We start from the raw sequence: 72089 nt of genomic DNA on the forward strand, positions 1-72089 counted from the left end.
GCACTACTAATCCGGAAGACCATCTGATGGCATTCACCAACCTGATGTACCTTCAAGGGTTGGATGATCCCACTTGGTGCAAGTGTTTCCCAGCGACTCTCAAGGGAATCGCACAGCAATGGTTCGGCAACCTGCCGACTGGTTGTGTAAACAGCTTCAGGACGCTTGCTTACTTGTTTGCCTCCAACTTCGCCATGAACATCCCTGCAAAGAAAACGACCCTTGATTTGGGAACAATTCAGCAGGGTGAGAAGGAGGGGCTTCGTTCTTACATCAGGCGGTTCAACCTGATGAGAATACAGATTCAAGGGTTACCGGATGAGGTAGCCTATACTGACTTTTTTAGGGGTCTCAAAGACGGGTCTACCTTCAAATTTGACTTAGTTCGAAAAAGGGTGGCGACTCTTCAAGAGGCCTTGATTGAAGCAGAAGCCTATATACAGGCGACTGATCTGTGTACGATAAAACAGTCGGACGGGAAAAGGTTCGACAAAAGAGAAGGACGACAGAAACAGTCGTCTCACAAAGAAGAGAAAAGAAAAGAGGTCTGGGCGGCTGATTCCTCTAAACAGCCGGCCCAGAAGAAGAAAAAAGAATTCAAACCATACTCCCCAAAGTATGTGTTTAACAAGGATAACCAGTTTATCCTAAAAGAAATAAAGGGACGGTTCTCAATTGAGAAGCCGGTCCCCATGAAGGGTTCTGCTAGCAACCGGAACCAAGACAAAGTCTGTGCTTATCATGATGACGTTGGTCATCACACCAATGATTGCATCAGTCTCATGCGGTACCTAGACCGCTTGGCTGAGCAAGGTGATCTTGACACTTATGTCAAGAAATCTACGGGGAACACTTCCTCAAAAAAGCAGTCGGCCAAAAAGAATCAACAGGCCGACAGTTCCGATACAGATGATGCAGTCGTCTACACTATTGCAGGCGGCTTCTCAGGAGGCGGCCCCACTATTAGGGGCAACAAAGATAATATAAGGCGGTTAGATGTAAATTCCGTTCACCAAGAACGGCCGTCCAAATATACGTTTCCTGAGATTGTCATCACTGAAGAGGATCTAGGAGGGGTAAGGGGGCCGCATGATGACCCTCTTGTTATTGAATGTAAAGTGGCCAACCAGAGAGTTGGCCGAATCCTCATAGATACCGGGAGCTCCTCAAATCTCATCAGCAGCAAATGTCTGTCAAAACTGAAATATCAGACGGACTGCATACATCCGGCCTCCCACCCTTTAATAGGGTTTGGAGGAGGAGTCGTCCACCCACTGGGACGAGTAGATTTACCTATTCGCCTAGGCGAAAAAGGGGAAGGACGACACATGGTAGTCCGGTTCCTAGTAGTAGAAGAACTCTCGGCCTACAACATGATCCTGGGTCGACCAACCTTGAATAATTCCAAGGCTGTTATAATCCCGTCTCTTATGCTGCTTAAGTTTGAGAGGGATAATGGAACAGTCGGCTCTCTAAGGGGAGATCAGAGGATGGCCCGAGAATGCTATCTCTCGGATGTCAAGCCCACTGTTATGGCCACTGGGTCAAGTGGAGAAAAAACAGACCTTGACAATGTCAAGGAGAGTGCGCCTGTTCAAGAAACAGGTGACAAAAAGAGAAAGGCGTCACAGTCAGAGTCCGCAAGAAAAGCAAGAAAATAGCAATCATTGGCAGAGGAGCGGCCGGATGAGTTCCGCCCTCAGCCGGCTGGTGAGCATGCGGACCTGATCTTAGACGATTCACGTCCTGACCGAACAGTCAAAGTTGGGACGACTGCTCTGAGAAACCTTGGTGACGACTTTCACAACTTATTAAAAGAATACAAGGACATCTTTGCATTTGAAGTCCATGAAATGCCAGGCATTAGTCCTGATCTGGCAGTACATAAACTCGCTGTGGATCCGAAAAAGAAGCCGGTACGGCAAAAGAAGCGGAACCATGGCGAAGAAAGAAGTCAGGCGGCAGCCGCCGAAGTTAAAAAATTACTTGATGCAGGGTTCATTCGGCAATGTTACTTCCCAGACTGGGTTGCAAATGTGGTTCTTGTTAAAAAGCCGAATGGTACCTGGCGAATGTGTGTAGACTACACAGACTTGAATAAGGCGTGCCCCAAAGACAGTTACCCTCTGCCTAAAATTGATAGCCTGGTCGACTCAACAGCCGGCCATGCTTTGATGAGCTTTATGGACGCCTACTCTGGTTTCCATCAAATCCCTTTGTGGAAGAAAGATCAGGAGAAGACGGCCTTCGTCACTGATCAGGGGTTATACTGTTACACGGTCATGCCGTTTGGTCTTAAGAATGCCCCGGCCACCTTCCAACGTATGATAAACACTGTGTTCTTTGATCAACTTGGGAGAAATGTCGAGGCATATATTGATGATATGATTGTCAAGTCTCAACTTCAAACAGATCATCTGTCGGACCTCCGAGAAACTTTCGCCACACTCAGGCGGCACCATGTCATGCTCAATCCCAAGAAATGTGTATTTGGAGTTGAGTCTGGGAAATTTCTCGGATTCCTTATCAATCAGAGAGGAATAGAGGCGAACCCTGAGAAGGTACAGGCGGTCATCGACATGCAGTCGCCCCGTACCGTCCGAGAGGTTCAGAAATTAACAGGTTGTCTGGCTGCCTTGGGGAGATTCCTAAGCCGATCAGGCGACAAATGCCTATACTTTTTCCAGGCAATTAAGAAAAAGGCAAGGTTTGAATGGGGGCCGGATGCTGAGGCCGCCTTCCAGAAATTGAAAGTTCACTTGCATTCCTTGCCGAGGCTGGTCAGCCGTTTGCCCAAAGAGGTTCTCTACATGTACCTGGCCGTCTCTGATCATGCGTTAAGCGCTGTGCTCCTTGCTGAAAGGGACGGCTGTCAGCTCCCGGTCTACTTTGTCAGTCACGTACTGAAAAATGCCGAGTTGAGGTATCCTCTAGTGGAGAAATTTGGTCTTGCACTCTTCATGGCTGTCAAAAAATTGAAGCCCTACTTTTTGGCACATGCAGTCGTTGTGTATACCGACCAACCAATCAAGCGGCCCCTTACTGTCATGGAGTCATCAGGACGAATGATCAAATGGGCCATAGAAATTCAGAGCCTCGAAGTTACTTTCGAGCCTAGAAAAGCAGTGAAGGGGCAAGCCTTTGCTGACTTTATTGTAGAGATGACTCGTCCTCTTGACTCTCAAGTTCCAGACCAAGTCTGGAAGGTATATGTGGACGGAAGCTCTACTTCAAACGGTTGTGGAGCAGGCGTCGTATGTCAATCTCCAGAGGGCGACAGGTTCGAGTATGCTCTACGCTTCAGTTTTCAGGCTTCAAACAATGAGGCAGAATATGAAGCTTTACTAGCCGGGATCCGCATGTGCAAGGCGGCAGGGGCAAGAAAAATAGACGCCTGTTCTGATTCACAATTGATAGTGAGTCAGTACAATGGCGAATACGAAGCAACCCATCCGGCCATGATCAAGTACTTACAGACGGTCCGACAAGCAGTCGGCTCCCTTGAGGATTTCCATCTAATCCAAGTGCCGAGATCAGAAAACAACCAGGCAGATGCCCTGTCAAAATTAGCATCATCCGCCTCCTCCGATACTCCACGAACTGTTTTTTGGGAAGTAATGGAGAAGAGAAGCATCGAGGAAGACCCTATTGGAATCTTAGACAGAAGCTCAACCTGGATGGATTCAATCAGGGCATATCTTACAAACGGTACGCTGCCGGATGATCCTCAACAGGCGGCAGCACTGAAAAGACGAGCCACCAATTTTGAAATTATAAAGGGAGAACTTCACAAAAGGGGGTACCTACAACCCTTCTTAAAGTGTGTTACTCCTGAAAAGGGACGAGAGATACTAGACGATCTCCACTCTGGTTACTGTGCTTCACATATAGGTGGAAGGACGCTTGCTCAAAGGGCAAGGCGCCAGGGCTACTTCTGGCCTACCTTAGAAGCTGATGCTATGGAGATGGTGAAAAAATGTGACAAGTGCCAAAGGTTTGGCAAATTAATTCACCGTCCGGCTACTGACCTCACTACTATTCATAGCCCACTACCGTTTGCTAAGTGGGGCATGGACATTCTGGGTCCATATACGCCTGCTACAGGCGGCAGAAGGTACATACTTGTTGCCGTTGACTACTTCACTAAATGGGTAGAGGCGGAGGCTGTAAAGGGAATAAAGACGAAAGATGTAATTTCATTCATTTGGAAAAACGTAATCACTCGGTTTGGGGTTCCCATGTCTATGGTTTTTGATAATGGTCCCCAATTTGAGACGCCTGTTCTCAAAAGCTGGTTGGGTGACCAAGGAATTGCAAACTACTTTGCATCTGTCGGCCGTCCACAAGCAAACGGCCAGGTAGAAGCCTTTAATAAAATCATCTCAGACGGTCTCAAGAAAAAGATTGAACGAGCAGGCGGCCTATGGGCGGATGAACTACCACATGTTCTCTGGGCCATTAGGACGACTGAAAAAGGGGCGACTGGAGAAACTCCATTCCTCCTAACTTATGGTGCGGAAGCTGTTCTTCCAATAGAACACTACGAGCCGACCCTTCGAATAATGCTATATGACGAAGAGGCAAACTGGGAAGCCATGCGCCTGGCGTTAGACTCACTCCCTGAAAAGAGGGGCAATGCTGTCTTACGCCATGAGATTTACCGTCTGAGAATGACTCGATCATACAACAGAAAAGTGCACAGGCGTCCACTCAAAGTAGGGGACTTTGTACTTAGAAAAATGGAAGCAGTTGGTAGGGCTAATGAGTCTGGCAAACTAACTCCCAACTGGGAAGGACCTTACCGAATCTATGAGGAAGTCAGGGACGGTACCTACCGTCTGGAAACACCAGACGGACAACCGTTGCCTCGAACTTGGAATGTAGATAATCTTAAAAAATATTTCTTCTGAATGATGTAAAGAACTACTTAATAAAGTTCGCACTTACTATTCAATTTTGTATTACGAGGGGCATGCCGTCTGTACCTTTACAGTCGGCTACTCTCCATTGAGTTTTTTCACTCCATCTTCAGAGGGGCATGCCGTCTGTTCCTTTACAGTCGGCTACTCTCCATTGAGTATTAAACTCACAATACTTAGCTAAAAAGATTAGGGCCTGGCCGACCCTGTGCCTAACAGGCGGCTACCCTTCTTTTACTTAGCACCTACGTTCACCAAGAACTTACCAAGGCCGCAGGCCGAATGATCAGACCAGGCGCCAAGCCAACTGATCAATTTATAAAACTAAAAACTAATACGACCTGTCCCAACATCATAGCAGGCGTCCGACGGCATCCCTCCGGATGAAATTCGTCGCAGAGAGCAGCTCCCTTTTGGGTGGAACATTGTTCTATAAACTAATTACACGGCACCTATACGACTGTCCCCAAGGGCAACCACGTAGCCGTTTTTGAGACAAGGATAACTCTATCACTAACCAAACCAGTGGTAGCAGTTGACATCTGAGTCAGATAACCGCCTGTATTACTTGGGATAAATGCAGGGGGTACCTATTGAGTTAATAGCCAACAAACATTGGCGAATCAAGGGGTCTAGCCGGCCTACGCCGCCTGGTACCTCTACTCCTCAAACAAAAGTGGCGGCGACTGAGTAACTCCAACGTTAACTCATAGTCACTCCTTCAAACTTGGTATGGAACCTAAAAGGTTGGAGTCGTCCGCCTGTTTAAACAAACAGGGGCACTCAAACCCCTATTCCTACCTGGTAACCTAATGAGTTAATAGCCAATAAACATTGGCAAATCAAGGGGTTCAGCCGGCTTCCGCCGCCTGGTACCTCTACTACTCAATCTAGATTGTGACGAAGACTAAGTAACTCTTATGTTAACTTAATAGTCACTCAAACTTAGTATGGAGCCTAAAAGACCGATTGAATAAATGGCCGACTGATCGCCCAGCTTGGAAACAGACAACCAGTCGTCCAGGGGCATAGGCGGACCATCCGTACCTGTCTACAATCGGCCATGCAAAACAGTCGATATAGTGTACAAAGCAATAGCAAATATTCAACACTTAGACGAATTTCAAGACCAAAAATGATTGCATTAATGATAAAAATATTCAGAACCCCGGCCCCCTGGCCGGGTAATTACAAAAGCAAACGGCACGCAGGCCGTGGAAAAAATACTTAAAGCTTAAGAAGGGGGCAGTTCAGTATCAGCAGCTGCCGCCTGGTCAGCACTCTTCTTGCTGGACTCGGCTTTAGCTGCACCCTCTTTTGATGCCTTACCCCCAAGTGGCACAAGCGCCACAACCGGCTCTTCCTCCTCCAACGCACCATCCAATGCCTCTTCTTCAGCAGCCGCCAGGATCTGTTGATTATATGTTTCCGAACACTGGCGGTACGTTCTTTCCCAGGAGGCAAAGTCGGCACTGGGGAACAGTCGTTCCCAGGTCATGCGCTGGATTTGAGCGGAGTCTTCCACCATCTCCCGGACGAGCTCTTTCTTCTCTTGCTCGGCCTTTTCCGAGAGCTCTTGGGTAAGACTCTTCTCTTGGTTCACCAGGCGTTCTTTTACGTTGGCCAAAGATTTCTCCATGACTTCGTAAGAGTGCATTTTTTGGCGAAGAGGCTTCAGCTCGGCCTTAAGGTTTGTGACGGTCGCCTCCAGCTCGTCAACCTTCTTTTGGGCCGCCTCTAACTGAGCCCGGACAGCGGCGGTAGCCTGCGCCTGATAATAAAGAAGATCAATGGTCAGTACTTCATTTTGGGCAATTTGAAACATTGCCTTATCACAGCTGGAGGCGGCCATAGCTTTTGCGGCCTTTACCTCTTTGTTTTTCCGATCAATCGGCTTGCGAAGGCTGTTGACCCGGAGCAGGGCCTAAGTACAAAGAAAAACAGGCGTCAGCTTTCAAGCAAAAAAAGATAACAGGCGTCCTGGAACTCATATACCTCAGCAAGGATCCCTGAAATCCCATCAAGGTCAAGGGTGCCGGCACCCCTGACCGCCTCCCTGTCAGATGGAGGAACTACTTTAACCATGGACTTGGCTACCTCAACCAAGTCAAGCCCCTGAGGGCCGGCTGCATTAAGCGAAAGGAAAAACAAGTTAGACCTAGTCAAGAAGGAAGCAAGAGTGAGTTTTTACAAGTGAGGGTCCATACTACTAGGCGGCCCCGCCGGGGTTTTTGAAGAAGTGGCCGGCTGCTTCTCAGCCGCCACCGTTTTCCTGGAAGACCCAGGAGAGCTTGCAACAGTCGTTCTCCGGGCCTTGGGGTCCGGCTGTTGCGAGGAAGAAGCCCTTGGAGTGCCAGACTGAAAACAAAAAGAGTTAGTATATGCATAAGACAACTAAAAGAGGAAGAGTTTTCGAAGCTTACCAAGGGTGCCCCCTTGTTGGGGGAGTCGGCATAAGACTGTTTCATGAGCGAGGCCCGCAACATGGCCGCCGCAGTCTTGGATGCTGTTATTTTACTCATGGCGTCAGCTGCAAAAAATAAACAGCAAAGTTAGTAAAAATCTCAAGTAAACAAGGCTTGAAAAAACAAAGTATTTGACAGGCCGGCTACCTCTAGAGCACCGACTGCTGAGGCCACAGGCGGCCAAAAAGTACTCATCATAGAGCCACTTAAAGCTCGGGACGCAGTTTAGGGGTACTTGCTCTCGTACCCCTGAAGTAGAGTTCACCCTAGTCTCTACTTTGAAGAGTCCTTTGTCTAGGATCTCTTTTTTAGCCTTTGGGGGAACAGGCGGCATGCTGCGACCGCCTGCGAGAAGAGGCGGATCCCTATTCCACTTGTTAAAGCGTTGGTTCAGCTCCGTGTCTGAACCCTCAATGATAAGGAAGGTGTTCCGCCAATCCTTCCATTTGTTCGCTTTACCTCTCGTCATGAGGTAACCCCTATGGCTCGTTAACTGATACCAGCCGGTACCTCCCGACTTAGGGGTCCGGCTGAGATAGTTCATGTGGGCGAAAGCCTCAAAGCTTGGCTCCACCCCGTACATTTCGCACCCGGCCACATAGCCGAGTACGTTTACCCAAGAGTTGGGGGCTAACTGCCATAACCCCAAATCATACCCATCTAAAATCCGCTGAACAGCCGGATGTAATGGGAAGCGCAGTCCAGCTTTGATGGCCGCCACATAGCAGCCAAAGCAGCCGTCATCATAGCTGGTACCAGCCGGCCAGACGACAGTGTCTTCTGGATCCGGCACGAACAGTAAAAATTCCGGGCCCATTCTGTGGTTGGCAATAAAGCTCGCCACGTTGTCTTGCATGGTTGCGATCCGGCCCCGGGGCACCTTGCAGTAGTAGGGGGCGTTTTCCTCTCTGTAAGAGGCGGACGGCTCCGCCCAATTGTCCCCCTTCTCAACTGCGTGAGAAAGTCTCGCCTCTTGTAGGCGGCTATGTTTTTCTTCTGAGCCTGGAGAACTGTGGCCAGAAGAGCTGGACTCGGACTCGTCCTCTGATGAGTCCGAAGAGGACGACTCCTCCCTTCTCCTAGAGGGGCCCGCCTCCTCTCCCTTAGAAGGAGCAGGAGTAAAGTTAGACATATCAACGGTAAGATGGGAAGGGAACACCTTGCCCCCTCTCTTAGAACTGTCGGCTTGGCAGCCGCCTCGGTTCAAATCTACATCTGGCGCCTGGTCAGATGTTTCACTAAGGAGCACCCTTTGGGAGGAGCCATCTGAGTTTGATATCATGGCAGTCTTTTTGGTTCTGGCCATCACGTTCTGCATAGACACAGATACAGTCGGACTTTGTATAAAGGGCAAAGATGGGTCCAGAAAAGGGCAGGCGGCACTCCTAGTCCTAGATTCAGCCGTCCCCGGTGACCGGCTGATCACTAACTTAGGTCGTGTCGTGTGCTTCCGTGGTGCCATTTCAAAAAAATAAAAAGAAAATTAAGAGTAAGAGAACTGAGTTACCTGAACGAGTGATGGTCGATGAAGTTCTGGAAATCCGGGTCAGTCGGTTTGTCAGAACAGGCGGTAGGCAGAAAATGTCCGAAATGTCAGAGCAAGTTCAGGGGTCCGAATGTTCTCGCAAAGTTCTCAAATGTGAAAATGACCGAAGTCAGCACTTCCTTATATAGGCGAAGTGAGAAGGCGAAGGGTCGCTTCCAAATTCAAAATGTGGGCGGGAAAATCTCTCGGCCGTTTGCAAGGTGACACCTGTAGCAGGCCGTCGCCTCTCACCATGCGACACCTGTCACAGGCGACACGTGACCAGTCACGTGCCACCTGTGAGGGGCAAATGATTAGGGGATTTTTATCCTCCAATCACCGTCTGACAAGTGGACCAACCAGGTTCCGCCACGTGTCCTTCACGTAGGCAAATAGGAGCCTGCCACGTGTCAATCACAGATACGTCCTCTGCGGACTAATTGAGACACGCCACGTGTCCACCCATGCCAAATGGGAAAACCGGCCACCAAGGCCCAATCCTGTTTAGAGGCCCGGTCAGCCCTAGGTTTACCCTAAACCTAGAGAGTGGCACGCTTCTCAAGACTATAAATACTCCTCTTAATCCTCATTAAGAGGAGGACGAAAAAGAGAGAATCAGAGAGAGAAAAAGTGACAGAACACTAATCACTCACGGATTATACATTAAACACTCTCACCTAGAGAGACCTTATTACTTTAATTTCCGTAATCATTACTCCTTAATCAGGTACTAACTTGACCGTTGGAGGCGGAGCTCTCAGGAGTCTCCGTTATTTTGCAGGTACAGGCGGCCGGTTCCAGTCTCGGTGTTGTAACTCTCCCGCAGGACATCAGAAAACCCCGAAACAAATATTGTTATGATAGTGGTAGAAAAATTATTTAAACCAAAGGATTTGAACCTATAACATTGAGTTTTGATTATCTTAATACTAGGGTAACTAACGCGCGCGATGCGCGCGCCATATCCAAAATTTATTTTGGTTGGGTAAATTACAAAATTAGTTGTTGATAATTGATATATAAATAACTATGTTTAGAGGTATAAATGTCCAAGGCAACTAACATTAATGAGAGAAAAAAAGTAAATAAAATTTTTGAGGGTATAATTGTCCAAACACTATTCATTGAAAAAAAAACTTGTACATATCAATGAGGGTATATATGTAAATACACATTTTGAAGGGTATAATTGGCATTACACTATTCATAAGAGTAATCTTATACTTTTTATAAGGTAGGGAAAAAGCGTTACTTATAAGTGTCACAACATAGTTCACATTACTTTTGAATATTTTAACAAGGGTGGACATCTTCCTTATTGTTGCAAATAAACATGTGTTTTAACTTTTAAGTAACCATTGTTGCCACCTATTTGAGACGCGGAAGACGGAAGGAAAGAAAGGAGTATGTAGGGGGTTTACGTGCTTCAAGTTGAAGAGTCTCTTAATGATTTTGCTGCTGCTTATAAGTACTCTTGTATGCTGTGTTGGAGTTACATAAGTTTATAGGTACAAACAAAGGTGTGTAAACATGAATTAAGTTGCTAAAGGGTGCAAATAATGCATCGATAGTGATGTGTTGGCTCGTTCATTTAAGTTAAGGTGGCGATGTGTTTTTGTCACAATTTGCACAGTTTGGTCGTTTTTATGTTTTTCTATATAAGATTTTTTTGGTTCAATACTTCTAAGGAAGGAAATATGAGGAGAACTTTTTGTGTAGACATGGCTATTGATATGTGTTTATATATGAGTTGCTTGATTAGAAATTAGATAATTTGGTTTATGTATTAGGGTTTTGTTTAGCTACTTTGCAGCTTATGTTATTATGGTTCAATTATTAAAGGCTACTTGTAGCCTTCTAACTTGTTCAAGCTACATTGGTGTTGTTTCTAAATTCTAATACTTGCTTGCTAGTTTTCTACTTTTCTTTCAATAAAATTACAATTTTATTTTTCTTTACTTTTTTTAATGACATAATACCTTTAAACCTTTTTATTTACCCTACATAGTATATTAGTACATACTTTACAAATTTTCAATTGTGGTTGAAGCAATGGGTGTGCTTTAGGGCAAGGGAGGGGAAAGGTGGGAGTGGAGGGAGGAATTTGACTCACATGGGAACGAGAAATTGAAGGTAGGACAATGTTGTGAAGTTAAGGTTGTATGATGGGAGGCTGTGAACAACAATATTGGTAACCAAGCGTTGTGGCCGATGATGGGTAAGCTGTAAGTATAGTGCATGTGTAGTGGTGAACACTGAGTACTCTAAAGTGATGTTTGGTTAATAAGGAAGTAGAACGTCATACGAATTTGGAATTTATGGGAATTAAATTGCTTACTTTAAATGCATGGGATGTTTCAAAAGTTGTTTGGTTTGCAATATGGGAAAGTGACTTTCCATAGAGATTTTTATTTACATAGGGGAGCTAGGTAATTAAATTCTTACATTTTTTGGGAAGTGAAAATACTTCTCCATTCCACCATTTTTTTTTGTCAACCAAACAACTCTCCTAATTACAATTCCTAGGATTTTTCAATTCCCATATTTTCTTTTGCCAACCAAACATCACAAAGTAACTTGTTTACATATATAAGAATTCTCAATATGTATTATATTCCATGTACTAGTATGTAAATTAAACAAAATAACACAATATTATTATTATTATTTTTTTTTTTTGGAGAATATGAAGTTTACATTTGTATATATATGACACTTGCAATTAAATTAGATTCAACATAAACAAATGTAAATTTAAATGAATCTCACTATTAAAAACACTAAATTCAAACAATTGTCAAGTTCACACTCCTTGCATTATTTCATCAAAATTTCAACACTAACACATGGGGTCTAACAATGTCGCAAAAGCTTCAAATAGTTAATGAGGTAGGTTTTGAAAATTCTTATATGCACTTAGTTGCACCCTAATGGTATTCTAAAATATTCAAATGAGAAAAAAAAAATAAATAAAAAAATCAAATGACTATAAATTACCTTTTTGCCGCGCATATCTTTAGATACAGTGAAATTTTCTGCCTCTAATAGCTTGAGTCTTATATGACTTTAATAACGCCCCTTTGTTAAATTTTGCCTAAATGGTATCACTTTTGTACCAAAATACTTTTTCATTGTTACCAACAAAATTCTTTGTTGTTACCATCTGAATATAGCTTAATATCAACAAATGTTATTAGAGTCACGGAAGACTCAAGTTATTAGAGGCTGAGAATTCCTCTTAGATACATGTGGGTGTATGCAAGAATCTCTCATGAGGTATTATTGATTTAAGTAAAAAATTAAGAGTCTGTATCTGATTAATTACAGTCAAATTCTTTTTCAGTACCGGATATATAATGCTCTTGACTCATTTGAAAAAAAAAATATTGATCAAACAAAAGATTTTTCTGAATTGGATTAATTTTAGGAAAATTTGATTCTAATAATCTCACCTTTAACCGGTTCGCTGCTAATAATCCCACCTTTGGGGGGTATTCTCTTCTAATGGTCCCTTATAACCGGTAACTTGTTGTTTGGGTAATTTTTTTTTTTTTTTTAATTCCTTGGCCACTAGGAGGTAAGAAAAAATATTAATCTTTTTATTTTTGTTTTCAAAACAATAAGGAAGAAGGAAAGGGAAAAAAATTGCTTTTTAAATTTTTTTTTTATAAAAGAAATATAAAAAATATTTTTTTTAAAAAAAAAAAAAATCCTTGACACCAGGTGGTAAGGAAAAAAATTAATTTTTTTTATTTTTGTTTTCAAAACGATAAGGAAGAAGAAAAGGGGAAAAAAATTACTTAAATTTTTTTTTTTTAAAAGAAATATAAAAAAAAATATATATTTTTTTTAAAAGAAATATAAAAAAATATATTTTTCTTAAAAAATAAAAATCCTTGGCCACCAGGAGGTAAGAAAAAAAAAATTAATTTTTTTATTTTCGTTTTCAAAATGATAAGGAAGAAGGAAAGGGAAAAAAATTACTTTTTAAATTTTTTCTTAAAACAAATATATAAAATATTTCGACGAATCACAAAGTGACACGTGACATATTAATCCACTACACCGGTCACCAACAGGTTAGGGACATGGGATTATTAGATAATAATGAAAAGGTGGGATTATTAGTAGCGAACCGGTCAAAGATGGGATTATTAGAATCAAATTTTCCTCAGTTTTAAAGGCAATAGAGGGAGTACACATGTAGTTGGGGTTGGGTGGGGTTGATGGGATGAAAGTAGTCAGGGCAGTCACGTGAACAACAATGGTTGATAATCTGACTGATAGCTGATTATTCTGAATTACGAATAAAACGTGGAATGTCATCTTCCCTAATTAACTCCCCCTTCACTCCCATTACACCATTACTAATAATTAATCACCCCCTTTTTTTCAAATACAAAATCACTTTTAAACAATTTTTCCTCCAAAATTAAATTCTCATTTTCAAACTCACTCTCTCTCTTCTTTCTCTCTCCTCCCTACCTTTGTCTCTTCCTTCAAAGATCTATCATCCCTAAAAAAACAACTCAGACATTTTCTCTCTCCTCCTCTCTCCATTGTCGTCTTCCTCCTTTGAACCTCTCAACACCACTATATAATGCCGTCTTCTGACACTGACTCTGTCTTTCCTGTACGTGCTTTCTCTCTCCTCTAACTCTTTCTCTCTCTAAACTTCTTTCATTTTTTTTGTTGATTTTTTTTTTGTGGATTTTTCGTTGATTTTTTCAGTCTTCTCCTTCCTTGGGATTCGCAATGAGGTCAGTTTCTTCAATTTCTAACTCTGTTTCAACTTAACTTAGGGTTTCCAATTTTTGGAGTTTTTTTGAATTTTTTGTTGATTTTTTTGTGTGGTGATAGTAGCAGTGAGATGAATTTTGCGGATGTGAACAATTTGGAGCATTGTATAAAGTATTTAAATCAGACGCTTGTTACATTCGGATTTTCGGCTTCGCTTGATCTGTTTGCTAATGATCCAGTATAGTACATTTCCTCTTTTGTGTGTTTTGTGTTCAATTTCTGTAATGTGAGTTATTTTTCTGATTGGATTGGTGTTGTATTGTGTTGTGATGTTTCGGCAGGTTTCGGTGGCTCGTACTTGTAATTGTATGTACTCTTTGTTGCAGCAGAGGCAGCGTGATATCGAGTTCCGAGAATCAGCGAATGAGCAAAGACAGCGGTATGAATGGCTGAATTAGAATGTTTTGCAGCTGGTTTTGGTTTAATTTGTTGCTTGATTTTGGTAGTAAATCTTTGGAGATACTTGAATTGATGATCTATTAGATAAGATTTTTAAATTTATTTGTTGTTTTGACTTTTGAATCCGATCATCTTGTGGTCCTATTATCAATTTTAAATGCAATTGTAAGAAGTGTGTGACTCTGATATATTGCTATGCTTTTCAGTTTGTCTGTTGAATGTCTAGTTTGCTCGAAAAACAACCATTTTCACATGCTCACTGAAATGAGCTCATTGAAGTTTCGCTTCGTTGTGAATCTTGTGATCTATTTAGGATTTTAGGCTGCTTTCAATACTTCCATGACGATGTAGATTCCATAGGCATTAGGTCCTATTATTTGTTTGAGCTTCCTTGTCATTTTCATGGTCTTTACTTGTCTTTTATGAAAATCTAATATATTGCAAGCACAAAAACGAGTTCTCTCATTTATTTATATCTCATGTTGTTGTAATATTTTGATCTAGAAGTCTCTTTAGTGATATTCATCAGTGTTTACATGGATATTTGCTATAAATATTTACTTAAATGGACCGTGGATTAAATAGGATGTTTGAGGATGAGTCTTCTATGTATTGGTATTGTGTATGGACAAGAATGTTTTTTTAATGTCTGCATTTCTAGACTTTCTAATGTTATCTATTGATGATTACCTTTGATGTTCCATTCAGATCACTCGTAATCTGGTTAGCTAATTGATTACTGCCATTTAAGCAGCAGCTGTAGCATGTGAATTGTTTCTTTTCATCTAGTCATTTCTTTGTGGCTGTTGAGTATGTTTGCTAGCAAAGGAATGATAAACATATTGTACCTCCCAATTTTCTTCTACAATAGTGCCAATTTTCACCTTTCTTGCAATAATCACCTCAAATATCAACACCAGAATGGATCAAGCTAATATAGCATTGGGGGCTTAGTATTTGAGCTAAAACTTATGTTTATTCGCACGAACATATCCAATTGTAAGGTTTAACCCCCTGAACTTCAATCAACTACCACAAAGCCTATAACTAGCTGTCTTGAGTAGCTTTCTAATAGTTTAAAACTTTAAATGGCTTTATCTACTTGACTTTGAGTCCACTTGCTTCATTGCCATAGGCATGTGAAACAACCGCAAGCTTCGGCTGTGTGTATAGTGATTCTATCAGAGTACCTTTTTTTTTTGTCCCATAAACTTATGTATACTTTGTATATGTTATGTATGGATTGCACCTGTTATGATATGCTGAAACAACAAAGTGAAGCCATGCTTCTTGACTGAGACCTTATTATTGGGATGTATCACATCGTCATTTGCTTCAAATTATTGGGTCTTGGTATGCCTAATACAATTTCTTGGCTCTACCTAGTGGGCCTTTCTGCCCTGATAGTTACTATTTCTTTGACCTGTTGAGCTTAACTTATGGAAGAGGTGGCATGTAATCAACCAAATTTAGATGTTCTCCATCTTTTTGTCATAACCCACGACTCTGTAATGGAACTACTTTATTAAGAATGACATGTAGAATTGGAGATGTCTGTAGAATTTCAGTGAAATTATCTTTGTTTCTGCATTACTCTTTATGAGGGAAACTACCAGGTTGGCATAAAAAATCTTTCCTTAATTGTTGTAAACAAATCGACCTGCAAAGGTACCAAAAAAATGGCTGAGTACATACAGAAGTGTTTATTTAGTTCAATTATTAAATGAGGCGCATGTGCTACTACCTTTGTTTATCTCATTTCCTTGTTTATTTTCTTTAGCCTACATTGTGTTTGCACTTTAGTTTTAGTTTGTGGAGGTTGTTAGTGGCGTGCGGTGGCACTAATGGTTGCTGCCAACCTATGTTATTCAGACTCATTTTACCTCAAGTTCTGTGTCGGATCCTTGACAATTGGACATGAGTGGGAACTTCGAAGTAGATAGGAGCTGTGTTGAGAAGACATAAATTGTTGGTGTTCAAAAGGATGGGGCCTTTCCCTTCAAGATCATTGGGAAATTTCTGTTATGTTTATTTACTCAATTCTAGAGGTTGGGTGGTTCTTGCAGGGAGAAGTAAAGTATTTGGTGCTACATGACATTCATGGTGGTTAAGGAGTTTCCATGACAGCAGCCATGGATGCTTAAAATCAAGCTTAATTATTGATGTAGGGAGGAGAATTTTTAGACTGGTTGCTGTGGCCTGTGGGATTTCATATAGAGGAGTGCTAGACATATAGGAGCTGTTTTTGTGGTGGGGAAGCGGAATACTTTGGGTGCAATTATTAAAAAAGAGAGAAGAAAAGGAAGGTTTATTTTGGACTGAGAGGATGGTACGTAGAGCAATTTTAATCCTTAGATACCAAAGAAGTAGGTAATGTCAAGATTGGATGACGGCAGAGAGGATGCAGAAAGTGGCATTGGGCTTTATGTGCACTGCCCTGTCTTGTAAAGAAGTTAAAAAGAGGAGAAGAAAATAAGTAAACACATGTCTATATTAGTGAAACCCACTGACCCTGGCGTTCCCTGTTTTGTTTTTTATTCCTCGAAATGGCCTGTGGATTTTAATCTCGATTTGGAAAAGACCATAATTATATTATGTTAATCTGGAAGGTTAGCCAAATCTTTCTAATAAACTTAACTGACAGAATAGGTTATGCTGCAAAAACATTGATCTAGGTGCTCTTGTACTGACTGTCACATAGCATCGTTTGCAAATAACGAAAGTTTTCTGAGAAAATGGAAACTTTGTTCTATAAATTCCTTTTACATGAAGTTGGAATTATTAAGGATTTTTCTTGTTTGATTGATTGTGTCTGTAACATGATATCTAATCATAGTGTAGACACATGCTTATCGGTGCTTTTGTGGGTTCTATTGCAGACTTAACTCAGACATATCAAGGTTGGAAGCCAAGATCGAGAGGCTTGAGTCACAGCTGGCAACAAAAGATAGGGAGATAGCAACAATTACTCGAACGGTATTGATAGATCTAATTTTTTTCATTCATTAACTACCTTACTGAGGCTCACAATATAGCAATGAAGTATTAAACTTTGTACTCTCTCTGTCCCTTTATTTTTGCTCCATTGTCTTTTTTGGGTCAAACTTTGTAAACCTTGACCGTAAATTACCGTTAGTCTATAAGAGAGAATATAGTCATGAGTGATGTTGTTAGATTCGGCTCATTGCATGTTTTATTAATATCACGTTTTTATAACTTTTACGTGTATGGAAATGAGGATATGTGCGTTCTAAGATGTATCTTGGAGACCGTGAAAAGTTAAATGGGGCAAAAAATGGGACAGAGAGAGTATATGTTTTCAAATGAACAAACCGGGGGGGGGGATACAAGGAACTTTTTTTTTTTTTTTTTTTGGGATTAAAATAATAGAGATATTTCTAGACTTACACTTTTTTATAGCTAGGGTGGTGCAATAGTAGTTAAGCTGTCTGACTGCAAATTCAAGAGTGCATATTAATGTGACTTGCCAGGATGTTGGTAGCTTGCTCATATATGATTATTTAATTGAAGTGATACTCAGCTAAAGTTTGCTTGCAATTATGTTGAATCCTGCTTTCCATATGTTTAGGAAGCCAAGGCAAGAGCTGGATTTAAAGGACAAATTGAGAAGTTGCAGCAGGAGAGAGATGAATTCCAGAAAATGGTTATCGGAAACCAGGTTAGAACTCATTTCTGGCAGGTGGACTCCCCTCCCCTCTTAAATTCAAGTTCTTTTTCTGACACCGTTTTTTTGCCCATCGAAAGCAAGTGAAAACTCAACAACTGCATGAAATGAAGAGGAGAGAGAAAGAGTACATAAAATTGCAGGTATGGTTTGTGTCAGAAAGAATGGGTTTTCATGCTATTATTGCTGTGTTACTTAAATATTCGGGACCTACTAGAGTTGGGAACACTCAGACCATAACTGATTTTTTCGTACTTGCAGGAGAGGCTTAACCAAGTTGTGAATGAGAAGAAGAAGGAATCTAGATCTGGCATGGAGATAATGAATTTGCTGCAGGTATGGATAGACAAATTATTGGTGGAATGTTGGTTAGGCTCCCTTATGCTGTCATTATAGGTTTAGCTGTTCAATTAAATTGTCATGGCACTTGTATGCAGAAAGAAGGAAGGCAGCGTGGCACATGGAATGGAAAGAAGACAGACAATGACTTCTATAAAAAGATTGTATGTAGAATGATGGATTGTGCTTATCAGACTCAGAATTCATTAACTTTCACATGCCGACTTTGGGGAAACAAAAGGGCTGATTTACCCTAAATTATGTATGTTTGCAGGTTGATGCTTACGAGGTCAAAAATCAAGAACTGATGCAAGAGAACAACGATTTGAGGGCCTTGTTGAGATCAATGCAGGTAAGTTTCCATCTGTATTGATGTCATCATCTTCTAAGCATCAGTCTTTATGAGTTTTTCAAAAATGTTATCCCAGTTCTCTGCTGTTCTAGGGACTTATTTGTTCTCAAATTGATATCTTTACACAAAACTCCTTTTTTTTGCTAGATTTGATAATATTTTCAACTGACTAAACTTTGAGAGATGTGTTGAGTTCAAGTTAAATTCTAAGACATTCATACAAACATTATCAACATGTCATTCTTTTGGGTCCACATTGTTGTAGTTATAATCTCCTATTCTCCTTAATATAGAGAAGTATCTGTATCTTAAATCAACTTTTAGTTTTCTTCTTTTGCCAGTTAACTATGATTAGAAAAATTATAGCTATAGGAAATTATGTTACTTGGAAAGATGCATGTCAATAAAAAATGGAGTGTCCATCTTCTGAATTCTGATAAGGATGATTACTTCCCTAAACTACTCTAGTATTGATGATACTGTACATATATTATGATTCCTGCCGGCAAAGAGAAAAAAAAAGCCATAATATGCCTCTTTTCTTTATGTAATGTAGAAAATTAAGTGGTCGATTAAAAAATGTCTGCTTGTGATTTGAGTAATGAATGTGCAGTTTAGAAATTAGCAAGGAGCAAGTAGAGATGCTTCATATAGGAAACTTGGCTTGTCCAAGGGAAAGGAAATCAGATTAGAGGAAGAAACACGTTTAAGTAAAGGGAGCTCAGTGTTCCCAAATTAATAAGTTAATTAACTTTAGAGGTAGTAATTTTTTTATTGAATAGTATTGGGCAGCCATAACTTGCCTCAGCCTTCATCTATAATTTCCATTTTGGTGTTTATGCACAGAAAATAATAGTCCTATTGAAGTTGATAATGACTTTGAAAATTTGATGTTGGCAGGAGGATATGCGTGGTTTCCTAAATGCCCCGAATGGTTCAACCAAGCAACCTCTGACCTCCAATGAAAAGCATGACAATGATCTTTCACAATCTCCTTTTGGCGGAAAGACGGTATTTCTAGTTATTGATATTAAAGTAGACGAGTTTTTGTTCGGTGTCATTGAAAGTAATTGTTACTTTTGTCCTTGTCCTTGATGCAGGATGTCTTTGACCTTCCATTCCACATGGGCAGGGGTCAAATTGAGGAAAACCTTCGCGCAAAGATGTCTTCAATAAAGGTTCTTCTGGCATCTCCTCTCCCTTTTCCCATCATCTTGCACATATACTCTCAGTATTGCCTCGTCTCACATGTTTATAATTGTTGGCTCCCTATTTGATCTTTGAAGGAGCGCTTATGTCAGCTACAAGATGCACAAAAAGGAGCTGATGTTACTTCTGAAGTCACTGAAAGGGAGCTTGAACTTGAAGCACAACTTGTGGAAGCAAGAAGCATAATTCAAGAGCAGGTATCGTAGCACTCATGTATTCTCTTTCTCGAGTGAGAGGTGGGGTGCTGTGGTATATAAAGATTGCTTGGCTTCACCTCTCCTTACAAAATGATTTTGTACCATATCTTTTAAGAAAACAAGGTTTTGATGTTACCTCCAAAGTGCGACAGAGTTTTTTCATTAAAAATGTTATCTGGGTTAATTATCAGCGTTAATATGTGGGTATTAGGGAAGTTCCTTCAGGAGTGTGGCTGGGCATTGAAATTATGCTCCTAATTGCTTATGAAATTTTCAGTTTATTGTCATAAATTGTTGGTCCATCGTGCTAAATTATATCTCAGTTAACAAAAAAATTGTAACCTTGTCTATATGACAGTATTTGATTTCATTTATCACTCAGCCTCACGCCCTTCTTTATTCGCAAATGCTGAATCTACATTGTGTTTCTCCTTGCAGGCATCTATAATGTCCAAACAACTCAAGTCAGAAAGGCGTAGGTAAGTTAGAATCAACTCCATCTGCCTCGGTATATTTGTTGATTTCTTAGTTAAACCAATGCAACATTACTGATGTCCTATTTTATTTCTGTTTTCAGGGAATCACTTGTATCGACACCAGAGGTAAATTACCTGTAATTGTTCAGGGCTAAACAGCTAGGTAACTGTTGCATTTCCTGCTTCTTGGCTGAACTGTTGAATGATTGTTATCAAATTGCCTTCAGCAGTAACCGAGAACAAGCAATTCAGGCTATAGAGTGATCTGATCTGATCTGATCACGTATGTACTACCAGAACTTCTGGATGTATGAAGAATCATCTAACATAACCGTCGGCTATATTTGCAACCGACTCTCACTTGACCTTGTAAAATATCTACGAAGAGGGTGCTATTCGTGTAGAAACTGTGTAATATATGTCGTTCCATGTGGGCAGAGGGGCTTGAAACTAATGAATACACTATTCTATTAGTCCATCAGTTAATCGGTTTAGTGTAGGTTAACATGCTGTTTATATAATGATTTATGTCTAAGGTCTATACTATGATCAGTTTCCAGCTGAGTTGAGTTGGATTAGATTCCATTCTATTATCAATTGTTAATGTAATATGATCATTAATCAGCTGTATGTCTAGGCTGTATTCAGTCGTATGTGAGATTAATATTAAATACTCTGAATTAATCCAGTAATCGCTCTTATTTTCTCCTGTAACTTGTCTTAACTCAAATCTACTATTCTGTGAATATAGTAGGTGTAAACCTATCAACTTTCATTAATTTCAGCAGTTTTCCTCATTAAGCTAAACAATGGAAAACCAGCCTAACCAGGTAAAATTTTTAACTTTTAATAGATTTGCCGACTTTAAGCAATCAGAATGAAACTAGTGATTTCTATGGATTTTCTTTTCAATATATTTCATAGTCTTTAATCTTTACTTTTTATAAAATTTCCTCATTAACTAACACCCAAACATACTGTTAATTTTGTTTAGTTTGCCACACTATATCGGTTATTGAACTAATGATGGTTGCATATAAGCATAAATACATTTCCTACATAACCACATTGGTATTATTAATATAGAGATTTATAACAAAATCATGCATTGATTGACGTAGTTCTAATTTTTCATGTAACTTAATATTTTTATTTTTAGCATTTTATATGCAGGTTTAAAGGGTTCTCACATATTGAAGAAATAAGTAGAATTGAACACATATATTATACTCTACTACATACAATTTGTGGGGAGAGTATGCTCACATTGTCCATCTTGTCATTCCTTAATGAAATATGGTAGGTAGGCTTCTCTCATTGCTAAAAGAGAAGAAAATAAAACCGGTAATTAGTTGGCTATTCAAGATTCGAAGATGGAATCTTTCCAAGTTCCATCGTTGAATCCGAATCATATTCTACATGAAGATTTAGTTGGTGTGGCAAGATCACGTTTTTAGTTCTAAAGTATTTGCTTTTTTGTTGGGTCTTGGGTCCTAGGCCTCATTTACAACCAAAATGAAAAAAGAGACATATAAAAACATACCAAAATCTTGTTGTATAATTAAAAATTGAAATCAAGAAATTAGTTATCATTACAATCAAAGCCTTAATCAGGCAGTCAAATGCCACAAACAATTGTGAATGGCTTCCCCATTTCTTTTTCTAGCTACTAATCCAGCAACATGAACACCCTTAATAATAAACCCACTTTCTTCATCATCTTCTGCCCTTTTCACTACTGCCTCAACAAAACCAATCATCATCTCATTTACTGCTTCATACCCTTTATGAGGATCTCTTGCTTGAATAAGCATTGCCATGATAATAACCACGTTGCCTTCACCATGATCACCAATCCTTTCTACACCATTTTCGCTTCTTCGTCGAGTTATATCTTGTTGCTGTTTTACTACTTCTTTGACACCCTTTTGAATATGGAGTCCTTCAATCACAAGTCTTCCTAGCTTCTCAATTGCTTCTAAGAGAATAGCTTCCAATACATCATTTGGAGTGTTACATTGATTTAAGGTCAATCTTTGTGTGTTCTTTATTGAAATGTCGGTCATTGGCATCGAGTTAAGTAACCAAGTCATTAGATTTTCTTTTCCCATTGCAGCCATTTGACTTAATACCTGTAAAAATGTATGATTCAAGCTTAATTTAGTTCATCTAATTGCTATAAGAAAACCAATTTGTTTTTATTAAGAGATTCCTTTATCTTATGCACAAGTACATATGGTTACAAAAGGAGTAATAAAATACTGCTCACTGTGTTGACTTAATAATAAGCTAATTTATCAAAATTTATAGAATGAAAATTTAATTAGCTAGTTTAATATCTTTTAGAAGAAGTGGAATGCAAATTATTCAAAGAAGTATTCAACATCGTTTCAAGATATTATTTTGGAAAAATAGAAAAGTATAGGTATAACTAATTCGAACCAGAAAATATGTAGCAAAAATGTAACATTATCAAACAAGCCCTCAATTATGTACCTCTGAAATATTGGATCCGATATCATGTGGCACGAGTGATGGAGAAGAAAATTGGATGACCAAATCTTTGCAAGTCCCATGAAGCGCCTTCTTATTACCATTCAACGAGTAAATATAGCCTCCATCACCGTCTAATCTTCCAAGCCTAATATCCCTTTCATTACCATCAAATTTAGTAACATAATGTGGCTCATAATTGGAGTTGTTACTCCTTAAATGATTCTTTAGTCGCGCTATTTCAGTGCAAAGCCATTCCTCTAACTCCACTAATTCTTTCTCCAATTTGTGCATTCGTTGCCATTGCATTTCAACCAATAATGCATTACAATGATCATCTCTGAGGGAGGAGGGATAGTTCACAGATGATATCTTTTTACGATGATAAGCTAGTGATACTTTTTTCAATATAGGAATTGGACTTACAACTATTTTAGTAGATATTGATGACGAGTTTGAACATGGTATATGATTTCGACATGATAGGTAAAAGGATTTGATCTTTGAATTAGGCTTCTTCTTCTTTTTGCTTTGCATTGTTATTGATCTTTGAAGACAATTTTTTTTGGTGTTAATTTTGATTGAAAAATAATGACCTATATACTTGTAAAGTTTTTGGTTCAAGGTAAGATTACAGGATTAGTGTGTTTGAATTTTTGAAAATTTGAAAATCTGTTGATCTAAGCTAGGTATATGCAACGGCTATGAGGTATTGTAAGATAGGTTGTTTTTTCACCCTTCCAATGCTTAAGAAATTTAAAACTGGCATTGTAAAAATCTTTAACATGTATGTTTGTATAAAAGATGAGTTACATAAATGCAATTATACTTTTTTTTTTTTTTTTTTTTTTTTTTTTTTTTTTTTTTTTTGCATAAATAAGCGAGTATGTAATCGATCAAATTGATTGTCTCGTTATCTTTAAAATCTGATAAGTGGACTCATCACAATATTTTCATTTCTTAGTCTAATGGATGATAACTAGAGTATGTTGGTTGATAATAGTAAACTCTGAGAGGGTGGAATCCAAGATTTAAGATTGACTTTCATCTACATCACTATCTTTGTGTTTTCTCTATCCATGAAAAAATGGTTGATTGTGTCATTTAATCAAGTTGTGGACTATTTACTTTTATTTATAAGAAAGTAATACGTATTGAAAAAAATTTGAAGTTGTTTATGAAAATTTTAACCAAACACAATCTGATCAAAAAACTTGATTAAGATTTATACATTGTGATCACTATCAGACATAGTCAATATAATTTGACCGATCACAAATTCACAATATTTAGGGACGAAGTTAATAAGAGGTTAATTCCATACTTCCATGGGAGACAAAATACTTGATCAATTATGTATCATCATCCAAATTCACAATATGCATATTTGATAGATCCATAAATTACTCCCAATAATCTTGCACCTAATCCCACTCTCCATAATATCACTCATAAGTGATAACTTGAAATAAGGTTAAATTGAAGAATCAAGTATGAATTATAGAAAATATATTAATCTCATAATCACAAATTACATGAATCAAAGAAGCAAACACAAAGATTACCAAATGTTTAAATTAATTAGAAACTCTACGTTAAATACCATATTGCATGACACAAGTTTCAAGCTAAAAAAACATCTCAAAACATAAAAAAGGAGGTTAAAACAATTAATCAAGACTTTTTACCTAAAAATACAACTATGTCACTCAATCCCTTAGGGTTACAAGTAAACGCCTTCCCACGAAACAAAGCCTTAGTACTTAGATTATTAACGTTGCTTGAAGTTCTATCATCCCTAAACGAATTAGCTGATGAAGATGTCAACGTTGATGCAAACGAAGAGCTCGAATAACGAGCTGATTCACTATGACCATACCTTTGTGACTCGAAATTTCGTTGTTCTTGTTCATGATGGTGTTTCCTTTCATTATAAAAGATAATCTTTCTAGGAATAATTCCTACAACTTTATAGTTGTAATGACCTGCCATAGTTTTCTTGAGTTTCTTCACTAGCCATGCACTAGACCACTTTTTCGCCTTAGGCTCATCATCTTCGACATTGAAGTAGGGTTTCGGAAGGTTCATTGATAGCACTGCGGGTGGTGGGCTAAGGGGTGGTAAGATATCATCCGGTGGTGGTGTGATGGGCTTCCCTGGCTGAGCCTCCCACACGAAAGCCTTCCCTTCCAGGGGCCGCCCGTAGTAGAGCCTAGAAGAGCATGAGCCTACCGTTGATTGCCTTCCTAGGATTTTGCTAGAAGAAGAAAAGTCATAATCCATTTTTCTTTGAAATAAGCTTTTGTACTTTATGATAAAATGATAAAATTTCTTTGTAACTATGAGTAATGAATATAATTAAGGTGTGTATATTGTAAAGTACATACATATATATAGATTGAGATTATGTATATATATATATAAGCAAGAAATTATATACATAAAAAGCTAAAGTGAAGGAAAATGTTGATAATTTAATATGAGCACATGGTGCTAGCATGCATTATTTCAAGAGAATTGCGTTGAAAAGGTTTTTTTTTTTTTTTTGATATTTTTTTTTTAGTATATTGCAATTTACTCTTGATATTCTTGAATAGGTGTGTTACCTTTTTTATATATTGAAGCAAGCAAGTAAGGAAAATATAGGGAAAGAAACGAAAATAAAAACTATCTTTTTTCTTAAGATTATGATTTGCTAGCTACTTGGACTATTGGACGTAGATTAATACTATATTACTATGCAACGATTGGCTAATGGTGGGGCCATGTGTTAGCATGCTATAATTCTAAGACAAAGTAAGGTTAACTTTCCTTTGCATACACTATATGTTAATGTAATTTCTATCTAATCACCTTGTTTTATTGAGTTGACTAAACGGCTAAAAAGTGTCATTAATCACCTAACCAAGCCAAAAGGGGGGAGGTATGTATAAATGTATAATTAATAATAAAGTCAACTATGGGAAAACTTAATGTTTTCTTGCTTTTAATAAGAAAAGTAATCTTGATTTTTGTGGTTAGAAATTTGTAGTATTGTGTATACAATACATATAACAAGCTAGAATCAAAATTATGTGCCAAAACAAGCAATATAATCATGTTCACTAATGCTTCAAATGTTACATCTTTATTTCCTTTTCCAATCTTGTACACAATTAAGAATCTACTTCATTATGTGTTTGAGGATAATGTATACATTTTCCTTAGTTTCACTCTTTAATATATATATATATATATATATATATATATATATATATATATATATATAATGAACAACTAATTCCCTTACCTTACATAATATAACATGTGCGTCAAAATATACTTAAAGAGTCGTGTATTGTATAGATATCCATATTCTAGCAATTAGAGGGGAGGATTGATAATTCTTATTTCTCCAACCATTAGGCCAACTTTAATTCTTAGTGAAATGGAACAAACAAGTGGAACAAAGATGCTATGCTCTTTTCACCTAAACTTATCTTATCCGGCTTGATTAGACCTGATGACGTACCCTAACACATGTTTGGACCTGATTACCCTTACACTTGATTGGACCTAATCAAGCCATGAAACTTATTTTTTACATATACATAATTTAATACACCAGAGGAAGATTATTTGAGAAAATTCTTCATCATGATCTGATCGAAAAGATTATTTATAAATTTATTGACATGTTTCAAAAAAAAAAAAAAAATCGAAAAGGTTATTTATAAAGTTATTGACATTTCATCACCTCTTTCATACTCAACGCATGCTTTGAAACTTCAATGAAAATTTCGTAATAAAAGTAACCTAATACATCCACTTATTTATGAATAGATAACTCTATCTAATTATAACTACTGCACTTCATATAAAAAAGACAAAGGTTTATAAAATTTCACATATTATTATAAGACCTCATGAAGAAGTTTACATCATCACAAAAGCTTATAATAGGAAAAGATCGAGTAAAACTAATATGCATTCGATCTATTTCAAGTGCATCACTAATTTAGATTAGTCTACTATACAATGTGCTAATATAGGGATCTAAACCTAAAGACTTATAAGTTTTGTTTTATTGATGTGAATGTCACATTCTCAATTTCACTCTTACTTATAAATTAATGACATGATATTTATAACGAGGATGATTGTTCAAGTTTAATTTTTAATAAGTTTTAAGTTCATGTTCAAACATTAACCTTAGTATATTCTCATCATAAATCATGTACTACTTATGTTTATTTAGAATAAGTATTATGCTGATCTACATATTCTTTTCATGTGTAATAAGTTAAAATATAAAAATAGTTTTTGGGGTTTAATTTTTTGTGTATTGATTCACAAACGAAAGGAATACAAGTTTAAATATACACAAACTTGCCTAAACAAGTCTCTGTAATCTCTCTCAGAATAATGGGGGATTTGATACTAATTGATACTAACCTAAAATATTTACAGACAAAATATTTCAGTATCCTAAAATATCCCACAGTATAATTTTTAACACCCCCCCTCAAGTTGGGTAGTAGGGTCTCCAACACCCAACTTGGACAAAGCTTCTTCATGTCTGAGCCGTGACAACCTTGGTCAAGATGTCTACCAAATTGATCTTCTGATCTCACAAATGGTAGGCTTATCACTTTTGCTTCTAAGCTGTCCTTGATGAAATGTCTGTCAATCTCCACATGTTTGGTTCGATCATGTTGAACCGGATTTTCTGATACACGGATTGTTGCCATATTATCATAGTACAACTTGTAGCTTCTCTTGGGTGCGTACCCTAGTTCAGACAATATTTTTATGAGCCATAGAACTTCAGTAATCCCCTTTGCTATGCCTCTAAACTCGGCCTCAGCACTGGACATCACAACCACCTTCTGTCGCTTACTTCTCCAAGTAACTAAATTCCCTCCGGCTAAGGTAAAGTACCCGGATGTGGATTTCCTACTATCTCGATATCCTCCCCAATCTGCATCAGTGAAGGCATGAAGATCCAAGTGACCATGTTTTTCAAACATGACCCCTCTTCTAGGTGTCCCCTTTAAATACCTCAAGATTCTGTAGACAGCTTCAAGATGTTGGCTTTGAGGTTTATGCATGAATCTGCTAACAACTCCTACTGCATAGGCTAAGTCTGGCCGAGTATGAGAGAGATAGATCAACTTTCCAACGAGTCTCTCGTATTGGGTTTGATCTACCAACTTTTCTCCTTCTATTGTTTGTAGCCCATGGTTCATCATCATTGGAGTGTCTATGGGTTTGCAGTCTAACATCCCTGCTTCTGTTAGGAGATCAAGAACATACTTCCTTTGAGAAATAAAGATACCTTTCTGTGATCTGAGTACTCTATCCCTAGGAAATATTTAAGGTTTCCAAGATCCTTCATAATTCTCGGAAAAGTTTCTCTTTCAGTTCATCTATTTCTTCTTTATCATCTCCAGTAATAATCATATCATCAACATAGATAATGAGGCAAGTAGTCAATTCTCCCCTTTTCTTTAAGAACAGGGTATGATCCGAGTTACTCTGTCGGTATCCGAATTTTTTCATTACTGAAGTGAATCTTCCAAACCATGCTCTTGGAGACTGCTTAAGACCATATAAAGCCTTCCGTAATCTGCATCCTTCTCCAGTTGAAAAACCTTGTGAGAAGCCTGGTGGAGTTTCCATGTACACTTCCTTAGAGAGATCCCCATGTAAGAAGGCATTTTTAACATCAAACTGGTGTAAAGGCCAGTCTTTGTTGGCAGCTATTGAGAATCATACTCTGATTGTGTTGAAGTTCGCAACTGGTGAGAAAGTTTCTGCATAATCTATCCCATATGTCTGAGTATATCCCTTGGCCACGAGTCTTGCTTTGTATTTTATCGTGAACACCCATCACTACTAGAAAACAGGCCATTTCCGACGGCAAAATTCCGTCGGAAACACCCTGAAATCCGTCGGAAAAGGCCGTTTCCGACGGAATTTCCGTCGGTACGGGTTGTCGGAAAACTTTTGTTGGAAAAACGGCCTTTTCCGTCGGAAAACACTGTTCCGACGGAATTTCCGACAAACTTTCATCTTCGGAAGAGGAATTCCGGTCACCGGAAAGTCCGCCGGAAACTTCCGACGAGAATTCCGTCGGAAATAGCATTAAAAAAAATTAAAAAAAAACCTAGCACCACCCCAACCACCCTATCCAGTCACCATACCTACCACCAGCCCACCCCCTACCCCCCTACCCACCCATACCCCTACCAGCCCACCCACCACCCCCACCACCAGCCCTAGCCTAAACCCACCCACCCACCTTACTTGAACCCACCCCCTTAACCCACCACCAGCCCACCCCCTGCCCCCCTACCCACCCCCCTGCCACCACCCTTAAACCGACACCACCAGCCCATCCCTTGCCACCCTCTGCCCCCCTACCCACCACCAGACCCACCACAATCCCACCCCAATACGAAACCAGACACCACCAACACAACCCACCGACACCACCCCACCACAACAGCCCACCCTACCCCACCACCACCAACACCACCACACACCACCACCATTCCAAAAATTCAGTAAAAACTGAAATTAACCCCAAAAAACCGAAAATTAACCCCAAAAATACAAAAATTAATACAACATAATAAAATTTTACCACACCAAAAAAAATAAAATCAGATCTACATATTAATCAGAATTTCAATAAAAAAATTTAACAAAAACGATAATTAACAAACGAAAATTTAAAGAAATAAATTAATATACAATTTTATTTTAAATTTTATGAACTAATATTACAATGCCATACCTAAATTACAAGATCTAAAAAAAAAAACCTTGAGAATGGTGCAGGGCCTCGCGACGGTGGTTGCTCGGTGCTGCTATGCTCAGTGATAGGCCGGTGCTATGGCCGGTGAGGGATGAGGAGAGAGAAGAGAAAAGGAGGAGGAGGAAAAGAAAAAGAACGAAAAGAGAGAAGAGAAAAGGAGCAGGAGGAAGGAGAAGAGAAATGAGGAGAGAGAGAGAGAGAGAGGAGAAGAGATGGAGGCGGGCAGAGAGAGAGAAAGAGAAGAGAGGAATGGGAAATAAAAGGGGGGGGGAAAACTGGGTTTTTGAAGAACTTTTAGGGTTAGTTTTTTTTTATTATTTTATTATATTCCGACGGAATATTCCGTCGGAAAATACTCTTCCGACGGAATATTCCGTCAGAAAATTCCGACGGATTTATTTCCCGCCGGAAAATAACTGTTTCGACGGAATATTCCGTCGGAAATTTCCGACGGATTTTATTTCCGTCGAAACATTACGGTTCTGACGAAAAAATCCGTCGGAAGGCCCATAAATTTCAACGGATTTTTATTCCGTAGGAAATCCGTCGTAAATTTCCGACGGAATAAAAATCCGTCGTAAATTGCCGACGGAAAACATGTTCGTCGGAAATCGGCCCGTTTCTAGTAGTGCATCTGCCTTGTATTTTATCGTGAACACCCATCTGCCTTATATTTTATCGTGAACACCCATCTGCATCCCACTAGTTTCTTTCCACTAGGTAGAATTCACTTTGCCCAGGTTTTGTTTTGGATAAGTGCATTAATTTCATCTTCCATTGATTTCTTCCAATGTTTGCAATTGAGAGCTTCTTTCGTCGTGGTGGGAATAGTTTCATAGTAGATTGCAGCATTATAGGCTTTGGCTACGTGAGATATATTTTCTTCATTTGGTTTGTTTACTGGATACTTGGACCTCTGTGCCTCAAAATTTGGGTCATACCGCTTTGGTGGAACACCCCTTGTGCTTCTGGGAGGCAACACATATTTCTCAATTTCCTGTTTATCTCCACATGGTGGCTCATGACAAGCACCTTCTCTTAGATTTTTAGAAGGTATATCTGTCTATGCAGATTCTTCCTCGGAGGGAATGTTAGTGGGCTCAGAATTAAGCCATGAATCAGGGGTACATACCTCATTTCTTGTCAGATCCTCAGACAAAGTGATGGTCGGATCTTCTTTGGTTGGCTGGACTGTAATGTGTTGTCAGTCGTCTCGGTGGCTTTGTTTATTTGTTCTTTCGGATCGGGATCATCCAACTCTGGATGTTAACCAACTTAGATCATCATCTGAATTCTCCCCCTGAGATCTAAGGTGGTGGTAGAAGTATTCAGTTTCAATAAAGTCACAATCCATGGTAGTGTAGAGTCAATTTGTGACAGGGTCGAAACACCGGTACCCCTTTTGATTTATCCCATATTCCACAAAGACACACTTGACAGCTCGGGGGGCCAATTTATTCCTACTGCGTTTAGGGAGGTGAACATACACAACACACCCAAAGACCCGGGGAGCTAATGAATGAGCAGTAGGAACACTAGTATGGGTTTTGAGAGTGTCTAAGGGTGTAGCAAAGTTAAGGCTTTTAGTTGGAAGGCGGTTGGTGAGATAATTGGTTGTGGCAATGGCTTCAGGCTAATAATGAGCAGGAACACGAGACTCAATCATCATGGCCCTAGGCATTTCAAGAAGGGTTCGGTTTTTTCTTTCAGCAACGCCATTTTGTTGTGGAGTATCAGGACAGGTGGTTTGATGATAAGGCCATTGTTATTGATAAAGGATTCTAGGTCAAGGTTTTTATATTCTCCCCCATTATCAGATCTGAGGATTCGGATTTGTGTCTGGAACTGTGTTTGGGCCATTTTAAAGAACGAGATAAAGGTATCATGTACATCAGATTTGTTTGAAATATACCCAACTCATCCTAGTACAATCATCAATAAAGGTAACACAATACAAGAATCCATGATCATTAAATTCGGGAGCAAGTCCCCAAACATCAGAGTGCATAAGAACAAAAGGAGATTCAGTTCTATTATTGCTACTAGGATAAATATGTTTATGACTCTTTGCCAAAATACAAGCCTCACAATTAAAGTTTATTTTGGAATTAGCAAGAGAAGGAAAAAGTTTTTTTAAATACCCTGGAGATGGATGACCTAATCTTTGATGCCATGTCTAGGGTTGGTGTTCAACCGATCCATGAGCAAGCGCTGCGCAGCCGTGGTGAGACATCTGATCAACATAACACAGTCCGTTTTCCTCAGTACCATGCCTATGATCTTCCCCGTCTGAGAATCCTGAACAATACAGCCAGTAGAATCCATTAGTACAGAACAATTTAATTCTTTGGTTAATTGGCTAATGGAAAGAAGTTTATGGGACAATTGGGGAATAAAAAGGCAATTGGGTAATTTAATTTTATCAGAAATATTAATCGAACCGGAACCTCTTATCCCAATTTGTTCCCCATTGGCTTTTTGAATGTGGCTTTTTATGGGTTTATTTATTTTTTCAAGATCGAAAATATCAAAGGTCATCGTATCAGTTGCCCCACAATAAAAAATACTTAAATCAGAATTACAATGAAGTCCAATGGGCTGATTTATGCTATTTAAATGGGAGTTTAAAGAGGAATTTAGAGGAGTGGGCTTTGACCCATTTCCGTGGGAATATAAAAGGAGGGTTAGGGTTTTGGTATCACCTTTACCTTCCTTTTTTTTTCATTCAAACCTGTTTTCTGGTTTAGAGAAGCGGCGGCCATGGCTCCCCCGATTTTGCCTTCCTTCATTTCTTCCTTTGTTTCGCCGCCGGAACTGTATGCAGTTGTCCCATTCTGTTTCAGATCTCCCTTCTTCTTCCTCTTCGACCACCATTCTGGGTAGCCGATTATTTTAAAGCAGCCCTCTGATGAGTGACATATATGTCACTCTTTGGGGTAGTGTTTAGGTCTCTTTCCTTCTATATTTCTTAGGTTTTTCTACCTCTTTTCTCCTCTTATGGCTTCTTTTTGTGTTGATGAAAATTATGCTTATTTGCGCTTGTTTTGATAATATTTATGCATTATTTTATCATCCCCATGCTCTCGTGATCTTTGCTATCTTTTGCAGGTTTCATGGTGGTCGTTAGCACGGTGGGAGGCCCCTTGGCCAAGTATGGAGGCATGGACAAAGGCAAGAGGAGCGAAAGGGAAGGAGAGGAAGCAAGAAGAGGAAGTGTAGGAGGAGGTGTGGCCGAACCTCTGAAAGGTTCGGTCGAACCAAGGTGTGGTCAAACTTTTGAAAAGTTTGACCGAACCTCCAAGGTGCAAAGGAGGCAGTTTCAAACCAGTTTTCAGCAATTTTGTAGGAGGGGTCGAACCTCAAATGTTCGACCAAACAAGGATCGGGGAGGTTCGACCGAACCTAACTAGAGTTCGACCGAACCTACCCTGAGTCTGATTGAACCTACCCAGAGTTCAGTCGGACCTTTTCCCGATCTCAGCCGACTTTGTACGGACTATTTAAGTTCCTTTTTAGATCGTTTTTGAGGGGAGATTAGAAAACAGTAGAATAGTTTTCAGCAAAAACTTTCTCTTAGTTAACACCTTAGTTCATTAAATTAGTTGATGATTTAGTTTGGAAACTCTCAAATTTAATCATTGTAGAAGCAAACTTCAAGGTTCATTCTCATATTTTCAGCATTTATTCAACATTTGAAGCTTCAATAGTAACTTCTTTCACTTGTCTCTACTTATTTTCTGATTTTATTTTGATATTGCAAGTCACTTGAATCTCTCTTTTTCTTGATAAATTGTTGTTGCATGTTAGTTTTATCCATAGTGAATCACTTTTCCCCAATTTTAGGATTACTTAGAATTCCAACTTGAAAGCTTTGCATGTTACTCAAAATGAATTGTGAGTAGTCCTCTTGGCTAGGGGTTGGGTGAAACTCAACCTAATGGTTAATTAAGTAAACTTGGGAGAAGTATTGATGTTTGATTTGTGATTAAATTGATTGTATGAGATTGCTTGTTAGTTCTTCATGATAGGAGTAGCTACCCTAGAATTTGGAGCTTGATGGCATGTTATGCTTAGTTTGACATAGAAATGTAAATTAAGTATGTCATTACTTATTGCAATTTGATTATGTATCTCCTATTGATAAGCTAATGAAGGATTTAAGGTGTGAGTTGTTTTCCTAATTGCATGAGGTTGGTCTTACATATAGTCCTTGTTATCTCTTGTCTCTATTTGCTCCCAATATGCTTGATTACCATAGTTGAGTGGATCCCACTCCCTAGTACTTTTAATTACTTGATTTAGAAAAATAGTTTGTTTGTCTACTTGACGAACCCCCAATCAACAAAAGTCTTCGAACTAGCTTGCGTATTAAGATCTTTAGCGATTATATCCCGTTCCCTGTGGACCGAACTCCTACTTATCATTGTGCTTGGTTTGTGAGATGTTTGCTTATAAATGTGTTTAAATGAGTGTGGAATGTGCGACCGTTCTAACGCCCATCACCCTCCTTTGTGTGTTTCGTCCCACCACAGTTGGTACACCTGAGGTTGGCCCGGTCATCATCTCGCCGAAACTGAGGTTTCTCAGTTTGACCTCTTGTAGCGAAACCACTTCCTATTCCCGATGATTCTGCTGATGAGGGTTTGTCGCCTGTCTTCATAATCCCCCGGCGAGAAATCTCTCGTCGGATTGTCGCATAGGCTGCTTCTACTCTGGGTAGGGGACCTGAGTTTAACAGATCTCTTCGATCTTTGTCCAGAGACTCATCGAGTCCCGCTAAAAATTGGTAGAGGCGGTTTTGCTGTGTTAAACGATTATACATCGTTTTTTCTTCTGGGCACTGCATTGGATTCGGTAGTCTCCGATCAATCTCTTTCCAGATTGAGGTAAGTTTGCTATAATATACCTCAATCGGATCTGGGCCTTGCTGTATTTTGTTTGCTTTAACCGTGAGGTTAAATATTTGCAAACTGTCTCTGCCGCTGCCATACATGGTTTTGATCCCCTTCCATAGATCTCTGGCTGTTGGATAGTCCAGAAATTGGTTTTGTAAATCCGAGTCATCATTTTCGATTATCAAGGAAATGACAATGGAATCACGTTGGGTCCATTTTGTATACTCGGGGTCATCTAGAGATGGTGGGGAGGCAGTGATATGGTTGAGCCTACCTCGCCCTCCAATACCGAGTTGTATTAATTTGGACCACTTCGTGTAATTTCCATGGTTCAATTTTTCTGAGATGTGAAGTGGTTGATTTATGGTTTTGATGGTGGTTTTATTGGTGTTTAACTGTGAAAACAGTTGCAATATATCCTCCATTGTAACTGGTTTTTGGACAATGGATTGGTTTTCAGTTTCCATGGTAGATGATGATGCCGAAGTTCTCCCGGTCGCGCGGAAAACGAACCTGGCTATGATACCAAGTTAATATATAAAAACAGTTTTGGGGTTTAATTTTCTGTGTATTGATTCACAAACGAAGGGAATACAAGTTTAAATATAAACAAACTTGCCTAAACAAGTCCCATTAATCTCTCCAAGAATAATGGGAGATTTGATACTAACCTAAAATATTTACAGACAAAATATTTAAGTATCCTAAAATATCCCATAGAATAATTTCTAACATAATACTGCTTGGTTTTGTATGATTACGTTAATACACACTATTGTCCTTTTATATTTATATCAAATAAACATCTACGTGTTCCATATTCATATAAAACAATTGTAATTTCATTTCCATTAACACTATAACCTATAGTAATCAAGAGATTGAAGCCTTGAAGGTCAAATATCACGTGTCACATGCTTACTAGAATCACCACTATTACCCTTAGTCTTTTGCATGCAGTCTACTAGAATCACCACCCGTTAGACTCTAGTCAATGCTCCCCGAAGTACTTAGCAAGGCTAAGTTGTGATGCTTCAGAGTTTAAGTGTGGAAACATTAAGGGAACAAGTAAGAAAGCAAGTGAGAAAGTATTAGAGGGAGAGATTTCTTAAAGGATGCTTTGTATTGCTTGAGAGATTTTATAATTTTGTGAATGATGCAAAAATGAGGGGGAGACTCCCTATTTATAGAGCTCCCAAGAATGCCTAGAAACTCCCTCTCTAGATCCTTTTAACCTCCTCAAATGGAAGGTCCTAGAGCTAACCTCTCTAGAGACTTCTATACAATTTTTTTATGTACAACCATTATGTACAAGTTTCCGGATAATTCTACATGATTCTACTTAGACAATATACAAGATTGCCCTACAAAGTTCTAGAGTTTCCGGACGTCTTCCGAACCTTGTAGTGCAATTTGGACATTTGTGGGCCCTATCTCCAAAAACTGACTTCACCATGATCTTCATTAGGGCTCAAATTTTACTTCATTTAGACAGCTAAAACATAATGAAGGTGTTATAGCAAAATAAATATTCAACATTGAAGATATAGACAATAGGAAGAATGATGTCAATATCTTGTAGGTCAAACACAAGTTTACAAAGGCAATGCCTACAAAATTCAAGAGTCGCTATTTTGTTTGATAAAATCAATCTTGTGTGAAAATGTTCATATATGTGAGAAAATAAACACATACTTCCTCCATTCTTTTCTACTTGACCTGTTTCTTTTATCACGCTTGTCAATGCTAAAATTTAACGATCAATAACTTTAAATCTCCATTAGTAAAATTTAAAAAGTTATATATTATGATAGTACTTGTTAAGATGAATTTAAAAACATTCCACATAAATATGTTTTTCCTTATATATAATTCACAAAAGACGGTCAAAGGAGGGGTGGTGAATAGTGTAAAAGTCAAAGGGGGTCAAGTAAAAAAGAATGGAGGAAGTATGATATATGTTTTTTTTTGTTAAGTAAGATGAACTCTTCTATCGGACTTAAACCTTTCAATGATCAACCCGGTTGACTTTATAGCCTAAACACTTTGAGAGTAGGGGGGAAGAGTAAGGGTAAGGGAAATCCCTACCCTCAAAGTATCCCCTAGTGGGGTTTGAACCCCCAATTTCAAGGTTAAAATACTCAATCCTTACCACTAGCCAGTAGCCACGCTTTGCTTGTACTTCCTCTGTTTCTTTTTATTTGCAACACTTCTCATTTCACGCTTGTCAATGCAAAATTTCAATCACAAATATCTTTAGTTGGTACCAATAATTAAAACTTACTTACAGTATAAAAATTGTATATTACTCCATAAAAATTGTACTTCGTATGAAAACATAAATCAACACGAATCTATCAAGACCCCACATGACTACATTTTTCCTCAACTATTAATCATTACTGTAAAATTGATCAAAGTACTAACTTTGTAAATAATGTCAAAATCAAAGTGTTTCAAATAAAGAGAAACAGAGGAAGTACATGCTTCCCTACCTTATAACAAAACTTTTATGAATAGTGCATGGACATTTATATCCCTAAAGATGTTCTTTTACATGTTTGCCTCAATTTAATTTCAAAAGCCAACTTGAATCCCATGATTAATTATTTGTAAATAAAAAGTTGTGTTTATTTCAATATTTAAAGCCATCTTTTACTCTCTTTATTTCTTATTGTTTTTTCTATTTGGAATTTATATAATAATATTATAATATACGGAGCACAAAAAAAAATGCTTCCTCCGTTTCCTTATAGTTGACACGTTTCTTTAGTCACGTTTACCAATGTACAAATTCAACTATTAATATATTTAATTGACGATAAACAAAATTATAAAAAATTGATATTTTAAAAATATATATCGTAACGAATCTAATAAGATATCACATGACTATGATTTCATTGCGTATGAATCACAAAATACGGTCAAGAAAAGTGTGTGAATAGTGTTAAAGTAAAAATGTGTCAACTAAAAAAACAGAGGCCGGAAGTATTATGAAGTATATTCTAGAACTCGTTATTTTTTAATCATTTCTCGCTAAATTAAAGTAGCTCTACTAAAGTTTCGAACATCGTAAAATAGCACAAAATCTAACACATTTATCGCCTACATGCAAATAGGCATAATAAAATTTCATGTAAACAATATACATCATAAATAACTTAAATGTCACAGATAATAATTCTTCTCAAATGGCTAACCATATTGAGTGCGTTGGAATCCTTAATTACACAAAAAAATTTGTGTCAACCATCTTATACAAATCTTGCATAACACATTAACACGAGTTGAAGGGTTTTGTAGTGTTGGGCAAGCCCAAAACTTCCCTCTTCAAAGAAGGCGGGAAATGCTAATTTCACTCTCACTCACTCACACATATACAGTTGCAAAAACCTCTCATTTTCTCTCTCCTCCATTTAATCAAATTAATTTTTCTAGGGTTTTAAATTCTTGAATCATTTCCAGAATTCAATTTTTCCGATCACGACAATAATGTATTCCGGCCAATTCGACGGCAACGCCGCCTTCTCCGGCGGCGGTTTCATGCCTTCTCAAGCTACTCAGTCTGCCGACCCATCTTATACTACTTCCAAAGTACTCTCTCTTTCATTTCCTTAATTTTGTTGAATTCAATTTTATGCTAATTTTTGTCTTCAATTTTGATGTTAATTGATGTAAAATTGGGATTTTTGATTAATTAGGGTTTTTGTTTGAATCAATTGATGTTTGTTACAGACTCGTGATGCTCAGGCATTAGTGCCGTTGACAGTGAAGCAGATAAACGAAGCGCTTTTAGCTTCAAATGACATTAACAATTTTTTTGTTGATGGTGTTGATGTTAACAATGTATGTTGTTCTTTTTATTGATTATTTTGTTGAAAGTTTTTGAATTTTGGTGCTATTGTTGCAATTTTGAGTTCAATAATGAGTGTTAAGGTGGGAAAATTTGTTGATTTAGGTGACGCTTATTGGGCTGGTGTTTAACAAGACTGAAAGGGTTACTGATGTCGGTTTTGCCCTCGATGATGGAACTGGGAGGATTAATGTTCACAGATGGTGAGGTTTTGATTAAAATGCTGTTCGAGTTTTGACATGTATTACAATATGATTTAAATTTTAAGGATTTGTTTCTGTGGCTTTATAGGGTTAATGAACCTTACGACACGAAGGAAATGGAAAAGATTACGTGAGTTACTTGAACTTTTAAATCTTGCTGGTGTTGCTGCATTATTTTTGCATTAGGATTCTAGATTATGAGAGGTCAAATGAGTTTTTTAATTGACATGCAGATACTGATTGTAATTTGCGTAGCATTCTTACCATCTTATGAAGCTTGAAACATTTTTCTTAATTAATTCGGTTGTCCTGAAATTTTGTTTTATGCATTCGAGTTATGCATATATTGATATATGCTGCATAAGTGTGAGAAGTTATTGTGACAGTCAAAACAATCTACATGTTCCATTTTGCTGTTCTATTTACAAAGTGTTACAAAAGCTTGAACCATTCTCTTTGGAGGTATGATTGTATAGTATTTCCAACTTTGTAGGAATATTTATTTTGAAAAATGGTTTTGGATCTAGCTTCCTGATTGATGTTTTCTTTCTGTTATGTGATAATGACATTGGTTTGTGTAACATAATAGGTTGTTGAAGTCCCCTTTTTCTTTTTGATAACAGGGATGGCATGTATGTACGTATTTATGCAAACTTGAAAGGGTTTCAAGGTAAAAAGCAATTGATGGCCTTTTCTGTCAGGTATGCTTGTATAAAATTCTTATTGTTTATTTTTTCATTAAAAATGAAATAACTGGAACTTGTATGCAAAGAACCGGTAAACTGGATACTTATTTTTTTGTCATTCTGGTTTGAGTTAGCTTGATACTTCATATATTGTGTGATTACATTTGTCTTCCATAGACAGTACAACGATGTCTATAATTTTCAAGACATATCTTTGAGTTGCAGTTCTCATTTCTGCTCATCTTTTTGACAGTTTGAGAGGGTTTTCTGGTATTTCGTGGGGTAGTAGTATGTGAGGGTGAGATAGAGGCTATAGAGATAGATGAAAAGATAATATGGTGGAGAAGGGAGTATAGTGGTCAGATTTCTAGCGGAATCTCTCGGTTTGCTGGAAAGTTATGTTAATCCAGCTCAGTGATGTATATATGTTATTTTGTGGTGAACCATGAGTCATCTTGGGGACAGTTAACAGACAGATGAAGTTGTAAATGATGAAAAATGAATTTAGCTCATGAGATTTTGTGTATGTTAGTCTCCCCTCTAGTTTTTGCTGAAAGAGATTTATACATGGTTTGATGGAAGGTTGAGACATAATGAATCTTGTCTCCCGTGTCCAAATTATTTTGACATGTTAAGTATTTAGGTTATCGGTGCTTACCTTATATCAAAATTAATAGAATTGAAAGTGTGGTTTGCCTTTTTGACTTATTTCCTCAAGAAATTAAATTTGGAATCATGTGCTTTAAGCATTGATATTGAGTGGAAGTAACATTTGGACTAGTTCTGAGATGTTTTGGATACATATTTAGGTTTTGAAGTGATCAAATTCTACATTTGGATATCTATGTTATTTTTCTTTGAAGCTTTCAGCGAGGCATGTACACTTTTATTTTGGAACGCTGGTAAATTCATCTATTTGGTTGAAATTGGTTCATGTATAGACTTACTGGTTACTGCACAGGTACTGGTGTGCTTTTTTTTTTTTTTTTCCCACTGCTTTTACAATATACTCCGTATAGTGCAAGAAGTGGATTCAATGATTCATTGCTGCACTTAGGATCTCATATCTTCATAGTCATAGTATCTAGAAACAGATTCTCATGGATCAGTTATCTCTTCTCGAAAGGTTACAGTGCTGGAGTGTTTTCAGTGATTATCCAGAGGTACAAATGATGCTCGACTATGATGGTATTTGATGATGTTTGGTTTTTGGATTACGTCTTTGCCTCCGTACTGTATACCTCCTGTAATCCTGTATTACTGGGCCTCTTTCCAGCTGCTAGACTTTCTGATACAATTGAAAATATGAACAATTACAATTTAGAACTAAAATGTATTTGAAAATTAATAAAATAAATACGGGTCCGTCCTTAACTATAATCCCCCATGTCTCATTTTTCTGCGTTCAAGCATCTTGATTCAATGGTAATTTGGTTTAGCTTCTCTTTTTTTGAATTCTTACATAAATGGATTCAGCCTAATTATTTTCAGTGCTAAGGGATACTAACTTCACACTTTGCAGCAAATTCGTCTGATGACTGAGCATCAGTATGTTTTAGAATTAAAAGTTTCTTAGAGCTTCCCTAGGGTCAAAACTCTAAATTAAAGTCTTTTTGTCCAGGTTCTGTCATTTTGGGGCTTTCTTCTTGCATTTTTTAGTTCAATTGTCTAGCTCAGTTTCAAATTTAAAGACACAACCGCACATAAATGGATTCAGCCTAATTATTTTCAGTGCTAAGGGATACTAACTTTACACTTTGCAGTAAATTCATCTGATGACTGCGCATCAGTATGTTTTAGAATTAAAAGTTTCTTAGAGATTCCCTAGGGTCAAAACTCTACATTAAAGTCTTTTTGTCCAGGTTCTGATCATTTTGGGGCTTTCTTCTTGCAATATTTAGTTCAATTGTCTAGCTCAGTTTCAAATTAAAAGACACAACTGCACAAAGCTTGAGAGAATTGAGACTTGCACTTGTTGAAGTCATGCTGTTGGTTTAAGATTTCAGTTAAGATTAGTACAATAGATCATCAAACTCTCAGTCCTTAGGCTGATCTTTTAGCTTGTTCATTAAGGTAATGCCGTCACAGAAACAAGTTGATCTTAGACCTATAATCATTTAGTTGCTGACAGTTTTAAGCGCTGGCTGAGGCTGCAGTTTGTCAATGTGCCTGCAATTATTTTTCTCAATGATATATCTTTTGTGGGGTATGCACAGGAGGTGTTGGTATTTGTAATCTAGGTGCAAACTGCTGTAATAGTCAAATTCGAGCTCTTTTGGGTTAACCTTCACGACTGAAGAATTTCTTTAATATATTAGGTATTGGTTGATGATAGCAATATGATAAACGCTAACTTAGTGCTCCAAAAATTGTTGGAATTAGGAAATTAATTAAATCTAGTCATTGCTTTATAATTAAAGGCTAAGTACTTTGGTAGGCATTAACAAAGGAGGGTGTATTATGCAATTATGATGCAAGGATATATAGATGTGTGAGAAGGAATGTTAATTTGGTGCAGAAGTGTTAAAGAGTTTTTTTAATTACCATTAGGTTGCACCAATTTTCATTAAGTTCTATTTCTATCTTTGCACAATGATGTATGAGTTGACAGTTTTTACACTATGAGATGCCTTGTCATATGTTTTTGTAGATGAACTTGTTCTTATGGAAGGATTTAGAGCAAGTACTAGTGATAATTAATCTTTGTATCGTGGGAAGTAGGGTTGGAAGCTCATGAGTAGTGACTTAAGGTTGGACTTGAGATGAAGTAAATGGTATATTTAGGGTGTGAGTTGTACAGATGAGGATTTTGATTTCAATATTGTGAAACAAGGTGGGAGAGAACTGCTTATCAGTGGTTTACCTAGATGTTTTTGCTCAACTAGATTGGAAAGGAGCATTTAGAATAAAGTTTGACCACAATCAGCAACTTTGCTAGACAGATATGTTGGGCTCTTTAGGAAGATCATTTTGGAAGATAAAGGTGACGAAAATAAAATTTTGAAAGGTTGATGTGTAGTAAATTCTAGTAATACAAGAAGAGTTAGAATTTATTATGAAATTATTCTATTTAGAGTTGGAGTGATAGTTGTCTAAAAGTAGGTGAAAGCAAATAGATTGTGGTGTATGATATTGTGCTAACAATAACATGGCTCTGATGCAAATATAGGAAAGTGAAGATAATTGAGATGGAAGCATTGAGTCTTTGGATTGTATTGTATTGGACTAGAATGGGTGAAGGATCTGTGTGAGGAACTCATGGAGTCATGGGTATGACACCTTTGTATATGTAGCTTAATATTGCATTATTGCTGCATAATAATGTTTTTTGATTTATTTGGACTTTTAGGTAATGAATCTTTTGTGTTGTTGACTTTTTGGGTTGATTTAAAGGGTGAAGACTTTGAATCAGGGATGGCAGCGGGTTGGATATTGATCGGATTATGCATAATCCTACTTCTACCCTATAAGCTGTCAGATTTCTGATTTGCCTCTAACTCCGACATCCGACTCCAATAATACTACTATGATCCGACTAAAAATCCCACCATCTAACTCCGATCTGACTCTCTGACTCTAACTCTGACGTTCAATATTATTTTGACCCAATTATCAATAGCCAATGTTGACCTATAAAACTATAAATTGAATGATTACAAATATAAGTACATAAAATGTCGTAGTCGAATCAGATAAGTTGGATTCTAAGTAGAAATCGACTCCTCGGAGTAGGGTTTTATCTAAAAAAAAAGTCGTACTTGGACTTCTTTTTATTTTTTTTTTCCTCATATTAGGCTCGGATTTTTTTTCTTCGGATCGGATTGGACCAGGGTCGGATACGGATTAAATTGCCATCCTAGTTTGAAGTCTGAACTAACTGAAGCCTTTTTTTTTTCGGCCATGACCGTATTATACTATTTCCAAAAAATACTAGACTTCTGTTGGCACAGCTGGATTATACCTAAGTGACCTATTTGACATGTCTATTTTTTAAATTTGATTCTTTCACTGCTAGGTCGGTGGCAAGCTGGTGAGTTATGTCTATGATTCATGGAACATACATACAAAAATGCCAAAATTATTGGTACAAAACATAGTCTAAATGACTGAGATTTGCAGAACCATTTTTGCAAATTATAGATTTATAGGCCTCAAGAATGAAAAGAAAAACAAATTCTTAACTGATGGCTTGAAATACCGTATTTGATATATGTCATTTCTAACTCCCATATAGATCTGGGAAAACCTTGATGTACAGTCAACGAGTAGGAAAGAAATTTTGGGGCGAGCTGACTTTAACTTCTGTCCTCTTTAATTAGTGTTAAAGTTTAAAAGGCTGGAGAGAGATAAAGAAGAGGCAAGGGATTACATAGGGCCCATAGCATTTTATCCTTTTATGTTACCGTCACTTAACTTCTAGCCTTAATTTTGTCTAGTCAATTTGAACAATTGCCACCTTTGGGGCTTTGTCCTCATATGTTGAAGAACAGATTGTATGTGTTTCTTTTCATTTGAGCTGTAGCATTTTCTGCTGCTTCTGTGCTCTAAATTGCCTCACAACTCATTATGCTTTGCTGCTTTTGTGAGGTGCGGAGGTGCCTTGTTATGGACTGATTTGGGTGATTATGAATTTATGCTACCTCAATGTAATTTTAGAGGAAAGATTGGGAGTGTGTGATTGAATTCAAGTCAAAAGATTACAAGGGATAGTTAATAGCTTGAGGCTATTAGTCTCTATGAGTAACTTGAGGTTACCAAGCTCTTCCTAAGTCTAATCATCAAAAGCATACCCTCTCTTCCTCCCCCCTTTCCTATATATTACAAATTACTACTTAGAGAGTTGACTACAAAAAGTAGATCTCTGCTTTTCATTGCTACTTGGCTTTTACTACTAAAAGAACAAACAACTACTGTAATTCTCTAATTGTCTAATTTACTACTAATGGCTGCATCACATGTTTGCCTTGGTTGTTGTTGCTTAGTGGTTGTTGTTGCCTTGCTGCCCCTTGAACCTCCTTGCATAAGTCCGGATGGTTGGAGCCATTGGGCTTGGGCCGCTTGGGTCCATTACATTACCCCTCCCTTGAAGATCCACCTTGTCCTCAAGGTGGAAGGATGGAAAACACTCCATAATGGCTGCCTATTCTCCCACGTAGCCTCGAAACTTGGCAGACCCTTCCATTGCACCAGAACTTCGACCTTGTTACCCCCCTTTTGACGGATATCTAGCAGCACCTCCGGCTCAACCAACTCCATATCCGAAGTCAGCTGCTCTGTCACTGTCGGGCTCACTGGACCTTCTTGGACAGCCCTCTTCAATTGCGAAATGTGAAAAACAGGATGAATTTTACATGTAGATGGAAGCTCTAACTTTTATGCTACCTTGCCAATGCGTTAGAGTATCTTAAATGGCCCATAATAATAAGCTGCGAGCTTCTTGAAGGGACGTTTGGCCAATGACTTTTGACGGTATGGTTGCAGTTTCAAAAATACTTCATCACCTATTTCAAACTCACCCTCCCTTCTCTTCTTGTCTGAATAGCCCTTCATGACCTGCTGCGCTTTTGCCAAATTGACCCTTAGTTCTTCCAACACTCAATCTCTCTCTTTAAGCCAATCCTCCAAGCTATCCACCAGGGTGTGCCCCCTGCCCAAACGCAGCAACTTCGGTGGTTCCCTGTCATACACCACTCGAAATGGGGACATTTTCGTGGTGGTGTGTGGTGAAATATTATTGGAGAACTCAGCCCATGACAGCCACTTCGCCCACTCTCGTGGCTGCCCCGCAACAAAACACCGCAAATAAGACTCCAAACACTTGTTCACAATCTCCGTTTGCCCATCAGTTTGTGGGTGGTATGATGTACTTCGCTTCAAGTATGTCCCATGAAGGCGAAAAAGCTCCCTCCAAAACACACTCATAAAAACTCGATCTCGATCCGACACAATCGTGCTTGGAAAACCATGAAACTTCACAATGTCACGAATGAATAATTCTGCCACCTTAAGAGCATTAAAAGGATGTTTCAATCCAATGAAATGAGCATACTTTGACAATCGATCTACCACCACTAGCACCGCATCAACCCCTTTTGAAAGTGGCAGCCCTTCAGTGAAGTCCATTGAGATATCTTCCCAAATAGCTTCAGGAATTGGCAGAGGATGCAAAAGACCCAAAGGGCTGCGTTGGTCAGCCTTGCTTCGTTGACAAACCACACATTTTCTCACATAATTCCCAACATCCTTCCTCATCCTGCCCCAAAACCATTCGGCTGCTACTCTCAAATATGTCTTGACCTCTCCCTTGTGACCCCCACTCGGTGTGTTGTGGTACTCATGCAAGATGACCGGTATAAATCGAGAGGATTTCGGTAGCACCAGCCTACCCTTGTACATAATACGCTTCCCTTCCATCGTAAAGCCCTGAGGTCCTTCACCCCTACTCTGCTGGACACTTTGCAGCTATCTATCCCCCTCCAATTCTTGCTCTAGCTCACCCCAATCCACCATTTGTGAGCAATTTAAACTTGCTAATTGCCCCATTGCTGCCCCCTTGTGGGATAAGGCATCCGCCACTCTATTAGATGCACCGGGCTTGTATTGCACTTCGAAATCAAACTCGAAAAGTTTCCTCATCCATTTTTGGTAATCTCCCCCCACCTCTCGTTGTTGCGTGATGTACCTCAAGCTTTGTTGGTTGGTGCGAACCACAAAGTACCTACCCATCAAATAGTGTCTGCATTTGAGGATAGCAAGGCATATGGCCATTAATTCCTTCTCATATATAGACTTGTCTTGAGCCCTCACTCCTAATAGCTTGCTAAAATAAGCTATGGGTCGCCCCTCTTGCATCAAAACAACCCCTAACCCGAACCCGGAAGCATCGGCTTCTACCACAAACTCCTTCCCAAAATCCGGCATGGCAAGCACCGGAGCCGTAGTCGTGGCTCTCTTGAGCCTATTAAAGGCTTCGGTTGCTTCATGGGACCACCTAAAATTGTCCTTGACTTGTTAAGTTTAGGGACTAGCAATTTGGGCATAATGACACAAACTTCCTATAATACCTGGTTAGTCCAAGGAAACCCCTCAACTCTCTCAAATTTTTTGGAACTTCCTAATCAAGCACGGCGTTCAGCTTTTCACCATCCATTGACACCCCCTTCTCCGAAATAATATGTCCCAAATACGCCACCTCTACTCTTCCAAACTCGCACTTCTTGTTTCCATACAACCTATGCTCCTTTAGCTTTGCCCCTGAAGTGTCCTTGATGCTCACCCTCACTCCGACTATAGACAAGAATGTCGTCAAAGAACAGAAGTACAAACTTGCGTAAGTAAGGCCGAAATATATTGTTCATCAACGATTGGAAAGTAGCCGAAGCATTTGTGAGCCCAAAAGGCATCACAAGGAACTCGTAGTGACCCTCATGGGTCCTAAATGCGGTCTTGTGAATGTCTTCGGGTTTGACCCGAATTTGGTGGTAGCCCGACTTGGGGTATTTGTCCGGCATCGTTTCCTTGTTGAGGGCGCGGTAATCCACACAAAACCGCCACGAACCATCCTTCTTCTTCACAAGGAGCACCGGACTCGAAAAACAGCTAGTAGATAAGAGTGGTTATGCCGATGTTCAACATCTCTTGGATGAGTTTTTCAATCTCATCCTTTTGTATTTGCGGGTACCGGTATGGCTGCACACTCACGGGGTTGCTTCCCGTCTTAGTGTAATAGCGTGCTCATGGCCTCGGTTCGGAGGAAGCCCCTCCGGCATGTCGAAAACATCATCATATAACTGTAAAACATCCAATAAAATTTGGGGTTAGATGCTTCTCCGCCACTTCCCTCTCCACTTGATTAATTTCAACAAGCACTCCACTTCCTGCTTTGCTAATCAGCATGGCTTTTAAGGAAACTTGTGATTTTTCCACAGCGGGTCCCCCACCAGCATTACCGGAACTCCAGTGACAGTGAACTTCATCACGTGGGTGCACCAATTAGTAGTCACAACCCCCAACTTGTGCCACTACACCCCCAAAATAAGCTCAGCCGAACCGAGGCTTAATGGAAGAAAATTTTCCACAATTGTCAATCCTGTTGCTAATTTCACCCTTACACCATGGCATACTCCCTTTCCCTGCACCACGTCACCATTGCCCAGTGACAAACCAAATTCGCCTCCCTCGTCCACTGGAATCTGCAGCTCTTTTATCACCGCGGTGGCGAGGAAATTATGTGTCGCCCCGAGATCCACCATCACCACTACTTCTCTTCCGCGCACCACCCCCTTCAATTTCCTGGTTTTTGGGTTCGAAATTCCCACCACGGAGCACAGGGATACTCCGATCGGTGGTTCATCCTCACCGGTTTATTCCCCATCGAACGCCCCACCATCTTCTATCTCCACCTCTTCACCTTGATTTCCGACCACCATTAGAACGCTCAATTTCTTTCTCTTGCATCTATGGCCTACCCCCCACTGTTCGTCACACTGGAAGCAAGCAGAGACCCTTAGCTCTCCGTTCTTGGTACTCTAATTCGGTGAGTCTTCAAGTGTTGCCTGACGCGCTTTCTAGGTGGATGGATTTGCTGTTGCCTTAGTCATGTTAACTCAGGGTTGGTCCAATTTCTTGATGGGCCACTTTGATTAGGCAGCCATAAGTGCTAATCAAACCCGAACCACTTGCCTTGCTGCTACCCCCGCTGAGTTTTGTGAAGTTTGGGCTGCCAAATTTCAGAGGTCTAAACAACATTTTCTTCCCAAGTTTGACCCGATTTTTCTCTTTGATCCAACCCGCCATCTCCATAGCCCGCACCAGATTGGGCGGATTCAGTAATCTCAACTCGGTTTTAATCTCTCCTTCCAAACTGTTAATAAACTGACCAGCGTCGATATTTCGCGACCGTGCCTTCTTGAAACACTGCCAACCACTGCTCGTGCAAGGTGCTTGAGTGGGACGGTCTGAATTTGTTGAGTACGATCCGACTAGCCATAGAACGACCGCCGCTTTTGCTCCCATTGGAACAGTGGTCGCTCCGTCCATCGCGACTACCGCCGCCTTCATCTTCTCCCTCTCCGTCAAGTGGTAGAATTCGAAGTACATTTCAGCACGCATGGTCCAATTATCCGGAGGCATCTCCAATTTTCGATGTTTCTAGTGGCCACTGCCACCGCCACCGCCTTCATCGTCACCTCCTTTCCAACCACCGCAGCGCCATCCTCTATTCTCAGGTGGGCGCCAGTCCTGCGCCTCGTATGGTCTTCCCCCCACCGGTGTTTGAACTCGTTCTTCCTTGTGCACCGGACTATTTTCGCCCTCCAGTGGAAACACCGGCAGATTAAATGGTTGTTGGGCTTGAGTCCACTTCGCCACCTTCAATTCTTCTTGCAGCTTAGTGATCTTGGCTTGGTCTATGGCGCCTTTTGTATTAACGTTGACCCGGAAGCGGTCTATGTGACCCTCCAGTCTGGTGGTCGTGGCTTCCATCATGTCTTCCATCTTTTTCCTTTCTTCCTCCATGGCGGTCTTCACCGCTGCTGCCACCACTCTTGTGAGTGTGTCTTCTTGCGGTTGCAGCTTTCCCTCAATGGCCGCTATCTGAGTTTTCAAGCAAGTGAGTGTCTCCTCCACGGCGTTCAGTCACTGCTCCGTGTTTGCCTCCATGATTGAACTGATCTGATACCAAGTTTGTTATGGACTGATTTGGGTGATGATGAATTTATGCTACCTGAATGTAATTTTAGAGGAAAGATTGGGAGTGTTTGATTGAATTTCAAGTCAAAAGATTACAAGGGATAGTTAATAGCTTGAGGCTATTAGTCTCTATGAGTAACTTGAGGTTACCAAGCTCTTCCAAAGTCTAATCATCAAAAGCATACCCTTTCTCTTTCTCCCCCCTTTCCTATATATTACAAATTACTACTAAAAGAGTTGACTACAAAAAGTAGATCTCTCCTTTTCATTGCTACTTGGCTTTTACTACTAAAAGAACAAACAACTAATCCTCTAATTGTCTAATTTACTACTAATGGCTGCATCACATGTTTGCCTTGGTTGTTGTTGCTTGCTTGTTGTTGCTTAGTTGTTGTTGTTGCCTTGCTGCCCCTTGAACCTCCTTGCGTAAGTCCGGATGGTTGGAGCCATTGGGCTTGGGCCGCTTGGGTTCATTACATGCCTTTAAAAAAATAATGAAAAAATTTTAAAATTTGCATTTTGCTTTGTTCAACTCTGTTAGTACCTCTTTATTTTGTACTTTTTTTATTGGGTGAAGAGTGGGTGGTGGATTGGGCCATTGATTCCTGATGTTAAAAGGTGCATGGCAAGTCTCAAGCACCAGGCTTTTGAATAATTTTATTTGTACATAACAATTTCCTTATTTTTCATTAAGGGTTTTATGATTGCTATTTGATCTGTTGATCTCATCATGCTTTCTGAAGTCTGAATCCTTGATTAATTTGTGGTGTTTCTGTAATTGCAGACCTGTAACTGACTTCAATGAACTTACTTATCACTACCTAGAGTGCATGTATGTTCACACGTACAGTACCAAATTGCAGGTAATGACGTAATATATACATTGTTTCTAAGGTTGTATGAGTACACTTGTATTTTTACTCATTTCTGTGCTCTCATTGCAGGCAACTGGTGTTCCTGCTGATCCTCAAATGATGTCTTCGGTAAATGGTACTCCCATCAGAGGATACCAGGGTACCCAGCAGAATCAAGTATATTTCAGTGTCACTGGATAGTCTGATCTTTGTGGTATTTTTTTTTTTTTTTATTTAGTTTACTTCTAAGTTTCTTCTATTTGTTGTGCCACAGTTTCCTGGACAGTTTTCCGAATTAATGGATGTTGACCAAATGGTGATGGAGTATCTGCAGCAACCTGCTTGCCTGTGAGTTCAACTTGGAATTTAGCTACCTTTTCTTTATCCTTCCATATTGTCATTATTTCAACTATTGCCTACTTCACCTTTGCTGTTTAATTATATGCTGCTTTTCACCCTTTTATTCTGTCTGTGTTGTTGTGTAAAACTGTATCTAAGTGTGACTGAAAGGGGCAGAATGGCCTGACTAAGATTTAAAAAGCAAGCAAAGGGAGTTTTTGAAAAAAGTAGATACCAATATTGTTTTATGTACTACCAGTCTTTCAATGGACATTTTGGACAAAGGGCATTGACAATAGCCCTACACAGTCAAAAGTATTTATAAGCATTCCAGTTATCAATCAATCAAAGCCTTAATCCCATAAGTGGGGTCGGGTGGTCGGCTACATGAAACAAATTTGATTATTCCGTGTAGTCATCGACAAAAATCTTCCTCCTCCATCCTTTACAATCCAATGCCTCATCCTCAAGCAAATGGTGTTAAATAGTGTTAAAAGCTTGGGAGACTGGCTTTCTAGGAAGGATGTTCTCCCAAGCTTAACATCATGTTTTACTGGTGTTGGTTGCATATCCATGAACAATCTCTTCTATTGCACACAAATAAGCAATATGTATAGCACATAAACCAAACACACCGGTGACTACATAACAAGCTAGCTAAGGAATATACATCATTTGGAATAGAAATGCATCTATGTAACTTCCTGTAGCCGCTGCTGAAAATATCTCTGAGTGGACTTTGCCTTTCCATTTGCAATGCATATAGCATTTATACACTGCTGAAATACTATTTTGTTTGTTTTCAGCAACACTTAATCGATTACATTCGCAAAGCATATTTTAGCAACCATGCTTTTGCCTCAATTAGAATTTCAATACCGTGCCGTCAAGGTGGTTTGGACATCCCATTCTCTAAGAATCAGCTGTATGGGTGCAGGATGGCTGCAAAAAGATTAGGTTGTCTTCATATCAATCGTTACAGAAGGAACTGAGCACTATGAGAAGTTTTTTTAATACTTAGCTTGCTTTGTAAAGCTATCCTCATAAGATTATTTTTAATGTCTGGAGAAGATGTTCAGAAGAAATATTGCCTTGTTCATCGAAGTAATGTGGTCCTTCCAGTGTGGTTTGTTGACAATTATAGAGGAATCTTGAATGTGATACCAAAATTGACATTCAAGGTTGATATTTCTTCTTGAAAGCGCAGTGTGGTCTAATTTTACATGTGTATTTAGAGAATTTGTGCTCCAATTAGTGCTTGATTAGCAATTTATATTAAGGCATAAGAACATCATGTTATGATGTTATCTGAGCTTCAGGATGTTGCTCCTGCCAATGAATTTGTAGCTGGAATGTGCAGTAGAGTCCAAGTACATCATGTCTTCTAATTTATGCTTCTTTACTATATTTTCTGATGAAATGTCATTTCCAGAATTCTGTGTGATAGAATATCGGCAGCCGGTAGGATTTAACCTGCCTTGTCAATATTCATGTTTGTATTTGACTTGTCTGTGGCTGATCCATTGATACTTTTCTTCGTTTCAGGGCACAGGAAAAAGGGGTGCATGTTAAAGAGCTCATGCAGCGACTAAATCTTCCACTTGATAAGATCATGTATTGAGCTCTTTGTCTTTTGCCTATATTTTCGTTTTTGCTATGTACAGAAAATGTGATTTGCCGCCCCTGTAAAATTTCTAACATATACATCTTACATAATGGGCAACTGACAGGGGATCAATAAAGGCTCTCGAGGTTGAAGGTTTTGTCTACTCAACTGTTGATGATGAACACTACAAATCAACTGGAAATGCTTGATATCCCTGTATGCTCACACTAGAAGGGGGTTCTAACAGTCTGAAGGGTTCGGGTTTATCCTTTTTTTTATCTGCATATCGCCTTGTAAATTTTTGTTGTTGATCAGAGAGAACTTTCTTACCTATTTTAGTTCAAGGTTAGCAAGTTGTAAAAATGGATATGGGAAAAAAGTGTACTTATAGTCGAGCTTTCGGTATGATGATAAACACTGCTAGTTCTATATTATTCACCTACACATGTTTTTCCTTAACGGTTGGTATCTCTGCAAGGGTGTTTCTGAATGTTGATGCTTGATACTTGTTCATGATGTTTGTGTTGCAGCATCAATGATCGCATGGGATTGATGCAAAATATATTTCTTAAAAGGTAACTAATTTAATAGTGAATGAAATAATGCATTACTGTATTAGCAAGATTATAAGTGTACATCATTTTTCATTGGTGAGAATTGGATTATAATATGAAAAACTTGTTTTTAAACAATTTCTTTTAACATACGTTGTATTACTTCGTATGATAGTTTTCCATTGAAATATCAAGAGTCGAGCAAAAACCAATACTCCGTTCACAGAGTAGCATAGTTGAAATGTATTAATCATTCTTGTAACTTAATTATTATTCTAAATCCATTATTATTTCAACATGTCTAGTTTAAGAGAAGATTGTCCTAATTTTGTATAATTTTCCTTCTTTAAAAAGTGATCAATTAACGCTTTCTAATACAGATATCTGAGATATGTATCACAAAGTAGGTAATGATTAATTAATTCGTTACATTAAATTGATAATCTATGTAGTCATGTAGATGATAGACCGTTATATTGAGTCAATAGTATAAGAGAGTTGTAAGACATACCAGATTTTACTCAACTTATTAGGTAGGTTAAGGTTGAATGGTCCAAATAATAATGTGAAAGAAAGAGTTGGGAGGTAATGGCAAATAAAAGAGGTAATATTGTGAAATTGTGATATGAATGAAATTGTGGGCGTCACGTGCAATACAGCATGCCACCGCTGCAATAGACCAGTATATTGGGTGTTATATGCATGGTATCAACCTTCATTATGGTAGCCCAGATGCATTTGTCAATTTGCCCTTAATTCTTCACCTTTTTTTCTTTTCTGCCTTCTCTTTGTTGGACCAGGAGAAGCCAGTTTCAGAAAACTATAGGTCAATCCTCCAATGCGTGTGAGATACTTAAAAGGTATTCTATACGAGGATTAAGGTCTTATTTTATTTACCTTATTCTTTTTATTTGGGAAAATAAATTTGAATCAAATAAGTTCTAATAAAATTTGATTCACAATTAAAATAAGTTCTAATAAATTTAATTTAATTGAGAAAATTTTGAATAAGTTCTGATATGTAAAAAGATCCTAAGATGTAGTCCCTTTTTTTTTTTGAATAACCTAAAATATAGTCCCTAGATACATACAAGCCCTACAAATCGAGGATAAATTCTCACAACTTTAGCCTTTGGGCAAGAAGTCTTACAAATTCGACATGATTTTTAATGCATTAGAGAACGATTTATTCATCTATTTTTACTTATATGAACTTATCTTATCTTATCTTATTTGAATTAGTCTGAATTTACATTAGTTGTATTTTTTTTAGGGTATTTTCATTTTTACCACCTTCAAATAATGACTTTGTCGAATTTACCACCTCCAAAAAAAAAAGATTTACTTTACCACCTCATAAAAAAATAAAACATCAGTTTTACCACCAATCACCTCCAACTAACGGATTCCGTCCATAAATCCGTTAGTGGGGCCTACCTTGCACACGTGTCGCCATATTATTGGGTAAGTTTTAAAAAAAAATTAAAAAAATCCCCATTAATCAACCGGTGTTGCTGCCACCGTCAGGACCCCCACCGCCGACCAGCCACGACCAGCCCCCACCACCTAACCGCTACGACCAGCCCCCACCACCTAACCGCGACCAGCCCCACTACCGCACCGCACAGCCACAACCACCTTTCCACCAATTTTTCTTTATTTTTTTGCTCTGTTTTCTCGAAAGCCACAACAATGGCGTCTCTTCCAATGGAGTTAATCACCTCCATTCTTTTCGATTACCCACTAAATCACTACTTCGCTTCAAATGCGTTTCCAAGGCTTGGCATTCCTTAATCAATCAACAACACCCATTTAATCATACTTCATCTCGCTCATTCTCTCTCCTCTGACCGTCGTCTTCTTATCCTCAACCATGGAAGTCACCTGGAATCGACTCCATTGAAGTGGGGTTCTGAGCTTGATGCTAAAAACGATTGACAAGGTTTGATTTACCCAATTCTTTTTCTGGTTTTGAGGTTTCGATTTGTGGGTATTGTAATGGATTAATTGCTTTGGTTTGTAGAAATGTTGATGATAATCGATTTGTATCCTTGTTGTTGGTGATTTGGCTTCTTAGTTTTTGGCAGCCACCAAATCCCGACCACCCATAAATCCCCTTCTAATTCCGACCACTCTAAAAACCCTAGCCACCACCAAATTTCGCACTCCTAAAACCCTAACCACCACCTAATTCCGACCACCTCCCTAACCCACACACCAAATTCCGGCCCCTCCTTAGTCACACACGAAATTCCGACCAACCGAGGTAGTTGATTTCGTTGCTGGTTGGTTTACACGGAAGATCGGGGAAGATGAAGAAGAAACGTCAAAAAGGTGGGCCCTACTAACGGATTCGTGGACGGAATCCGTTAGTTGGTGGTAAAATCGATTTTTTGGAAATTTTGTTGGTGGTAAAGTAAATCTTTTTTTTTTGGAGGTGGTAAATTCAATTAAGTGGTTATTTGAAGGTGGTAAAAATGAAAATACCCTTTTTTTTATTTTTTTTTATTTTTTTACAAAACAGTAGTTGTAACTTAAATTTATGTAACCCTTATTATCGCTTATCAAAACTTACTTGAACTTATTTAATTTGAATCTATCTTAACTTATTAATTTTTTTTTTTTTTTTTGAAACTAAATTTATTAATTCTTATCTGTACTTATTTTCCTGAAATCAGAGAAAGTAAGATGAATAAAATAGAATCTTAATGAGAAAAGGGCGTCATACCACGGGAAAAGCTAATAGATTTAGGGTATGGATAATGAGAGTTCAGAACAAAAACCCATCTACATGTATTTTTTGACAACCCCCATCTACATGTAGGCTTGCGGCCCAATACTACAGATTAAATCAAACAAAAAGTTTAAGAAGTGTATTAATTAAATGTTCAATGATTATTGGTAGTGCTTCCTAAAAATAACACAAAAATAAGGAAACTATGATTGATTTATTGGTCCCGTAAAAGGGTCTAATAAGATTATCCAATTGCTTATATAGTCGAGAGTCGTCAAACATTTTGGCCGCTAAATCGTATGGATGTAACAGAGTTCATGTGCCCACAATACCCATTCCAGCAGAAAGTTTTGTAATTTCTTTGTCAATCAATTATTTTGTCTTTCAAGCAATTTTTGACCAAAAAGTGTAATTAGTAGGAACTAAGTCATAGAGTATTATATCAAGCACTTGTAAGTTGTTTGTTTAATTTACTTGTTAATCATCATCAATTGAGTCCAATTGAGTAGATTCTTCACTTTTTGACTCCCATCAGTGTAAATTAAAACTATATTGAAATCCAAACTTTTATTAAAAAACAAGGTATTATAGTCGTGGGTTGATTGTAATGGTGTGTAATATCAATATAATATAAACAACTCGTGCATACATCAACAATGTAAATGGATGTGTCAGCTAGGGTTTGATGACTTAACGATTGATCAAAACATTTTAATAGGACCTCAAAATGAAAGTTGGTGATTGGAACAATCATTATGACAAAATTTCGAAATAGCCATACATGTGAACCAAACTCATTCTTGAGACTTTATATTTTGGTAAGCCTATTATGGTTTCAAACAAACTTTTATGACCCCGAGGGATGTCCTTTATATCCACTTCAATTTTGAAAATTTTTAAAATTGGTCCAAAAGTGTGAATTATACTTTTTAATTTTGGACAATTTTACTTTCTGGGCTTGAAAAGGAAATAGGACACAGTGTTTGACCCCATGAGACCTTGGGAGGCCATTTGAGTAGTTGAAACCTTCCAATTTGTCTTTAGACTATCAATATAGCTAGTTACACAAACACCTCTCTTCATTGGAAGGCCGTCAAGGGCCTCTATGTGACTGAATAGTGGCTGTATATGATTCCAAACAACATTATACGACCTGGGGATACATCCTCTACCATCCCTTAAGTTTTCGATACTAGGTCTTGAAATTTCCGAAAGTGGTTCATTTACGTGAATTATATAGTCTTCAACTTTAGCCTTTGGAGAACATTTCGAATCTAAAAAGTCTAGCATTGAGGTGTTTCTCATGATTCCCAAAGGGACAAGTGAGGCCTACTTGGTGTTTGGAATTGCAAATCATCTCATTCATGTCTTGGTCTACCCCACACTATATATCATGTCTTATGATGTCTTAGCTTAATTACCTTGTTGATTGGCCTTGCCTTGTCTTGCCCTACTTTGCCTTAGCCCTAAGGCTAGCCATATATACGACTTTGTACTTTTCATTTATTTAAGGAAAAATAAGTTCATATAAGTATAAGTTTAGTAACATCACATTCAGTATAAGAAAAATAATGGCTAACCAAAATCAATTTGCAACTAAACTAAGTAGTAATAGCTACACTAAGTTCAGGAAAAATTAGTTTAGATTAGTTTAGATAAGTGATGTTTAGATTTTTGGTTAATAGAATGCATCTGTATTAGACATCTTCTAACTAATTCCGAAAGTATAATCAAAGTGAATCCTTTCAATTCAAAGCTTACTCGAACATGCACGAGGAAACATATATGGAGTATATAGGTATATGCAATACAATGTTGTTTTTTACTCCGTATTATTTTTACCTTTAAGATATAAAGGTTAAAAGAAAATAAAAAGATAATAGGATAAACAATGTTGTTGGGATTAATATTTATATGTGGAAATGAAAACTGCAATTCTAGAAAGGTCAGACAAATTAAATACGTAGTAGAGAGGTCATCAAATTGAATACCAAGTCTAGTTCTTGCTATATATAGGGGCGAGTCCTCAATAGATGCATTACTACATGAAAATGTAGCAGCTAAAATTAATATGATAGTTTATGATTATGTGTATAAATTGTGCTAATTATTTACTCTTGTAAGCAGTTGAAAATATAAAAAAACAAATTAGGATATTCAAAGTGTTTACTAATTATTTTATTTGATAAAAAAATTCAGCTCCTGATTTTGAAATGCTAGTCGAAGTTTCAAGCCATTTTCAACTTCTTAAATATTAAACTTATTTGTACACACTTGTTACCTGCTAATAAACACGTCATAATATTGTATAAACGAAATGTTAATAGTCTATTAGAATTCACTTATAATAGAAGTAGTTTGGTAATTGTACAATGGATTAGATTTGCTATATTTTGATGTCATGCTAAAGGCGCATTTGTGATCAAAACAATATTTAATCTTCATTTGAGTATTAATTATCGTTGGCTATTTAATAAAATAGGTTAGGCATGAGTTTTATCATGCCTAATGTAATAATATTATTGTATTGATGCTTAGTTGCTTACCATATACTCCGTATTAATTATTAATTAAATCTAGTTAGTTAAGTGAGAATACACACCCAATTTCTAATATGGTCAATCGTTGAACAAGTGAGATCATGCATGTATGATGTTGTGCAAAGAGCAACATAGGGTTACATTCAAGTATAGTTTTAACATTGTAAGGAGCCACGTAATTGAACTGTTTAGAATATATAGTTGTATACTTGTGTATTCAAACCATGCATGAATGGTCTATATATGAAACTATTAACTAATTTTTAAAAAGCAAATATTATATATTAATATATATTAAGTTTAATTTAATGAATAATGAGTAGATGATGTGCATGTAGTGTACTTAAATAATTCTAAATGATTTCCTTAAAAAATAAATTCTAAATGACTTAGTTATGAAGTACTTTGTTTCACAATACAAGCCTTAATTTGATTGTGACAATTTCCAACGAAATATCTTGAGGATTCTTGACCCTTTATAAGTTTAATTAAACAGAGTGTATTACTCCATAGAATGTTTCTTAATAAAATTGATATTTCAACATAATACTTTGTAATATAGTAACTTAAAAACAATTAATATAATATCATTTAATGAAGTCAAAGTTAGTATGTACTAATAATAGTGGAAAAATAATAGTGCATGCATGTATTGTAACATGGAGGAATTGAAATTATATTGGTATTAGACAATCTAAAATATTGAATTTTTCAAGAACCAAATCCATGTTTAACTTTATTTTCTTTGAAGATTATAACTGAATATGATGACTTGCTTTATTAAGTTAAATACATTTACTTATATCAAATTTTGCTATTGTAAAAGTGAGAGTAGTAAGTTTTAAATGACTACTAATACAAGTAATTAGCCATTAGTTAAACTGATTCATACAACCAGTCAGTCAAATCAGTTCATACAAACAACTAACGGAATAACGCCTAAACTCTTGATACCAAACAGATCTTAACTATTATTAAAAAATTACTCAAACAAAATGGACCCCAAATATATGTTGTATAGTTAGCCTATGAATGATAAACATATATGAGAAGCAAGAATACAATAAACAAGGGCAGAAGAAATAATCTCGAAGCATGAGCTAATTGCATACAATTGCAAAGTCTCAATTTACATTACAAAACCAACTTTCAGTCTTCTTCCCAGTCCACCGCCTCAATATCTGTGTTCTATTTCAACCTCACCCTTTTCCCTCTCTCTCTCTCTCTCCTAACTTTTCAACCTTCATTTTCCAAGAATATATATTCAAACAAATAAATATATAAAACTATTTAATTTTATATTTTCAAACAATTAAAAATCACCTACAAAAGGGCTTATAAAAATTTGCTGTACTACTTTGAAAAAAATTAAGATTTTGGGAAGACAAACACTTTTACATCAACCCAAGAAAAAAAAAATGGATTCTTCTGGCACACCATCCCCAGATCATAGTTGGCTTGCATTTTCTCTCTCCAACCAATATTATCATCCTCCTTCTACTTCATCTCATCACCCTCAATCTCAACAACAACAACATCAACAACAACACCATCTTTCCCTTTTTCAACAACACCCTCATCTTTTTATTCCACCTCCTCAATCTGGTTAGTATATACTCATGTTTCGGAACAACTTTACTCCCTCAGTTCGCCTATTCTCATTTCAGTTCGCCTATTCTCATTTTACGGTGTCATTAAATGGGACAAGTAAAATGAGACTATGAAAAAAAAGTATTGTTTTTTCTAGTGTTACAGTAACACCTTGTAACGTGGTACAACTTTGTTCCGGTATCACGTGGTGTTACTGTAACACTATACTACTGCATCCAATTTTTTAATTTATACTAACTTTTTTTTTGGGTGTTAGTTGGTGATGGTGCAAGTGGTGCTCGTACGAATAATAATAACCACGAGTTATCCTTCCTCGGCGTGGGTGGCGGGTTGTTGCAAGTGGAGTTGTTTCCGACTGCGGAAGCGGTGACAGTTGCTAGTAACGGTGGCGGTGGCGGAGGCGGTTACGAGCCGAAAGATAACTTGTTTGATGGTTCTGAATATCAACAACAACAGCAACAAGTGCAAGAAGTTGATCATAGCCTAGTTAATAATAATAATAATAATATTAACAATAAACAAGTTGCTGTAGTTGCTGCTGCTGCACCTCCTACAAGTTCAAGTAATAGGAAAACTGTTGAAGGGTTTGGCCAAAGAACTTCCATTTACCGTGGTGTAACTCGGTAACTATTACTACTAAAAGTCTAAAATTATGTGTTACAATTTACCTAAGTGGGTAATTTTTTTGGTAGAGGGTGCATTATCTTAAATTTTAATATGTACGACATTTTAATAAGTGTACAAAATTGTTTTATTGGACCAAAACGTTTAAGTGTCTTATGTGAACACCTAGCCATGTCGGCTTAATTCTTGTGCTCTCTCTATTCGAATTTAATTAATACGTAGTACTTGTAATCACGGCATATCATCTCAGTTGATGATGTAGTTTATTTGAACTAGTGACGTGATAACTAAAATTAGATGTAGCTAAATTAGAGTTGGAATAATCTTTATATATTTTGTTATAGGCATAGGTGGACAGGGAGATATGAAGCTCATTTGTGGGATAATAGCTGCAGAAGAGAAGGCCAAAGCAGGAAAGGCCGTCAAGGTAATTTCATTCTTCCCGTATCTTTTCAATAATATATTATCACATTGTCCCAACCTTCATCGTTAAATATTACAGTATATGAAGTACGGTTTTAGTCTAAACTGCTTGTATAGTAACAGTTGAGTCGTTCTCGATTTCGTTTTGTCACCCAAATTTAGTAAGAATATTACAATAAAACCATTCAATTATCAACATTATTATTAGGAAACGCGATGATTTCCTAACCATATGTATGTGACTATAATTTATAAATAATTGTTACAAATCCACTTAAAAAAGTAAGTAACATGAAAGTGGTGAATAAGCCCGAATCTATGTTTCATGTGTCGGAAATTGTGTGCATAAAGCGGGTATTTTCTGCATGTACTTTTTTGACCACGTTGTTTTTAGGCTTATATCCTGTTTGTGTTTTGACCAAACATTTTCCACTTATAGAAGTCCCAATTAGTTATTCAAATTTCTTTAATAGGCCATTAAGAATTTAAGATTCAAGGATACATTCACGAAATACACCCACCACACCCTTGATCATTAAGGAACATTTATAGTGGGAACGAGCGGAGCCAAAGCAAAGCAAGTTATAGCGGTGGGTTGTCTTCATGGTGTAGCTATTTTATGTGAACATGAGAACTTCATCCTTTAACTTACACTGTATAATCGAGTTATATGTAGTATGAGTAATATATACGGGGTAAATCATATGTAAGATAATGAGTAATTACTATTGAATCTTGAACGTGTGTACCAAATAATAGCAATTAAAAGGTGATTTTGAGGCTGGTAATTTGTAGTCTTGCAAAATCGATTCATTGGAATCCAAACCCTATTTTCACTCAAAATAACTTTAGTTCGTTTTTAACCCAACCCCAATTGAATATGAAAATTGGCTTTAATTTGCTCAGATAAACTTAATTGGTTATTTTTTTTCCGTTTCATAATAACCGTAAAAGTTTGGCTGCACAACTTTTACCATTATTATTTGTGATCATATGTTAGTATGTTAGATTGTTAGTAATAAAAGGCATAAAAAGGTTAATATAATGAAAGTACAATTTATGTAAAATCATTCGCTATCCATTGGATGACTTGGTTATAAGTATTTAAACCAATCATATGGAGTATGGACTATATACAAAGTATAGAACACATGCTAAATTTATTTGATTGATACAATAAATAAATCAAAGATTTGTGGAAATAAAAACCTTCATTTTTTTTGCCTTTTTCAGGCTATTCTTTGTGGTACCTCTAATAATTAAATGGCTAGCTATCCTATACATGATCCATTGTGTTAAATGTGAACAAATATCACTAAATATCTTTCAATTATTTATTTAATTCCTGATATTTATTTAATTTCTGTTGGTTGCTTCTCTATTTATGGTGCCGTGGGTTACGTGCCGAATGATTGCTGATATGGGCGAACATGTTTCATCATTTCTTCCTGTTACAGTGTACTTAGGTGAGTTTTTTTTTTCTCTACTTTATATTTGTTCTAATTAATTCTTGCCATTTTTTAGACTAATTTTTAAAATGCATGCATACTAGTTATTAACTTGAATTATATTCAGTAATAATGTTAATAGCAATATTTACTTTTAATTACGTAATCGACTAGATATCATCTTGATATCTACGGAGTAATTCTATTCCTTGCTAATTCGAGTATAAGTTAGCCTAATGCATCCTTATTGAGAATAATGTCGAGTAGAAAATATGACACGTCATGAACTTGACTTACCTTGAAGGAAATTTAAATTACGAAGTACTATAGTGGAAATTAATTTTTTTCCGTCCCTAATCATTTTCCTTTTTTTTCTTCTTCTAATATTCGGGTTTATTGTAAAAACTCTGGATTACAGATTATTACTAGTGTTTCCTTGGCATTTTCGTTCCATATTGTCTCTACATGTTTTAATGTTAACGTAAAGATTTTATGTTTTCTCTTTAGAAGAAAAGAGATCATGTCAAGGCATGTTATGTAAATCTGTATCATCTCAATTATTTAGTTTAGAAATAATTCATCAATCATTTTTCAAGTGTATCTTGTAATTTGTTATTATTATTTTGCATGGATCAGTCAATCTTTACGTGTTCTTCCTGCAAAAGAAGTTGCACAAAATCTTTATGAAATCTCTGTTATTTTAATTGAATATATATGATCTTAACAACTTAATTATGATTTTGCATTATCTGATATTTTATCATCCTATTTTATTAGGTGGATATGATAAAGAAGAGAAAGCTGCAAGAGCATATGATTTAGCTGCCCTTAAATATTGGGGTCCAACTACAACCACAAATTTTCCAGTATGCACATTTTTTTTTAATTATTGTACTATGTTATAACATTAATCTTTTTTTTCATCTTTTTCCACTATATATGACATTATAAATTAGGCGAAATACATAAGAAATTACCTTTTTCTTTTCATACTTGGTAACTTTATACCAATTAGATATCGGACTATGAGAAAGAGCTGGATCAAATGAAGGATATGAGCAGGCAGGAATTTGTGGCTTCACTGAGAAGGTGATAATTTAGCCATTTTAAATTTTTCTGTGTTTTAGGATTAATGAGGAAATTCATATTATATTTGTCATTTTTACCAATTGTGATTTTATTTACAGGAAAAGTAGTGGATTTTCAAGAGGAGCATCAATGTACAGAGGAGTCACAAGGTATGACTATTTTTTAGCATCTTTTGTTTGTCTCTGCATTAGGCTATTAGCCAATCATTCTTCCATCTTCGTTCGTTTCTAAATAATATGCTACATTTTGTTAAAATTTGGTTCTACTTATTAGAGCTATAATAACCTTTATGTTTTTAAAAGTATAATTTTATATATACATAATAAGATATTGTTGAGGGTGTCATCAAATGCGTAACATGGGAAAGTTCAAATTTTTCTCAATCTAGAATTTAAACTCTGTTTTTGGACGGTCTACTAGAAAGTGTGACATCAATTAGGAAAAAACGTAGTATTATAAATATGGTTACGCATTAGAGCGTGTACACATACACGAATATATAATTGGATTATTTGGATACGTATGACAAGACGGTTAAATTAACTAATGTAACAATTTGTTGTGTGTATTTATTTGTACGTATTTTCTCCCGTGTAACATGCGTGTATGTACTAGGCATCATCAGCATGGAAGATGGCAAGCAAGGATCGGAAGGGTAGCCGGAAACAAGGACTTGTACCTTGGAACCTTCAGTAAGCTCGCGAAACTAATTAATTTGCGAATATTTTTGTACATACATGATACGCCCTCTAATTAATTTACGATTTTTTTTTTGTATATACATGATACGGAGTACACGTTTTTACGTGATTGTGTTATTTGTCATTGCTAGGTACTCAAGAAGAGGCTGCTGAAGCCTATGACATAGCAGCCATAAAATTCCGGGGCCTAAATGCGGTGACAAATTTCGACATAAGCCGTTACGACGTGAAGAGCATAATTTCGAGCAACCTTCCTGTGGGCGGTTTGTCGAATAAATCAAAATCGTTACCTGATCACGAAGAAATCAAAACCCTCAAAGCCATCAAGCCAGAGTTGCCACTTATACCGGCCCTCCCTCATCACCAATCGTCAACCACCTACAACCACAACTTTATAGGGATGCCCTTAAAGCTGGACTCATCGTCGCAAAATTACAACAATTGGCCCGCCCTCGGGCAAGTAGAGAACAATGAGGCTGCATTAGGGTATACAAACTATGGGTATGTTCAGCAACAACCCAATGGCAACGACAGTGTTAGCCCCGCGACTAATGGGTATGACGGGTACGAAGGTTTAAGTAATAGCAACAATGACAACAATAATGGTCATATTAGCAATAATAATAATAATAGTTGGAACATTGTTGCACCAAATATGCATACAATGCAAAACCCCAAACAAAATGTATCAGTGATGCAGACACCAATTTTTGGCATAGAATGAATGATTTAGGAGAGAGAATAAGAAAAGATGTTATGTGAGGGAATCAGTGCAAAAAAATGCAGGTGAATTTGGATTAAATTATGGGTTTGAAAGTTTGAATATGAATATTTTGGTAAGACTGACAAAATTGCTTTTGACAGGAAGCTGACATTTTAGTGTTTTTTGTCTGTTATTTTACAATAGGACATAAACATTTTCACTACTTTAGTGTTTTATCGTCTTTCTCCTGTGCTTGTTCGTGGATTTTCATTCTAGGAGATTGTTGTTTTATATAAATATATATGGATAAGAATTATATTATGATATGGGTACATATCTTGTTTTATGTATATAAAGTAGATAATATGTTGTGAGCAGGTATTTGACTTTGAAATAATATGTTGTTTTCACCATGAAATGTAACTTGTATTATATAGAGTATTTAGTTTGGTATCACTTCAGATTATATACAATTATACATCATACAGAGTATCTATTGATACATCGATGTTGAGGGTACGGTATAGTCTTTAACTTATCTGAATTTATATGAAATTATACATCTAAGCTACGAGTGTATTTGAATCTATCTCATTTAGACTTTTTTTGTGACCTCTTAACATAGAAGTATTAAGTCTGTTTAAATGATAATTGAGATAAGGTATTAAGGTTAATATACATTCATGTACATTGCAGAGGAATAAAAAGTTCGGTCATGAAATATTTCAAAGAGCCCTCACAATTAAGCCGTTTTCCAATGACTTTGAAAGGAAGAACTTATCGAACACATTATATGCCCAAGATTGTGTAGCTTTCATGACTTTACTACAGACTAGTGCTTACTTTTCAACTTGATAATCACTTGATTTACTACTTACCAACTGGTGCAAACGAACTTTTTAGTTTTTACGCCTCATGAAAATGAAAATATTGATAATTATTGCAAGCACAAAGGAGCGCTGAGGATAATCCCCTCGGTGAAGCGTGCAGTGCGAGAATTCAACTCATGCCTTCATGATCTATCTCACGCGTATGACATGACACACACCGGCGTGTAAAAAGATAAGAACCCCGACATCGTGCATGCAGTGGAGGTGGGACTATAAACGGACCAACACTACTACACTAGCGCGCCTGGGTGCTCAATACATGCATTGCAGCTCTCAGGTTCTCTATTGGAGAGATAACGGGGATTTGAAGAGAAAGAAATAGGAAGCAAGGTACGTAAAAGCCTCTGAAAATCAAGAATATTAAGAGTTCTGGGTCGGTTGACTTTTGTAAGTACAGAACTATACAGAATCATCACAAACTGTACAATTTTCTATAAAGGGAAATTCACATAATGGAATCAGAAATGATGATAATTTTATAAATGAGACAAATGTTGTTAAATAATTTATCAATGGAAGAATGGCTGTTAATAATAACAATAATAATGAAGGTACAGGGGATGCAGCATGCTAGCATGCTCCCTAGAGGTCCAAAAGAATTAGTATGACCTGAGACTTTCCATTTGGGCTCAAGGTCAAAAATAATGGGTAACCCTAAAATTAGGACCCTTCATCCCGAGTTACCTATTTGCACGGTGCAGATCAATGCCAAAGCTTCAAGCAGAATCCCGGGGGAACAACAGGCAACTTCTTGCTCGAGATGATTTCCTCAAACGTATCTTGAAGCTGCTCTGCGAGGGAGGCAGGGTCATCATTGAGGGTATCGACAAAAGCCTTAACAATTCTAATTTCCTGTGAAGTAGCCCTAATGCTGTACCATGTTAAAAATTTCTGCCTGAAGCTTTTGTCAATATGGCCCTCACATTCGAGCCAACATATCATTTTAATGTAGTACTCTAAATTACTCTCAGAAGAGTCGTCTCCAACACATTCCTCCTTTTCTCGCTCCACCTTCCTTTTCTTGGATGAACGTCTTTCATTTGCCTCTTCCTTATTCAGCCTACCATCTTGATCCTTGTTATGGGATTTCAGGGGGCACTTTTTCCCACTGCCTTCTTTCGAGCTTTCTTGCCTACAAGGAGTTATCGGCAAGCTAGTTTCTGGCCTCACACAAGGTGTATTGGTCTTCTCAGGACCATTTGATCCAATGTCAATGCTCATGGCTTCACCCACTTGACCATCAGGTGAGTGTTTAATATCAACTTTCACGCCATCATATTGATCAGAAGAGTCAAATTTCCCCGTTGCATTATCCTCATCTGATGCAGAACAACGATTTTGATCATTACTGCAATTAAAATAGTTCTCGGTTTTGTTCTCGTTCAAATTACTGCAGGGTGCAATATTGTTTGTTTCATCTTCCACGGAAGACGGATTAGAAAGAGTGCTGCAGTTGGTTGCTGGGCTCTGAATTCTTTCCATTGTTGAACACTTGGCAACCTCATTGGTAGAAATACTAGTAGTTAGTCGTACTTCTGATGAGCTTAACTCTCTGGTGTTATCAAAGCAGATAGCCCTAAAAACATATTCTGTCGCTGGGGAAAGACCTGAGACTATGAACCTTGTTTGTGGAGGAAACAATGTACAAGTCGGCTGTTCTGGTCCTTTCCTGTCATTAGCCTTCCGATGCCACAATGTGTAACCCACATTCTTCTCAGATAAACTATCAGGACCCAAGATCACAGTGACAGATGTCGCATTAACAGCTTCAACTCTGATCATACAAGAAGCTATTTTTCTTGAAACTGCCAATAGAAGAAAGACGTCATTGCCTATTATGAAATCTATTATTTAGTCATCAGAATTCAACCGCAGATAAGCTTAGGAATTCACATCACCACTCATCAAAACCATAACAGAGTAACATATTGGAATATTCTTCCAAAAACAAAAAACAAAAAATAAATAAATAAATAAAATAAAAATAAAAATAAAAATTATATATCATATTGGATTACCTAGGTGCAATGGTGTTTGATGATACATTGAATCAAACAGCTCCACAGCAGAAGCACAGAGTCTCTGAACTTCTTGACCTGATGATAGTCGGTTAACAATGCCTCTACCCATCTTAACAGGAACACCAGTTAAGGCACCTACTTCTGCTTCAAGTAGTTTTATGGCATCATCAATGATATCAGAAGACTTAAAGTATTTCTTTGTTCCAGCCAGCAACTTCTGGCTCAGGGAGATACGATAACATAATATGTCAACTCGTCTAGTGTCCTTTGCAATTACTAATTGTTTTCTCCAACAGCTGATATAACAATAACAATTAGACAACTCAACTTTTACAGACTATTGTTCAGTTGTTGAGAAAATAGCAATGACAAGCAAATAACAATAAAAATTGAAACCAATACATTCTAAATGAAAATTTATTGCTGTCAAAAAGTCAATGACATAAAAGTCCTTCAGGATGATTATGACAAAATTGATCCCTTTTCAGCGGTTAAGCAATCATTTAAATGTGATCAACTATCAGCCCAAAAAAGGCTACCATGCAGCAACAATAAAGCCGATTTCTTACCATGTTAAGGCAAAATTGCAAGGAATACTATTCACCTGATAACAAATGGTGAACACATAGAAGTTTACAACATTTATCCCATAACTAAATGCCAATCTATTGCAAATTTGCAAAAATTATCAAGAATATATCGGACGAATGCATGGTGCTTTTAGTTTTTAGTCCAATCATGAGATCCTAAGATCTTAATTTCCAAATTAAAACACGAGGCAGCCATACAAAAAATTACAGTCCACAAGAACTCACAGGAGAATCAAAAAGATCTGAATTCATCAGAACTACAGGCATACAAGCAAGACTTGTCACTTCATGAGATCACCTAGCAAAATGATGGATAGAGAATTCATCCTAGAGAAGCCAGCAAAGATGCATCCAACCTTATCAAATTTGAGTTAACCACTAATAGTAGCAAGGCAACCTACTACAGCAAAGTTCAATATCTGTAGCAGCCTAGAAGGAGTGCATCATTTCGGCACAAGAGTCACATATGTTGCTCAATCTTTTATCTGTTGTTAATATATTAGTATGTCTTCTTATAAAAAGTAAGAAAAATAAATATATGAAAATGGAGCTTAAAACTAAAACTCAAGCCATAAATTGAATAGTTATTGCCAACAACACAGCTTGCTGTTTACTTAACTCCTCGACAATTCACCAAACATCTCAATTTAACCTTACCTTTGTGGGTGGTGCTACAGAACTAACAGGAGTGAAAGCTAATTCCTTCCACAACATCCTCTAGAAAACTCATGGATTAATTGCTCAACTGGATTAAGTGGTGCCTTCAAAGCATAACTTTCTTGTTCCTTATTATTTCACCAGCTTTTATTTTTAATGAATAATGCAAAAACAAATTTACTATAGCCATCAAACACCACCTCGCCACAAGTCATAACCTACATTCTTTCAATGAACCTCCACGACTCCACCAACAGGTAGTATTTACTTTTTCGCCTAGCCTGTGTCTTTCCAGCAGCCTACTTTGACTTCCTTCTAAAGCATTCTTTCTCCTGGTTGCTCATGTTCACAAATACCCCTTTATCGTCCAAATAAAGGCATAAATTAGCAGAAGTGAATTGACATCTATAGCATCAGGGAAATAACAAAAAAGTCCATTGAGTCAGCATTTAAAACTAAAGATCAAGTATCATCCATGAAAAATTCCAAATACCATGATATATATAGTGGTCAAACAATGAATATTGGGTAAGTAATCTAATAAGAAGGTAAAGTTGGCCCAATTCCTTTATACACCGTAAGCGGGGTAGACCAGATGGAACATAGTTATTATTTGGAATTACATGATATACAAAAGTGGTGGAAGTCAGAAACAAATAAAGTTGAGGACAGCATATTAGATCTATCTCAACCTACCATGCTCAAATCATCCACCACAAAATACTCTGTGACCTTCCATGATCAACAGCCCAGAGATGGCCATAACCTGAGAGCACTAAGCCTAACTATGAAAAGCTTCACGGCCTTACCCAATGTAACCTCTCAACACCCCGGCACTCTTGTAGATCTAACGCAATCTATTTTCAGTACTTTGAGTAGCAGTGGCAACAACATGACATCTTGGAAAGGTAATGCAAGAATCATTTAATATACTACAGAAAATACAAACAAACAAATTTGATTGACAACTGCATTAGTTTCACACTTTCCCTTCTTTTGTTTAACAAATTTGATTAACAACTGCATTAGTTTCATTCGATTGCACTTTTGTTTTAAGTGAGGTTCAAAAAAATGGTCCCTTTATAATCAAGCAAAACCATGTTTTGGTGTTTTGGACAGGCAGGATACTGTGTGGGAAGATGGACCATCAGCTTTCTCAGACCCAATAGAACCTATTCAATTAAGGCTTTCAAAACCCTTCAAGTAAATGCTGAAACGGGAAAATTGAATCTTTCAAGTCCAACTGATCACAGTAAGATGTGATTTGGCAATTACGAAAATGAAGCATGTCCACGGTTAAGGGGCAAGGCTAAGACCAATTAATACATCTGAACAACAATTCCGATACCCCCCACCCCCCACCCTCTCCTTTTAAGTTAGAAGGGCTGAGTGTAACAGTATTGTATGGTATGGGCAAAAATTTTGCAGAAGTCTCATAATTCCTTCAGCAAGGTCAACTGAATAATAATTTATATCAAATGTCTGAAAGCAGGACTTCTCCATCAGACAGTAAAAGCATGCCTCGGCCTGGCTATCAAATTCATCATATACGATAGCAAATCACTTAAATGTATAATTAATTTTCCTAAAGAGGAGCAGATAACAATGAAAGCAAGCCTGGGTATATAGTAGATTTTACAGTCTCAACTATACTACAATGTATGAAGATGAGAACCTTTATAAAGAAATGGTGAAGACAAAACAGATAGTAAGCATTTACCTCATCAAATCATTCATCTTCCCACAAGAAATGCAGTAAAAACTCCCATCTAATTGAGAAACAAGCCCATTTCTTGCAATGCCGGACCTGTCATGTTTGATAGCGCATTCTAGATGACATGACATGTTACATGAATCTCCTGGAAAAGGAGGCTCTGAGCTACACGTCAGCCATAAGCTAGGATCCTTGTTATCATCATATTTGTGACAGATACAGCACGTGCACCTTTTGCAAAATTTGTCCTCCTTGCTCAGTCTAGCCTTGCAAGCAGAATTTTTGCAGTACTTAGCAGTACCTAAATCACTGTCACTGTTGCATGTTGAGATATTGGTAGAAGAGACAAGAAGATGAGAAGGATTATCAGGCTTCCTTGGCTTCTTTAAACCCTTATTGACGATTGGAGGTGAAGACTGTTGTCCATGAACACCACTGTCGTGAATTACTAAATTCTTTTCAGAAACTACTTTTAGGAGGTGCTCTACGATTTTCAACTTAGTCAAACCAGTATACTTTCTCTCCTTCCCCATCTCAGAGCACAATATTTGTAAAATGTCTTGACGACTCCAAGATTGCAGCATTTCAGCAGCACCATTCGACCACTTTGCTAATTCATACACTATTTCTCTTCTCTCCTCCATACTCAACTTACTGCATTTCACTGGATCAAGCACAGCCCCTAAATCAAAGACATGTCAAACAAGGCAGAATAATCATAATTTAGGATTAGCATATTAAGCAAATAACATACAGCAAAAGTAATGTCACACTTGAAGCAGCAATAACAAAGAACCTTTACATATTGACAAATAACTTTCCAATCAAAGACTAGTCATCTATATATAGGAAGATTGACCATTCATAGTGACAATTAACCAACTACAATTAGAATAGTCATGAGGACTTTCTGTTGATTAATCCATGAAATTCCTTAAACCCTTATTGGAGTCAGTTAAAACTAGACTAGTAACACAACATCGAATTAACATCAGACGACGCCATAGCTGTACCAGCTGCAAATTAGTACAACCTAAGAAAAAGCAAAAGAACATCCAAACAAGATGGCATGACAATATAGTACAGAAAAGGTCAATCAATCTAGCAACCAGGCCTAACCTCGTTGACCTCAAGATACCAATGGTTAGGCAGTTACATAACCATGTAACAACTTGCAGACTAATTTTAAGTAGGGCCATGAACATCCTGGATGCCAGAATGATTCACCATCTTTATCAACATACAAACATAACCCAAAAGGCAATTAAAATGCAGCTTACAGCAACATCATGTATGATAGAAAAAAAAAAAAAAAAAAAAAAATTTTTTTTTTTTGCTTTATTCTTTTGTGGGGTTTTTTATTTGGGGAAAAGGGTTGAAAAAAATTTCAGTAAAAACAGTCATATTAATAAAAACAAAGAATTACCCAACAAAATAAACCCAGAAAACTCACCAGCTAGATTCACCAGGAAACTATAAACCAAAACTACATAGATCAATTAAAAATCGTATAAAAACATTACTCTAAAACCCCATCATCAAATTAATCACCACGATTAAAAGAACACAGCATTATAATCTAAAAACAAAGGTAAAAAAAAATACAAAAGTTGAATAAAATTTATTGAAAGTAGAAAGAATTAGAAAACTTACCATCAAAAGCTGAAGAATCCATAATAACAAAGCTTACAATCAACAGCTAGGTAGCAGGTCACCTCACCAAACCAACATTTATTAATTTCCTTTTCTGAACAGGGATCTAATCATATTATATAAATAAAAATTAATAAAAATGTTAATAACAATAGATAATGACATAAAAATCAAATCTTTACACAACCCACCCACAACCAAAAAAAAAAAAATTAGAAATAAATTAATCCCAGAAAAATTTGAGAAAGAAAGGTCATAAAAATGGATTCTCCATGGATTGAATAATCATAATAATAAAAATTATACGAATAAATTGATAAATTAATCTTGGGGTTTTTTTTGTTTTT

General features: G+C 37.5%; 5 protein-coding genes across 10 annotated transcripts in view; 3 read left to right on the forward strand and 2 right to left on the reverse strand.

Annotated features, from left to right (window-relative positions):
- Positions 1–13175: 13175 nt before the first annotated feature.
- Positions 13176–21075, forward strand: LOC110692253 (afadin- and alpha-actinin-binding protein-like). 5 transcript variants are annotated; one of them, XM_021869248.1, is made up of 16 exons: positions 13176–13542; positions 13641–13669; positions 13770–13887; positions 13991–14088; positions 16988–17084; positions 17698–17787; positions 17874–17936; positions 18055–18129; positions 18231–18296; positions 18407–18484; positions 19385–19495; positions 19585–19662; positions 19771–19890; positions 20329–20369; positions 20468–20492; positions 20594–21075. In XM_021869248.1, the coding sequence occupies exons 1-16, from the start codon at positions 13510–13512 to the stop codon at positions 20597–20599; spliced, it is 1128 nt and encodes a 375-aa protein (XP_021724940.1). In that variant the 5' UTR covers positions 13176–13509; the 3' UTR covers positions 20600–21075. The 5 variants fall into 5 exon arrangements, with proteins under 5 accessions (XP_021724940.1, XP_021724937.1, XP_021724939.1 ...); XM_021869249.1 differs by having other exon boundaries at positions 13178–13542; positions 20597–21075; XM_021869245.1 differs by having other exon boundaries at positions 20468–21075.
- A 3201-nt stretch (positions 21076–24276) lies between these two features.
- Positions 24277–25646, reverse strand: LOC110692369. Its single transcript, XM_021869374.1, has one exon. The coding sequence runs from the start codon at positions 25140–25142 to the stop codon at positions 24534–24536; it is 609 nt and encodes a 202-aa protein (XP_021725066.1). The 5' UTR covers positions 25143–25646; the 3' UTR covers positions 24277–24533.
- Positions 25647–37821: 12175 nt separating this feature from the next.
- LOC110692254 (replication protein A 32 kDa subunit B-like) lies at positions 37822–52249 on the forward strand. Its single transcript, XM_021869250.1, has 10 exons — positions 37822–38153; positions 38295–38405; positions 38518–38615; positions 38704–38745; positions 39239–39316; positions 49776–49854; positions 49936–50022; positions 50120–50193; positions 51730–51798; positions 51915–52249. The coding sequence occupies exons 1-10, from the start codon at positions 38052–38054 to the stop codon at positions 51997–51999; spliced, it is 825 nt and encodes a 274-aa protein (XP_021724942.1). The 5' UTR covers positions 37822–38051; the 3' UTR covers positions 52000–52249.
- A 6156-nt stretch (positions 52250–58405) lies between these two features.
- On the forward strand, positions 58406–64522 carry LOC110692255 (AP2-like ethylene-responsive transcription factor AIL5). The gene is made up of 9 exons (XM_021869251.1): positions 58406–59223; positions 59486–59852; positions 60198–60280; positions 61734–61742; positions 62502–62590; positions 62740–62813; positions 62912–62962; positions 63429–63505; positions 63646–64522. The coding sequence occupies exons 1-9, from the start codon at positions 59037–59039 to the stop codon at positions 64236–64238; spliced, it is 1530 nt and encodes a 509-aa protein (XP_021724943.1). The 5' UTR covers positions 58406–59036; the 3' UTR covers positions 64239–64522.
- A 1038-nt stretch (positions 64523–65560) lies between these two features.
- LOC110692256 (VIN3-like protein 2) overlaps positions 65561–72089 on the reverse strand; it is a 6805-nt gene continuing 276 nt past the window's right edge. The window contains exons 1-4 of one of the 2 annotated variants that reach the window (XM_021869252.1): positions 71743–72089; positions 70096–70771; positions 67126–67424; positions 65561–66912 (exon numbers count right to left, since the gene is read on the reverse strand). The exon at positions 71743–72089 is cut by the window's right edge and continues 276 nt beyond it. In XM_021869252.1, coding sequence (XP_021724944.1) covers positions 65810–66912; positions 67126–67424; positions 70096–70771; positions 71743–71764 — 2100 coding nt within the window. In that variant the 5' untranslated portion in view covers positions 71765–72089 and the 3' untranslated portion in view covers positions 65561–65809. The other variant, XM_021869253.1, reaches the window with a different exon arrangement.

The sequence above is a fragment of the Chenopodium quinoa genome, unplaced genomic scaffold (genome assembly GCF_001683475.1).
Source record: "Chenopodium quinoa cultivar QQ74 unplaced genomic scaffold, ASM168347v1, whole genome shotgun sequence".
Classification (NCBI taxonomy): domain Eukaryota; kingdom Viridiplantae; phylum Streptophyta; class Magnoliopsida; order Caryophyllales; family Amaranthaceae; genus Chenopodium; species Chenopodium quinoa.

Excerpts from the sequence above, each read along its gene's own strand:
- LOC110692255 (XM_021869251.1), top strand. The coding sequence starts at position 59,037 with ATGGATTCTTCTGGCACACCATCCCCAGATCATAGTTGGCTTGCATTT. Across the intron at positions 59,224-59,485 it reads TATTCCACCTCCTCAATCTG|TTGGTGATGGTGCAAGTGGT; the intron begins GTTAGTATATAC and ends TTTGGGTGTTAG. Across the intron at positions 62,814-62,911 it reads TTTGTGGCTTCACTGAGAAG|GAAAAGTAGTGGATTTTCAA; the intron begins GTGATAATTTAG and ends TTTTATTTACAG.
- LOC110692369 (XM_021869374.1), bottom strand. The coding sequence starts at position 25,142 with ATGGATTATGACTTTTCTTCTTCTAGCAAAATCCTAGGAAGGCAATCA.
- LOC110692253 (XM_021869245.1), top strand. The coding sequence starts at position 13,510 with ATGCCGTCTTCTGACACTGACTCTGTCTTTCCT. Across the intron at positions 18,297-18,406 it reads ATGACTTCTATAAAAAGATT|GTTGATGCTTACGAGGTCAA; the intron begins GTATGTAGAATG and ends GTATGTTTGCAG. Across the intron at positions 18,485-19,384 it reads CCTTGTTGAGATCAATGCAG|GAGGATATGCGTGGTTTCCT; the intron begins GTAAGTTTCCAT and ends TGATGTTGGCAG.
- LOC110692254 (XM_021869250.1), top strand. The coding sequence starts at position 38,052 with ATGTATTCCGGCCAATTCGACGGCAACGCCGCCTTCTCCGGCGGCGGT. Across the intron at positions 38,746-39,238 it reads AAGGAAATGGAAAAGATTAC|GGATGGCATGTATGTACGTA; the intron begins GTGAGTTACTTG and ends TTTTGATAACAG. Across the intron at positions 50,023-50,119 it reads AGGGTACCCAGCAGAATCAA|TTTCCTGGACAGTTTTCCGA; the intron begins GTATATTTCAGT and ends GTTGTGCCACAG.